General features: G+C 40.6%; 5 protein-coding genes across 5 annotated transcripts; 3 read left to right on the plus strand and 2 right to left on the minus strand.

Annotated features, from left to right (window-relative positions):
* The first annotated feature begins 3,982 nt into the window (after positions 1-3,982).
* LOC144707511 (putative CCR4-associated factor 1 homolog 7) lies at positions 3,983-5,263 on the plus strand. The gene has a single exon (XM_078580651.1). It carries the CDS (start codon positions 4,184-4,186, stop codon positions 5,204-5,206), a length of 1,023 nt encoding a protein of 340 aa, XP_078436777.1. The 5' UTR covers positions 3,983-4,183; the 3' UTR covers positions 5,207-5,263.
* Positions 5,264-16,056: 10,793 nt separating this feature from the next.
* Positions 16,057-17,115, plus strand: LOC144701299 (putative CCR4-associated factor 1 homolog 7). The gene has a single exon (XM_078573114.1). It carries the CDS (start codon positions 16,057-16,059, stop codon positions 16,999-17,001), a length of 945 nt encoding a protein of 314 aa, XP_078429240.1. The 3' UTR covers positions 17,002-17,115.
* An 8,738-nt stretch (positions 17,116-25,853) lies between these two features.
* On the plus strand, positions 25,854-29,080 carry FER (Malectin/receptor-like protein kinase family protein). Its single transcript, XM_078580629.1, has 2 exons — positions 25,854-26,014; positions 26,182-29,080. The coding sequence occupies exon 2, from the start codon at positions 26,255-26,257 to the stop codon at positions 28,871-28,873; it is 2,619 nt and encodes an 872-aa protein (XP_078436755.1). The 5' UTR covers positions 25,854-26,014; positions 26,182-26,254; the 3' UTR covers positions 28,874-29,080.
* A 329-nt stretch (positions 29,081-29,409) lies between these two features.
* On the minus strand, positions 29,410-30,802 carry LOC144707529 (pathogenesis-related genes transcriptional activator PTI6-like). The gene has a single exon (XM_078580675.1). The coding sequence runs from the start codon at positions 30,685-30,687 to the stop codon at positions 29,872-29,874; it is 816 nt and encodes a 271-aa protein (XP_078436801.1). The 5' UTR covers positions 30,688-30,802; the 3' UTR covers positions 29,410-29,871.
* A 269-nt stretch (positions 30,803-31,071) lies between these two features.
* LOC144707502 (putative inactive receptor kinase At5g58300) lies at positions 31,072-33,875 on the minus strand. The gene is made up of 3 exons (XM_078580642.1): positions 33,417-33,875; positions 31,810-33,172; positions 31,072-31,736 (listed from the first exon to the last, which is right to left on the minus strand). Exons 2-3 carry the CDS (start codon positions 33,110-33,112, stop codon positions 31,156-31,158), a joined length of 1,884 nt encoding a protein of 627 aa, XP_078436768.1. The 5' UTR covers positions 33,113-33,172; positions 33,417-33,875; the 3' UTR covers positions 31,072-31,155.
* Positions 33,876-72,089: the final 38,214 nt, after the last annotated feature.

Here is a 72,089-nt window from a genome sequence, read left to right on the forward strand (position 1 = left end):
TCCGCAGACGGAGAACTCGGCTCCACGGAACACTTGACACCGCCGCTTATCCAGCGCCAAGCAGAACCAGTCTTATCGCCGGCGGAAGATCTCCCCGGGACGTTACGGTCGTTCCAAAGAATGGCCACTGGATGAATATCACGCGGCTGACAATTTCTTAGCAACGCCGCTTCAGGATACCGGACGTCCTTCCCTCGTTGGTTGGTGCTGCGGAATAGCCGGGGTCGGGCCTGTTACCGGGATCATGTTCTTCGGAGACCGGAAGGTGCTTGAAAACAAGTTCCCTACGATGTAAATATGACGTAATTATTTCATATATCAATTCTGAATTGATAACCATTTTTCGTTGCATAGAAGAATCATTTTCTATCATTCAACCATGTCACCAAAACCCAACATAACCAAGGCAAGGTATTCCTCATACTGGGCAACTATAATTTTATATTCTACTTATCACATCATATAACTTGCCATATGTTTCCGTAGATATCTTTGAGTAATATTACTTAAATAAAATGTTATAACTCTCTAAAATTATTCTTTCAAACATAGATTAAGAACGATACTTCAACAAGGTTCAGATCCCTTGAAGGACCTAGAAACCGTCATGCCACATATTTCATATTTCATAAAATGAACTCCTATATCTTTCCTTTTTCTATGGATAGTTCAGCACCAATTCTTTGGTTTAAATATTTATTGGGATGGTGATAATTGATTCTTTAAATATCTATATATCACATATTTTCTTCGAGCTTTTTCATCTCAAAATGAACTCTTTCCTTTTGTTATGCTTTCCCAAAGCTTGATCTTATTTTGTTTATGTCTAGGTGGTTTTAAGTTCTAAGTGGAGTGGACCTAGAAGTCAAATTCTTGGGTTTAATTTTTTAGGATGATGATAATGGATCCTTTAAAGATCTCTGTAAGGCACTTTTTTATTTGAGGTTTTTCATAGGTGATTTTTAGGATTTGATGAACTGAATTAAAATTTTGTAGTTTAAAATATTTTTCTTTCACTTTATGATGTTGCCTACTTCTTATCCATTTTGCCCTCATTTTTTATGGGCATAAACACAACGGCACTACATTGAGGTCAGACCTGGTCATGCCCACATCTTATCTAGCAATGCTCTCAACCGGTAAGTTGGGGACTATTCCTTTATATTATAATACTAGCTTTCCATAAGAAGTCATCTGCTTGGGGTTGGTGGAGGTGTTGGTTCCCCCTACAACATTGTCGAGGATCTTCCACATTTGGATTGATTAGGAACTCACACTCCCTGGAGATGATACTTCACTATGATCCTCTACGTGTCATATCCTTAAATTCTCCTCAAGAGTGTTACATTAGAGATGAAGGTGAGAGACAAATGAATGCTTGGCCTTTCAAATTTCTCTAGTGAATGTTTTCCATTGATTTGCTTTGGGTTTTCACACCCTGGTGGATGATCCATAGACGACTCAAGAGGCAGAAGAAATAAAGCATTATAGTGGCAAACCATTTTAATAAAATGAAATGATGATTGGATCACCTTGAACCTAATAAATCTGCTATCCTTCTGGTTTTGCAAATGAGTCATCAGAGATAACACAAATGCCAACCTTTCGAGATATCCCCTTAGTCCTCTGCATGTTATGGCTCCTCATCTTATAATAGATAATCATCACCATTGCTCTAGGATGACCTTCTCCCCAGTAAGGTGGCACCAGGAGGGAATTCATCCATAGAGGAAAGAAGAATGAGGGTAATCCAACAAAAGTTTTGCATGACATATTTTGTTTGAGCCTTCCTCTAATTTTCTACTCAACAGTAGTTTTTCTTAAACTCATATACTTTTAAAGTATATCTTCCAACATCAATTAAACCTTATGCATGTGACCCACAATCCTAGTATTTTAATTTGAATAACCGAAATAAGTTACTATATCAAACATATATCTTAATTAAGACCATAATTATTTAATCAAATCAATAGGTAAAGTTATCAACATGTGAGCTCCCAAGCTACACCAAATGCTTTTGATGGTACAAAAGAGTCCATCAAATCTTTCATGGAGCTTTTATATCATCTGTACCATACAGATATAGTCCCTCATCTTCGCAACATTTCTAGAATAACTAGGGGTGTAATAAATTTTCAAACAATAATGAATTTCCCAGTTAGTATTCATGTTTGTTTGTAATGATTAGAAAACACCATTTCTGGTATCTAAACTAACTTTCAATTTTTTCATCGCATCTCGTTCCTTGAGTTATTTAAACCTACGCTGAGGGAGGATGATCCCAGAAGACTTCTTCTCTCAGCCTTGGAGGACTTCTTCTCTCAGCGGGGCTAAGACGATTGGAATCATGTGATTGGGTACTGGTATGTCACAGTCAAAATAAAACCAAGAGGGACCGAATAGTGTTATTATATCTTAGATATTTTGATGTTCTTCTTAACTGTATGTCTAGTAGGCGCATGATAAGTGTTTTAAGATGCATAGTCACTTTTCATTCCTGACTTGCCTGGTCTCCATGATAAGCATCACATTTTAGTATTAATAAATATATTGTATAAATGAGTACTGAAAGAAACATGAAAAAAGTGATTGGCTTGCATGCCAAATATAGTACTGTTATTTTAGCATGACACCTGCTCAGAGTTACTCCCTTTTCTACTATTCATAACCTTCCGTCTCATTTTCATACTCTTTTTCTATCTCATTCAATAAAGATCCACTTAAAATCTGCCTATGGCTTATGATTGTTCCTGCTTTCTTATTCAAGGATTTCCTCTTTATAGCTTTTTTCTATTTAAAATTTACATTTAAAATCAACCAATATTTATCATTAACGTAATGTCAGAACGCAATTAAAAGGTGCTTCAAAATTTCTTCTCCTGTATGTGTTCAATTCATTTTCGCATTTTTATTCACATTGGGCATAAATCATCATTCTGAGAAAATTTCCAATTTATTATCCGAAGTGTTTCCAATTATTTAGCTATAATAATTAATAGTTCACTTCGAAAATTGGGTCTCTCACTCTTGGAATGACAATGGTTTTACTTAGGTTATCTCTTAGATACTCGTATTACGATTTAATGTTGATTGTTTTCCCCATACGGCTTTCATCGATCCCAAAGATTACTCTGAAATTTAGTTCCCAAATTTCCTTTTTTTGGGGGGGGTTTGTTTTGAATCCAAGGAACTATTATCACCTCTCTGACTTTCCTCTTCTTCATTATTTGGGTAATTATAATAATATCAATGAAATCGAGAAGATTAAGGTTTGAATTCCCTCTTAGAGTACGCCCTGAGCTACGCACGATGAAATCAGAACCAATCAAAAGTGATGCACATTCCTAGTTTCCGGCAGGCCAGAAAGAGGGTAAATATCTGCATAGCAAAGTGAGCAAAATTAAAGATTGGCGAGACCCCGGCAGTCATCGAAGTTCGCACGACGGCTAGTTATTTCTCCATTTTTGTCCTTTAATGAGCTTGAAATTTCTCAAGTCAAGCGATACCAGAAAATGTCGAGAAATGAAAGCAATACTCGTCATTACTGTTGGGAGACCAATGGTAAGAAATAGTAAACGTCTAAAGGGAGATTCTCGTTCATTGACACATGGGGTTATTAAGGCAATCGATGCGTTTTAGCATAACATTCATTTAAGCTTGACAAATAATAGTTTTTTAATGTTTGTTATTGATATTATTTTCTTCTTGCGACGATCTTATCATAATTATGTATAACCGTCCGAGTCCGAAGCCGTACTGTAGAAGGGGCGGTACACATTTTTAAACGGACTATATGCTTTTTTTACCGCGAACGATTTGGCACCGTAGAGGTAGAATGTAAACCGTTGAAGCGAGTGTGCTTTTCTTGCGGTCCTTTGGCGATTCTCACTCTCTGCCGACCGCTGACTTCAGGAGAAATTCCTTGGGCGGGCCCGACGTAGATAGGCGCGATACTTGCAAAGTTTCGTTTCAGCGCGAAGGGTCGAGAACAACGGCTAGAGTCTAGTTCGTGAATATTAGGAAATCCCGTTGTGTCCGTTGCGGAATGACCGCGTCTGCCATTCCCCCCCCCCTACCTCGGAACTCCGAAACAGACGGTCTCCTTCCGTTGCCCACTATAAGTGAAGGGCTTGCGCGGGAGTCATGGTAGCAAGGAAAAAGAGAGACAGCGTTTTGAGAGATGGAGAAAGTCAGAGAGATGGCGGTCGCATTCACGGCAGTGTCAGCGGCGGAGGTGCGAAGTGTCTGGGCGAGTAACCTGCACCAAGAATTCCCTCTCATGATGCAGGCTCTGGGGGAGTCCCGCTTCGTTGCCATGGATACCGAGTTCCCGGGCTTCGTCCACCACACCTCCGTCTCGGCCGGCTCTCGCGAGCGCTACGAAGACGTCCGGCGCAACGTGAACAGCATGAAAATCATTCAGCTCGGGCTCTCCTTCTTCGACGCGCACGGCCGGCGTCGCTCTTGGGAAATAAACTTTAGCGACTTCGATCTCTCCTCCCCGTCGGATCTGCGATGGGATGCGTCGATAGAGCTGCTGAAGCAGAGCGGGATAGACTTTGCGAGGACGAGAGCGGAAGGCGTCGACTCCGCGGTCTTGTCGGGGCTTCTGCGAGGGAGCAAGCAGTGGACGCGGGGGCCCAAACCTCTGTGGGTGACGTTCCACGGCCTCTACGACGTCGCGTACCTGCTCAAGCTGCTGACCCGCGCGCCGCTTCCGCAGTCGCTCCGAGGGTTCGCCTGTCTGGCGGGGCACTGCCTCGGCAGGATCGTGGACGTGAAGTGCCTGGGCAGGGTTTTCCAAGTGTCCCACCTCGGCCTGGTGCAGCTTTCGCAGTCTCTCGGCGTGATCGTGTTCGGCAGGGCGGGGCACCAGGCGGGCGTAGACAGCCTGATCGCCGGGATGGTGTACGCGAAGATGGCGGGTCAGCTCTCCCGGCTTGAAAAGGGAGTCGAAGGCATCCTCTACGGGATCGAAGACGAGACAATCGCCGTCCCTCGAGCGCCGGTGGTGCGACCTTCTTGCCACATTAACGGCTCTGGGCGCGCGCCTCTTTCCCCGAGGATGGTTGCCTGGTATTCACCGCTGCCTCCTCGCCACATCAACGGCGCTGGGGGCGCGCCATTTCCCTTTCCCTCGAGGATGGTTGCGTGGCATTCACCGCTGCCTCCTCGCTTTGATCTGAAGACAACGGCTCAATAAGATATGTGACAACCACTTCTTGTCGGATACGAAGGAAACATTCCTTCCTCCGATGATCGTGCATCAGAGAATTAGTTCTGAAATGAATTATCTTACTGAAATCTTTGCCTGCGCCACCTCCAGTTGACTGGATCTTTCAGGGCTAACATTTTAATCCATAAAAAAGCAACACTTTAATCTCGAGAAACATCTGTCGATTCTGCTCGGTTTGAATCCTTGTTATTGTTTACGATCGTGGCGCGTGGGAATTTCCCTCGGCCACTGTCTTTTTCCTCCAAGGAAATGATGGGACAATGTTTAAGGACCGGATAATCTGATGTTGTTTAGCAGTTGTATTTTATGTAAATTTGTAAGAAGAATCGTTAAGCACTTGTAGTGTATTGAAATAAAAAGCAAGAAAATGGGTTTCTTTGTTCTGACTTTTGCACCGTGCAAGTTGAAAGTGCGAGTCGGCCCTGAGGCGCTGTCCTGGTTCTTGAAAAACGTAACCCAACTTCTGCTCAAACTTCTTATTTCTTTTTCAACCGCGTGAGTTGAAAGGGGCTGAAAAACGTAGTCTAAGTTCTGTTCAAAACAGGGGGGAATGGGAGGAGGAACCTGCATGTAGGGCCGTGTCAGGGGGTCGGGCGACTTGGAGCTACCCGGAGCGGTCGGGTTTGTATCTCGTCGGCAGAATCCGAAGAGTCGTTCAGGGGTGGAGGGGTGAGCTCGATCAGGCCGGGAAGGAATGAGGCGCGTCCGGATCGGCAGGAGGGGTTCGCGGGCGTCGGCCGTTGTTCCACGCGCCCTTTGATTGGTCAGCACGACCAGCCGGTCGAGAGACCAAGGACGACACTCGATCGGGCACCGGGAAGGGAGGCAAGGTAGCAGAGGATCGACGGTGCTGTCGATGCAGTCGTCGGCGTCGGCAATCACACCGCGATCAGGAGTGAAACACCGCGGTCAGGAATCACATATCGAACCCCACTGTGCGTCGGCGCCGGCAGGAAGATGAGCATGCGAACGTTGGGTACCGGCGATGCCGGGAACTGCGCGCGGCGGAGGCCGAGTGAGGGCGCAAATAAAGAGGAGTCTTAGACGGGGAGTAGAGTAGATGCATCATGTCACTGCAAACGAAAGCGCATTGGTTCAGCCACTTCCCTATCAAGAGCATGATCAACTACACATGCGTAATGGAACAGGTTTGAAAATCTTATCTGTTGGTTCTTCTAAAATAACTACTTCAAGTAGTATACTTTACTTAAAGGATATTCTGCATGTTCCAGAAATTTACTTTCTGTTCATAAATTTACTCGAGATAACAATGTTTTTATTGAATTTCATGATTTCTATTGCCTTGTGAAGGACAAAGCAACTCATCAAGTACTGCTCAAAGGGAGAGTTAAAGATGGTCTTTACTATCTAGACTCTACCAACACTTCAAAGGCTGTTTTTCTTGGGGAAGAGGCATCAACGACATCTGGCATGCCAGACTTGGCCATCCTCATTTTTGAATTTTAGTTTCTATAATAAATGAGTTTGGATTACCTGCTTCTCAATGGAACAGAAATCATATATGTGATTATTGCAATCTAGCTAAATCACATAAATTGCCTTTTAATCCTACATTTTCATACATCTACTCAAGTTTTAGAAGTGATACATTCTGATTTATGGGGGGGGCTTCACCAGTTTTGTCAAAATCTGGCTACTCTTATTATGTCATTTTTATAGATGATTTCAGTAAATACACATGGCGTTATCCTCTTAAACATAAAAGTGATTTACTTTGCACGTTTGAGGAATTTTTTAAAAGAGTTGAAAATCAGTTTAACTGTAAAATTAAATATTTGCAGTTGGATTGGGGAGTTGAATTCCAATCACTTAATTCATTTCTCAAGCAACATGGAATTGTTCATCGAGTTTCCTGTGCTTACACTCCTGAACAGAATGGTACTGTAGAAAGGAAGCATCGTCACATAATAGAAATTTCACTTGCATTATTAAACCAATCTCATGTGGCTAAATTTTTTTAGGATGAAGCAGTGGCTACATCTGTATTTCTTATTAATAGAATGATTACACCGGTGTTACAAAATAAATCTCCTTATGAAGTTCTTTTAGAAAATAGCCCTGATTATAATTTTTTGAGAACATTTGAATGTCTCTGTTATCCTTATTTGCGACCTTATACAAACAACAAACTTGAAGATAGGTCAGAAACTTGTGTTTTTTGTGGGATATAGCTCAATGCACATGGGATATAGATGTTTTTCTCTCCATACAGGTAAAATTTATATTTCACGCCATGTGGTATTTTATGAGAATTCTTTTCCTTTTAAAACACAAAATTCCACAGCAGGGATTGTTGGATCGTCTCCACATTTCAACATCATATCGGATGTTCCATCATTTCCCATTTTAGGATCTACTCAGAATAGTGACTCGATTGTTCCTGATTCACAAGTCAAAGCTCATCATACTCATGATCTTGACTGGTCTGAATCAAAAAACCAATCTTTATCTCCAGTCAAAAATGATTCTCAATGCTACTCAGATATTATTACCAAATATCCTGAAATGATTTGTACATTTGATCAGACTCCTGATCCAAATGTTAGATTAAAAATGAACTCTCTTCAAGATATTTATCAACAAGAAATGATTATATTCATCTTAAATAATCATTAACCTGTTCTATTAGATATCCAATTCCTCAATGTCTGAATGTTTCTGAAACAGTTATTACTGAGCCGAATTCATTTTCCATTGCCTCAAAAAATGAAAATTGGATGCAGGCAATGGCATCTGAATACCATGCCCTCATTCAAAATAATACATGGGATCTTGTTACAAGAGATCCCAATTTTTATGTAATTGGTTGCAAGTGGGTTTATAAATTAAAATATAAATCCACTGGTGACATAGATAAATATAAAGCTATATTGGTTGCAAAATGCTATAATCAACAAGCGGGTTTTGATTTTAATGAAACCTTTTGTCCTGTTGTTAAATATACTACTATTCGTTTAATGCTTTCTTTGGCAGTGAGTAATAAATGGGTTATTCGTCAACTTGATGTGTCGAACGCATTTCTTCATGGGGACCTACATGAAAAAATATTCATGGAGCAACCACCTGGTTTCAAAAATAAAATTTTTTCTAATCATGTATGTCGTTTTAAAAAATCTTTGTATGGCCTAAAACAATCCCCACGTGCTTTGTATAAATTACATAGACTTGGTTTCACAGGGTCCAAAAGAGACACCTCGTTGTTTTTTTAATCTAAAACCTGAACCTACTTTTATTTTGATTTATGTTGATGATATTCTTATCATGGGTCCAAATGAAACTAATATTTTTAACATTGTTCAACTTTCACATTCGAATTTTGCTATTAGAGATCTTGGACCTGCTCATGTAACTTGCAGAAAATCCAGTTTTTCACGCTCGTACTAAACATATAGAGATAAATTTTCATTTTTTGCGTGAGCAAGTCTCTTCCAAGAATATCTCTATAAAATTTATCAATGGATAAGCTCAATTTGCGGACGTTCTGACAAAACCCCTTCCAATAGGGCGATTTCAACCTTTGCGGTTCACGCTCAACGTCCGGGATTGGCCGATGCACTTGACGGGGGGTAAAAGAGGAGTCAAAAACTCACGAGGAGGAAGACGCCGGAATAGGAACTTAAACAAGATTAGAGTAGTAAATAAATGGGTTTATATATTACACTCGTTAGAGATTAGACTGACAGGATGAAATATAAGTTCAAACATAGAAAGGATCAAACGTAGATAGAGTTAAACATAGATAGGAATGAACGATCAGGATAAGATCAATGGTAGCCTTTATAACAATTATAACGGCTACGATTATAACAGAAGAAGTTTAAACAACTGAGTTAAATGGATTGATGAGAGTTAATCGAGAAGTAGCCGTTATAACAATTATAACCGCTACAATTATAACAGCAACTATATGTAGCTACTTTATGGTATTAAATTCACCAACATTATTAAACATTACGTGTCGGGAAATACAACGATCTTAAGAGTATTTCTGCATCCCTTCTTCTTCTCTCTTCTCTCCTCTATCTCTTCTTATTCTTGAATCTCTTGAGGCGACATCGAGTCTCTTCAGCCAAGGGGCCGAAGGCGACTAGCGGCCACCCAGAAGGGAGATGTGAGCGGTGACTGTGGGAGACCGGCATATAGGGGCCGAGGGCGATGAGCACTGAGCCGGCTGAAGATGCGAGCATAGGGTGCAAAGTGGTCGAGGAAGCTATGAGCGCTGGTGTCGTAGGGTCAGCGGCCTTTTTATAAATAATGGTAATCTGAGGCAACTTCATGGACCATTAAATAACATGTCACTTGATGAATTTTACATGGATATAAGGTTTAATTTTAGATCCATGGGTATGAATGAATGTAAAGAAAGGGAGTGGATGCAATCCAAATGAATTGAACTGTAATATGTTGTGGAGACAGATTAAAATTTAGAAAAAATACCTTTCAGTTCCGTAAAAGTATTTGTACAAATAAAAATATATATATTCCAGCATAAAATATTTTCTAAATTTTTTTTTATATATTCCAGCTTAAAATATTTTCTAAAAACTATTTATATATTCCACCTTAAATGCATATGATGCAAAAAATCAGAAACTGTGTAAAAACTTTGACACAAAAATGCCATTATAAATATACTGTAAGTCATTAACCTGAGAAAATGCATGTATGATATCTACAGAAAACAAAAATATAAGTTTATGAGGGATAAATCACAAAAAATACGAAGTGATGAGAAGGATGAAAAGTATAGATAGATAAATTTAACAATGTATATAAATTTTTATACTTGGAATAAGGGTGCAAGTAGGGATTAATTTTCAACTATCTCTTTTTGCAATAAAACATAATAGAACATCTTTTAGTAAAGAGAACATGTATCTTCATCTTTATATCCATTGGGACATGTGTATGTGATAATCATAAATAATGTGATATTTTAACTGTAATTTCGTGATATTTATGTACTTTTTAATTTAAATGACCATAAATACATCTATTAAAATTATAATGAAAATTTTTAATGGTTTTTATGATTTGTGATTTTTCAATTTATTTTATATTCTAATAATTTCTTAAATGATTTATGGGTCATAAATTTTTTTTCAGATTTATTTAAATACCATAATGGGTTTTAATATGCCCTTATAAGGATAGTTTGAATTATCCAGTTTTTGTTATATATTTACGGGATTTTATGACTTTACATTCATAAAGAAGATTATTTTCTAAGACTGACCATATACTATTGATGATTAACTTTATTTAGTTTTACAATGTAATAGATTTGATTAAATCTGATCTGTTTCAATTGTGGGCAGCATTTTCATCGGCCAACCATTAGCTGCGTCCAATAAATAAAAGACACTCAAAACTAATATTTTTTTATGAGCATTGATACACAGGAGAAGAGGAGAACATATATGGCACTTTTCTATTGGTTGCCCGCATTTCTTTAAAGCGGCTGCACATGTGGCATCAGAGGATCTGAAGGAGAAAAAAAGGCACATTTAATATGGCAAATTTATTTTTGTTTTTTAGTTTTCTCAGGTACACAACATATTCTGATTGGGCGCGTTGTTTGAAGGCCACAAATCATTCCAGGCATTAGGAACCTTTCACCGAAATTGAACAAGTGTATTGCAATTTAAAGGCGAGATATATTGCTGCACTTTTTTGATAAAATTGAATTGATCCGCTAGGCTGATCCAATAAATAACCTGGATAAGGTTGACAGAGGATCAGATCGATCATTCAACTTCTTAAAATAGGCTACCAATAATGTCCCACATTGGATGTCGTCTAGCATAGTTCCAGTGTCATTATTTGACACAAATAAAGCATCTTAGGTCAGATCAGACGTCTTCCTACCGGAGACACTTACTTTCCTGGGCCGTGCGTTCCACGAAACCGAGTTTGTAAAAATAGGCTCACAGCCCATCCGCCCCAAAATCTCCTAGCCGTATATTGTATGCTATCAAAGCTGTAGTCCAGCTAGGCAGAATCAAAGCAGGTCTATCCCCCCCCCCATTCTCTCTCTAATGGCGTGAACTTTGTCTGCATCGTCGAGGTCAATGAGATTCGGTGCTGGATCAGGCAGATTAGCTCTGGAGGAAGGGAAACTAAGACCAGCCATTCCAGTAAATGTAGCCATTTCTTGGTTCCATGTAATCTCTTGCAAAGCTCTCGGTTGATTTGCCCCATGGTTGAACACTAGCCCTAATTCTTCCCAGCTTCGCGTTTTACATACTGTGGATGGGAAAATATATTTTGACTATCGCTTACGAGTATCTTACCATGGGATTAAAGTAAGTAATAGCTCGAATGTAGAAAGAAGCCAGTGGAGATGATTGAGTGTTCAAGGCGGGATCATCCAACCCCAATATTAAAGGATATTCCCTTAAAGACGACAATGCAGCTAGTCCATGTACAGGGAAGTGAGATATTGGAGAAATCATTCACCAATGGTTATCGATAAGCATGAGCACTAACTGAATGATAGATTAGGGTTTAACAATCAACCATGCCCTGAGCTTTTTGGGAGTCTCATGTGAATGAAGAGTTATAAATACACGGTAATTGATGATGGCAAAGGTTCCATAAGAGAATTCGAACACTATTGGGAATCTACTCGGTAGCTTGGCACTCCATGGGCTAGAAACTTAACCAATCAATGTAGTTAAATTGATCCTTAGGTAATCTATCTATTGATATACTTAATTAATAATATTGGATAATAATATTTACTGGGCCACAAAATTTATTCACTAAAATGATATATGGGCTAAAGGGTCACACACATACGATCGTAGGGACATTGGTGAATATATCTTACTTGATGAGTTTCTCAAAAAATCAAAAGTAATATATAAATAGGGAGAGGGGGCCCATTTTAGGTAACCACGCCAGGCAAAGGCGCCCCTCTTCCTTCATTCTAAGCACTTCTCCACTCAAACAAGGAGATACTCTTCATGGTGAGAAGATCAACAAGATATTTATGAAGAGCTGGATAAGAAGCGCAAAGCTAAGAGAAACTTTATATTGTGGGTACTTTTGGAGGACAGGTACGTGAGCGACTTCAGAACAATCCCAAAATGAGCATGTCAAGGGCGGAACAAGTTCCCTACAAGGCAAGTATGATGTAATTATTTTATAGATTGATCCTTTATTGATAACCACTTTTTGTCGCATTGAAAAATCATTTTTCTACCATTCAACAGTGGCGCCAGAACCCAACATAACAAAGCCAAGGTATTCCTCATACTGGGCAAGGATAGTTTTAAACTCTACTTATCGCATCACATAACTTGCCAAATGCTTCCCTAGACATCTCTGAGAAATATTACTTGAATGATAACTTTTAACACTTTACAATTAAACTTTCAAACATAGATTAAGATTAAGAAGGACCTTGAAACCATCATGCCACATATTTCATATTTGATAGAATGAACTCTTGTGTCTTTACTTTTTCTATCGATAGTTCAGCACCAAGTCTTTTATTTGAAATTTTATTGGGGTGATGATAATGGATTCTTTAAATATCTCTATGTCACATTTGTTTTTGAGGTTTTTCATATAAAAATGAACTCTTTCCTTTTGATATGTTTTGCCAAGGCTGGATCTTATTTTGTTTCTTTTTAGATGTACATGACCTAGATGTCAGATTCTGGGGTTTAATTTCTTATCAGGATGGTGATAATGGATCCTTTAAAGATCTCTATATGGCACTTTTTATAGGTTTTTTGGTGAATCAAATTTTTGTAGTTTAAAATATTTTTCTATCCCTTATTATTTTACCTACTTGTTACGCATTTTGTCCTCAGTTTTTGTGGGCATAAAGACAATGGCATTACTCTCAGCCAGAAAGTGGGGGACTCTTCCTTTATATTATAATACTAGCTTTCCATAAGACGTCATCTGCTTGGGGTTGGTGGAGGTGTTGGTTCCCCCTACAACATTGTCGAGGATCTTCCACATTTGGATTGATTAGGAACTCACACTCCCTGGAGATGATACTTCACTATGATCCTTTACGTGCCATATCCTTAAATTCTCCTCGAGAGTGTTACATTAGAGATGAAGGTGAGTGGCAAATGGATGCTCTGCATGTCGAATTCATCTAGTGAATGTTTTCCATTGATTTGCTTTGGGTTTTCACGCTGTGGTTGATGATCCATAGAGGACTCAAGAGGCAGAAGAAATAAAGCATTACAGTGGCAAACCATTATAATAAAATGAAACGCTGATTGGATCACCTTGAACCTATTAAAATCTGATATCTTTCTGGTTTCTCAAATGAGTCGTCAGAAACAACACAAATGCCCAACCATTAGACATATCCCTGCAGTCCTCAGCATGTTATGGCCCCACATCTTCTAATAGATAATCATCACCATTGCTCCAGGAAGACCTTCTCCCCATTATTGTGGCACCAGGAGGGGAGATCATCCATACAGAAGAGGGGAATGAAGGTAGTCCAACAAAAGTTTTGCATGACATATTTTTTTGGGGCCTTCCTCTATTTTTATACTCAAACTCTTTTTTCTTAAACCCATATTCTTTTAAAGTATATCTTCCAACATCGAATAAACCTTATGCATGAGACCCACAATCCTGACATTTTAAATGAATAACCAAATTAAGTTACTGTATAAAACATATATCTTAATTAACCCTATGATTATTTAATCAATTTGATAGGTCAAGTCATCAACATGCGAGCTCCCAAACTTAACAAAGTGCTATAGATGGTACAAAGGAGTCCATCAAATCTTTCATGGGGATTTTATATTATCTGCACCGTACAGATATAGTCCCTCATCTTCGCAACATTTCTATAATAACTAGGGGTATGGCAAATTTTCAAACAACAACGGCTATCCCAATTAGTATTTATGTTTTTTGGAATGATTAGAAAACACCGTTTCTGGTATCTCCATTGACTTCCAAATTATTCATCACATCTCGCTGCTTGAGTTTTCTAAATTTATGCTGAGGGAGGGTGATCCATTTTTACCATAAAACAACCTTGGAGGACTTCTTGTCTCAGCGGGACTAAGACGATTGGAACCATGTGATTGGGAACCCGTACGTCACAGTCAAAATACAACCAAGAGGGACCGAATAGTATGAGTATATCTAAGATATTTTGATGTTCTTCTCAACTGTAAGTCTAGGAGGCACATGATAAGTTTTTTAAGATATATAATCATCACTGTTAGACGATCTCATCACACTTTAATATTTATAAATATATTGTATTAATAATTACTGAAAGAAACATGAAAAATGTGATTGGCTTGCATGCCAAATATAGTACTGTTATTTTAGCATAACACGTGATTAGAGTTTCTCTCTTTTCTCCTCTTCATAACCTTCTGTCTCATTTTCATACATCTTTTCTATCGCATTTAATAATCATCCACTTAAAATCTGCCTATGGCCAACGACTGTTGTTGCTTTCTTCTTCACGGATTTCCTCTGTATATCTTTCTCTATTTAAATTTACTTTTAAAATATCAACCAATATTTATCATGAACATAATGTCAGAACTCAATTAAAAGGTGCTTCAAAGTTTCTCTTCCTTTCTGCGTTAAATTCATTTTCACATTTTTCATTCACATTAAGCATAAATTATTTTTTTAGAAAATTTCCAACTTTTTGTCCAACATGTTTCCAATTATTTTTTTCTTAAATCTTAGCTATAACAATTAACAGTTCAGTTTGAAAATTGGCTCTCTCTCTTAGAATGACAAAGTTTTTACTTATATTTTCTCCCTTAGTCACTTGTATTATGATTTAATGTTAATTATTTTACCCATACGGCTTTCATCGATCCCCAAGCCATCGCAATAAGATTACTCTGAAATTTAGTTCCCAAATTTCTTTTTTTTTTGTGGTGGGGGGGGGGAGAGAGGGGGGAGGGGGGGGTTGTTTTGAATTTAAGGAACTATTATCACTTCTGTGATTTTCCTCTTCTTCTTTATTTAGCTAATTACAATAATCTCAATGAAAATTAAAGATTAAAGATTTTTTAAACTCCAGCAGTCATCGAAGTTCGCACGACGACAAGTTATTTGTGCACTTTTGTCCTTCAATGAGCCTGAAATTTCGCAGGTCAAGCGATACGAGAAAATCTCGAGAAATCAAAGCGAAACTAGCTGATGTAATGGCTAGCACAATACTCGTCATTATTGTTGGGAGACCAATGGGAAGAAATATGAATCATGTAGAGGGAGGTTCTCATTCATTTGAAACACAGGGTGATAAAGGCAATCGATGCGTTTTAGCAAATCACCCATTTAAACTTGACAAATAATAGTTTTAAATGTTTGTTATTGATATAATTATCTTCTTGCAGCGATCTTCTCAAGATTATAAATAACCTTCCGTGTTCGAAGCCGTACTATAGAAGGGGTGGTACCAGTTTTTAAGAGAACTGTGTTTTTTTACAACGAACTATTTGGAACCGTAGAAGTAGATTGTAAGCCGTTGCAGGTACTGTGCTTTTCTTGCGGTCCATTGGCGATTCTACCTCTCTGTCGACCGCTGATTGAAGGATGAATTCCATTCGAGCGCAAAACTTGTGAAATTACATTCGGGCGCGAACAAGTTGTAGAATCTGGATCGAGAAGATAAGGAAATCCCGTCGTCTCGGTTGCGGAATGACCGCGTCTGACATTCCCCCCCTACCTCGGAACTCCGAAACAGACGGTCTCCTTCGTTGCCCACTATAAGTGAAGGGCTTGCGAGGGAGGCATGGTATCAAGGAAAAAGACAGACCGCGCTTTGAGAGATGGAGAAAGTCAGAGAGATGGTGGCCGCATTCACGGCAGTGTCAGCGGCGGAAGTGCGAAGTGTCTGGGCGAGTAACCTGCACCAAGAATTCCCTCTCATCATGCAGGCTCTGGGGGAGTCCCGCTTCGTTGCCATGGACACCGAGTTCCCAGGCTTCGTCCACCACACCTCAGCCTCGGCCGGCTCTCGCGAGCGATACGAAGACGTCCAGCTCAACGTGAACAGCATGAAGATCATCCAGCTCGGGCTCTCCTTCTTCGACGCGCACGGCCGGCGTCGCTCTTGGGAGATCAACTTCAGCGATTTCGATCTCTCCTCCCCGTCGGATCTGCGATGGGATGCGTCGATAGAGCTGCTGAAGCAGAGCGGGGTAGAATTTGCGAGGACGAGAGCGGAAGGCGTCGACTCCGCGGTCTTGTCGGGGCTTCTGCGAGGGAGCAAGCAGTGGACGCGGGGGCCCAAACCTCTGTGGGTGACGTTCCACGGCCTCTACGACGTCGCGTACCTGCTCAAGCTGCTGACCCGCGCGCCGCTTCCGCAGTCGCTCCGAGGGTTCGCCTGTCTGGCGGGCCACTGCCTCGGCAGGGTCGTGGACGTGAAGTGCCTGGGCAGGGTTTTCCAAGTGTCCCACCTCGGCCTGGCGCGGCTTTCTCAGTCTCTCGGCGTGATCTTGTTCGGCAGGGCGGGGCACCAGGCGGGCGTAGACAGCCTGCTCGCCGGGACGGTGTACGCGAAGATGGCGGCGCAGCTCTGCGGGCTTGAAAAGAGAGTCGAAGGGATGCTCTACGGGATCGAAGACGAGACAATCGCCGTCCCTCGAGGATGGTTGCGTTCAGAGTGCAGCGCCGGTGGTGCGATCTCCTCGCCACATCAACAGCGCTGGGCGCGCGCCTCTTCCCTCAAGGATGGTTGCGTGGTATTCACCGCGGCCTCCTTGCTTTGATCCCAAGTCAACCGCCTCCTCGCTTTGATCTCATAGCCAGTTTTGTGTCGGCTATGATCTACGCAAGGAAACATTTCTTCTTCCGATGATGGTGCGGTTGAGATTTAGTTCTGAAGTGAATTATCTTACTGAAATCTTCACCTGCGCCATCTCCAGTTGACTACGATCTCTCAGCGCTAACATTTCAATCTGTACAATCATTTAAACAGACACTTTAATCTCGGGAACCATCTGTCGATTCTAAATCCTTTCCTCTTTCTTGTCGCGGCCTGTTCCCACCGCTGTTTCGCTATTGTCAATTCAATGAAAATGATGGACACAGTGACCCGTTAATCGACTGTTGTTGTTTAGTTGTAGTTTTACGTAAGACTTTGAAGAAGAATCGGCGAATTGCAATGCCATTAAGCAGTTGTAGTTTATTGAAATAAGAAGCAAGAGAAATGGGTTTGTTTCTTCTGACTTTTGCACCATGCAAGTTGAAAGTGCGAATTCGGGCCTGAGGCGCTGTCCTAGTTCTTGAAAAACAACCAATTCGTTCCAAACTCTTTATTTCTTTTCTTTCCACGTGGAGTGAAAGGGCTGAAAAACCTAGTCTAAGTTCTGTTCGAAACAAGCATGCGGTTTTACCTCTTCCCATACTCCTCCCTTTCGAAACTACCAAAGAAAACATATATCCTCTCTCTCTCTCTGTCTTACTCCTCAATCTCTCGTATCCCCCCTCCTTGTACAAACTTTTAACAGTAACCTTTTTAACCTTTTATTATAGAGAATTAGAGAGTGGATTAGTGTCTCTCTTCTCTCTCTGCCGATGCCCTGGCGATTGAAGGGGACTACCATGGATCTGTGTAAACTTTATTGGATGGGCTTGCGAGCTACAGGTCTTTCTAGTCTCGCCTGGCCGACCGCAGTAAATTGGTAAATTGTTTACGTTTTTTTTGCCATATTTTCCGTTGAGTTTGGAGATCACTCTCACATAGGTATTTTTTGATTTTTCGATGCCACATGTGCATCTGTTCCAAAGTCAAGATTCAAGTCTGGTTCAGGGGAGCAGTCCTGAGCAACTCCTTCGTCCTCGTCCTCTGCGTCGTCCATCCTGCAAAGGCCTTCTCCTTCCTCTTCCTTCACGATACGTCCCTCAGCAGGAACGTATTGCAGTGCTGAGGTGCAATGAAGTTTGGGAATCTATTCAATCTGACAAAGTATTTTCCCAACCGTACAAACTTGCAGGATCATTTTCCTGAATTTTTCATCATGGAGATTCTCAAAGGATCGGAATAGCATTGTTAAATGTGTCGTTCAACGGTGCAAATATTTGTATATTTTTCTCCATTGGCAATATCAGGAGAGATTAGTGGGTGGTTGTCGTTGTTTTCTTTCTTCACGATAGATTCATTTATGGACAACGGTTATCGAGGGCCGTAGTTTATCATGGTACGATTGTACCTAAACCTTGTATATTTAAGTGAGAATTCTCGTAGTATCTAAAAAATATACTTAAAGCCTTCTATGTTACAGTGAGAATTCTCATTTTCTTTGTTTTTTTACTTTTATTTAGGAAGACTCCCGTTTGATTTCCTTTTCCGTAAGAGCATTCACAAAAAATCAAGGAGTCCTGATAAGTACCTTGAAGTGTGAAAAATATACTTAAAGCCTTCTATGTTATAGTGAGAATTCTCATTTTCTTTGTTTTTTTACTTTTATTTAGGAAGACTCCCGTTTGATTTCCTTTTCCGTAAGAGCATTCACAAAAAATCAACGAGTCCTGATAAGTACCTTGAAGTGGTAGCTTAAATTTTCTGTTAAATATGACCGACAGAAATTCCCTCTTTCAATAGGTTTTCTCTCAATGCACATAATTTTATACTCATTGAGTGTCTATATTTCATATTTCCAATGCAGACATCAGATTTAGATGTCTAAGATCTCTTGTAATCTTGTGTTTATGAGGTGATATGGCCAGATAATTATTGGCCATGTACCCATGTCCCGAGGATAATTTGGGTCGGTTAGTGAAATTATATTGTTAGTTTTAAGTGGATAAGATAAGACCTAAAATGGGGAGTGAATTATATTATTTATATTTAATTCACTATAATCTACTTTACTATGGAAAGTGTGACTTACCTATATAGGGTAGACTCAGTTATTTTTTTAATATGGCTTTGGCCTTGATCTGTATGAAAAAACAAAGGCTCCTACAGCGGAAGATAGATAGCGAAATCAAAATGGCATCTAAAAATTGTTTGACCAGTGATTTATTGTATCCTCAACTGATAAGTGTTGAGCCACTCAAATGTGCAGCATCTAGATGTATCTGCACGATCCCTTGACACGCCCCGTTCGCACTCCATCATCGTCATCGCACTGTTTCAATCTCACTGGGAATGGAGAGGAGACAGGGGGAGAAGAAATAACAATAAGGATCCTGGACAATTCTGCCATGGGAGGTTTCGTTCAGAGCCTTCCCCTATTTATACTAAATGAGTATTTTTTGTAAAACCCCAAACTTTATGTATATCTTCCGATGTCCAAAAGACTATTTGTGTGTGAACCTCTTGGCACGTATATCAATCTTGTTGGCAAATCCAATGTCCCAATAAGTTTTATCTGCCTTCCAAATTGATTTATTATATTTTCATATAGATTAATTATGGACCGATTTAACACAATAGATAGGTTTGAATTTCAAACCGATGGGCTGACATGCTACACTTCGTGCTCTAGAAGATACAAATGAATGAGTATTAGTCATTCATAGAGAATATGTGTCATAAGTCCCCATGTACATATAGACCCTCATCCTCTTCATTCTCCTAGGATGACACATATGTTCTACTTTATTCAATGTGTACGTTCGATCATTTAATGTACTACTTTATTCCCCCATAATTTCTTCAATTATGATTCAAATTGAACACTTCTAGATCATAAGAATTGATATGATGTTTAAGAATATTTTTTAAATTTTAAGCAGTTATTGCTACTTATTTATTCAATCCTGCATAAAATGGTAAAAATATTGGACCCTATGGATTCATATCAATCTTATCACTTATGACATGATGGTCTTCATACCAAGCTCATTAATTACATAAATTATGTGTCACCAACTTATTCTCCTTGTAACCTCTTGTAGCCTGAACCAAAGAATACGATTGTCAATCCAATAAATATGGAATGATGTTAAACTTGTTCTGCAAAAAGCTTGTATATTTTGTAGAAGGCGAGATCTGATGTTTGCTCTTTGTGGTGTGAATTTTCACCTAGAGATAGAGGGGGAAAAGAGACAATTGACATTATGGCTAGATCTGCCTAAATGGGATTCGAAAGTAAAAGGGAAAAGTATGTAATTTTTAAAAACCCAACAGTCAAATGCATTTAATATTGTCAGCTAACCATCTATTTTATTTGATATTTGCCTATCTTGGCATCTATTTTATTTTTATTTCATTTTTTATAGACTACCGTTACATGTAACTCCCTTGTATCCAATTATAAAAGGAGTACAAGGGAATTGATCGTGGATGTCAAGAAGTTAAGTTTTTTTCTGTTCATCCTTGCATCTGTTGATCAACTCTCTTGTGGACAAAGATTGGGAGGTGGAAGGATGATCCATCTACCACTCCAAAAATTATGAGAGTAAAAAATAAGACTCAATAGCTGCCTTAATTTTTGGTGGGCATAATTACAACTTTGGTATTTACTTCATTAGCCACAAAATGTAAAACCAAACATTAGATTTCCATAAATTAACATAAAAAATTCTTAAATTTTATTTTAGATATCTGAAAAAATAAAATTTAAAATATAAAAATATTTAAGTGTATTCATCTTTATTTGAGCTCCTATTAATAATCTATTAATTAATATATAAATATCTGAGGTAGATGGAAAAGTCTGGGTTGGCCATTATGTTTCATTGGCTAAATGTTGCTTGGGTATACTTGACCAGCTATACATAACCTTGATATCTACCTGTCATAATATCTTGAGGCATAGCTCCATGATTTGACCCATTGACTAGATGGTCAAATATCACATATCTTTACATACACCAAGATAGTCATCGAAAGCATGTGTCAGTTCCATAGTTTGAACCCTATGAAGTAACTTGTTTTGTATCCATAAATATTTCTATCAATAAATGTCTAAAAATGTAAACTCATTGACTCAGGGTTGAATTGACATCCACTTGAAACAATCATCAAACACATATTTTGGCATTATATTTAAATACAATAAAGCTTAATCTTCATATGTCAATGCAATCACGTTAATCATTCCACTCTGATTCTATTTATCACATGTGATCCTTGCTACCACAAATCTCTTTGTATTATACTCAAAACAGAGTGTCAATCGATCTGTGAAAAATCTCATTAAAGTAGCAAGGGACTTTTTTCATCTGAGTATTGATATTCTTTTATACTTAATTTTTCATTTAAAACACCTATCACTTAAGTATATCTTCATTGATCAAATAAACCTTATGCCTGTTAATGACTCCCAAAGCTTACAATGCACAAATTAATGACTCCCAAAGCTTAATAAATCTTAATTGCTTAACCCAGTTAATTTACTATGCACAAATTAGATATTAATGAATTAAAATGACATTCATTATTCATCAGGTTCCAATCATTGGCATAATATTATGTATGTAAATCATCAGCTGGCACATATCCTCAAATCACCCAAAAAATGTCAATGTTTGGTGTGAAAACATGTGTTCAAAGTTTGCATCCAATCCTATTTCATCACTTGTACCTGAAAATGGATTAAACTAAAATCGATTTTTTTGGAATTAAATGCACTTTTCCCTTCACCACATTATAGTTTTAATACATTTTTTACCCGTGTTTAATGATTTTGGTGCATTTATTATAAATTAAATTAATGATTTGTATTAAGTAGACATGTATTGATGTCACTTTGTGTAAATTTGAAACTAAATTGGCCATTTTATGATTTTCAGTGAATTTTCATCAAAGTTTGTACTAAATTGGTACTTGGACAAGCACAACTGATCATTGGCTGCAACCAAAGATTGGAAACTGCTAATAATTCTTCGCAGCAAGTGATTGGCCGCAATCTGCATAAATGAAATTGGTGTTGGGTTCTGGTGCCTCAGTTGAATGATAGAAAGCACTTTTCTATGCAACAAAAACATTGATTAATTCCAAATCAATCTCTAAAACATAGTACATCATATGTACCTTGTGGGGAACTTGTTCCACCTAGCCTTTTGAAGTATCCACATGATCAAGTTGCTACTGGATCTTTACTTCTCCAACTCTTCTTCAATTTTTTGTAGATCTTCTCACCATGGAGACTCTATTGTTGGATGAGTGGAGAAAGCTAAGAAGGATGAAAGGTGGGGGGGTCTGGCTAGCATGGGTGCCTAAAATGGGTGTCCCTCCCCTATTTATATTTTACTTAATAGTTTTCACAAAAATATTTTAAGTAACCAATGCCCCTATGATCTTATGGGCGTAACCCTCTAGGCCCATATATCATTCGAGTTGAGCAATTTAGTGGCCCAATAATAATCAATAGCCAACCTTATTAATTAACTACATGGACATATATATTGTTTAACTAAGGATAGATTTAACCTAATCGATAGGTTAAGTTTCTAGCCCATGGGTGCCAAGCTACACCTTGTACTATAGAAGATACCGAGTAGTGTTCGAACCCTCTCATGGAACCTTTACTGTCATCGGTTACCGTATATGTATAATCCTTCATCCACGTGAAACTCTCGAATGACTTAGGGTATGGTTGATCATCAAATCCTAATCCATCATTCAATTAGTACTGATGTGTAACATGGATCATTGGAAAATCCCTTATCCAAAATCCTCAGTACCCTGGCCAGGGAATTAGCCACATCATATACCAATGACTTGGCCACTCAATCATCTTGATCACTCAATCTCCTTGAGTCAATCTCCTCATATACCAATGCTGGATGATCTCGTCTTGACCACTCAATCATCTCTTTGGGCTTCTTACTATATGTGAGCTATGACTTATTTGAATCTCATTATTGTCCATTTGAAATATGTCTTTGGAGTCTCAAGTCAATGCATCTCTTATACAACCTTGACATAAATAAACCTCATTAGGTATAATATCATTCAAGGATCCATACGGATCAATTCGATGAACTATCTCTCTAAAGAACATCAACCATCTAACCTTACTATCTACACATTAAATTTACAGGATCAACCATACTAATTATATAAGGAGGATCAGATAGTTTATTCTATCCAAATAGTTGGACATCCATCTTGACTATCCATCGAAAATGAATATTATGTATGTTAAAAGACTAGTGATCATTGTATTATGATCTCATCATAATTCACCATGTCATTGCACGTATATCATTGACTGCATTATAAACATCACACATTAATGATAATGAATAAAAGTATTTCATTCAATGAAATTAACTAAAATATGGTAGTGTGATGGGCTTGACGACCACACAATATACATTAATTGGAAGAGAAGAATTGAATCGAATAAAATGTATTTAATGCCATAAAATATTGAAATAAATCTGAAAATATATTCTGAATTATAAATTTAATTTATTTACTAAATATCTGTAAGAAAATCCTGAAAAGTTCCAAAATATTGAAAAATCAGATACCATTAGAATAGTATCATAAATTATTTATGCTTGAAAATATGTAGATATGATCATTTAAAGGAAAAACATGTCAAATATGTGAGATTCGTTAGACTCAGCATGTTATTTGTGATTATGAACAACTAAAAGAGTATTGCTTTCAGCATACCTCCTTGTCCTCCTCTCCTTGAATTCTCCTATTAATCAAATTTAGGGTGGTTATTTAGTGATAACACTGAGTGCATTAAATAAAATATTTAAATAAAACCTTCACTCTAAAAGTACTAGTGGATAGGATACATAAGGATATTCTCCATGGGAAAGATAGATTAAAAAATAAATATATCTTAAATAGTGATGAGCATATGAAAAATGATATATTATATGGAAAGAGGTAGATAAATGTGAAATGCTGGTATGAAACTATCGTGATTAATAATTATTGAGAATATGAATAAGTGTATGCAATGTGAAAGGATAAAGAGGTGTGGATATAGAGATGTATGGTATTTGATGTATGTGAATCTGTGTAGAAATGATGAATGGACGAGTAACTGGATATATAGCAATAGACTGGATGAATTTGTCGATTAATTTCTGATGGAATGATGTCTAATTCTGTGATGGAATATATAGGACTTGGATGATGTGTTTGAAATGGATTTTTGATTTGGAGCAAAGGATGCCCTAAAATAAATAGGTCTCTGGAAGAGGATGGAGATGTGGATGCAAAAATACACTTTAGATCCTTATCTTCTGCCATGGTAAAGGTATTTACTCCTTCAAGATAAAGACACCTTGATGGATCATTGAATAACATCTATCACTCAATGATTTTTACATGGATATAAGGTTTACTTATAGATCCATGAGTATGGATGAATGTGGAGAATGAGATTGGATGAAATTCAAATGAATTGGATTGCGATATGTGGTGGAGATAGATTAATTTTTTAAAAAACTACATTTTGTGAAGACATTCCAAAAAACTATTTTAAATTCCAAAACTATATTAAAACTTAAAAATATTTTATGTATGAATGTGATGTAAAAAATCAGAAAATGTGAAAAATCTTGACACAAAAAGTACCACTGTAAACATATTGTAAGTCATTTACACCCTGAGAACTTGCATATATGATATTTATACTGAAAATAAAAATATAAATTTTATGGGGGACAAATAACAAAAATATGAAGTGATGAGAAGGATGATAGGTATGGATAGATAACTGTAATAATGTCTATAAATGTTTTATCCATGGAATAAGGATGGATGTAGTTATGGACGTATTTTCATTGAAATAGTCATAAATATATATTAAAATTAAAAAAAATAATTGTTGACAATGAATTTGTGATTTTACTGTATGTTAAAATATATTTTTTAAATAATTTCATTAAAGACATTTTCAGATTTATTGTGCCCTAATAATGATAGTTTGATTTATCCAGTTTTATTGTATATTTATGGGATTTTGTGACTTTACATTCACAAAGAAGATAATTTTATAAATACAAATATATACTCTGGATTTATCTAAATTTTTTGGTGTAAAATGGGATGGATTTGATTAAATTGGATTTTTTGGGCAATGATTTTTGTGGTCCAACCATTGGCTACACCTAATAAATAAAACACATACTCAATAATAATATTTTTTAAAAAATGGAATGCTGTTTTTTTCCCAGAAGATGAGCAGTAACATTGGCTGCCAACATTTCTTTAAGGCGGCTGCACATGTGGCATCACAGGATTTAAAGGAGCAAAAAAGGGACATTTAATAAGTCAAATTCATTTCTAATTTTTAGTTTTCTCATGTACACAACATACTCTGATTGGGCGGGTTGTATAAGGGCCAGAAATCATTGCAGGCATTGGGAACTTTTTCTGGAGATTGAACAAATGTATCACAATTCAATTCAATCAAACTGAATTGATCTGCTAGGCTAATCCCGTATATAACTTGGATAAGATTGACAGATGATCAGATCGATCATTCAACTTCTTATAATGGGCGACCAATAATGTGCCACATTGGATGGTGTCTAGCATAGTTCCATTGGCATTATTTGACACAAATAAAGCATCTTAGGCGAGATCAGACGTCTTCCTACCGGAGACACTTACTTTCCTGGGCCGTGCGTTCCACGAAACCGAGTTTGTAAAAATAGGCCCACAGCCCATCCGCCCCAAAATCGCCTAGCCGTATACTGTCTGCTGTCAAAGCTGTAGTCCAGCTAGGCAGCATCAAAGCAGCTCTATCTCCCCCTCTTCTCTCGCTCTCTAATGGCGTGAACTCTCTCTGCATCGTCGAGATCGATGAAATTCGGCGCTGGATCAGGCAGATTAGCGCCGTTCAAGCCAAGGTATCCGTTTCTCAGTTCCAAGTTCATCTCTTGTAGAGTTTTCGGTCGATTTGCCCCATGATTGAACCTTCCCAGCTTTGCGTCGCGTTTTGCTCTAGGATTCCATGCCGAAACCCTAGATCGCGGAATCCGACGTTTCTTGGCTCATTCTTGTTTGTGTTTTTCAGATTAGGTCCCGTGAAATGTCGATCTGTTAGCTGAACTCTGTCTGGATCGACCAGTTCGGATCTCGCCGGGGCCATGGCTTCTTATCCCGTTCTCCTCGTCGCGTTCCTCGTCTCCCTGCTCGCCGTTCAGGCCACGGCCTTGACCTCGCCCTTCACCCCCAGCGACTACATCCTCCTTGACTGCGGCGGCTCCGGCCAGGCGACCGACATGGACGGCCGCGTCTGGACCGGAGACGTCGGCTCGAAGTTCGCCCCTTCGCCGGAGAAGACCCTCGTCTCCTCCGCCGCGTTCCAAGGCTCCGTCCTCCAAGTCCCCTTCGTCACCGCCCGCGTCTTCACCTCCCCCTTCACCTACATCTTCCCCGTCTCCCCCGGCCGCAAGTTCGTCCGCCTCTACTTCAACCCCGCCAACTATTCCTCCCACTCCGCCGCCGACTCCCGCTTCTCCCTCACCGTCTCCCCCGGCGGAGTCACCCTGCTGAGCAACTTCAGCGCTTCTCAGACCGTCCAAGCTCTCAATTTCGACTCCCTCGTGCTTGAATACTCTGTCAGCGTGAGGACCAGCTCCCTGAACCTGACCCTGGCCCCTTCCCCGGGAGTCCCCGGCGCCTACGCCTTCATCAACGGGATCGAAGTCCTCTCCTCGCCGGACCTCTTCGGCGCCGCCGTGCTCGTGGGCCGGCCGACGCCCTTCTCCGTCGACCAGAGCGCGGCCCTGCAGACCATGTTCCGGCTCAACGTCGGCGGCAACAACATCGACCCGGTCCAGGACTTGCAGCTGCATCGGACCTGGCGAGATGACTCGCCGTTCATCTTCGGGGCGGCGCTCGGCGTGTCCTACACCAAGGACCCCAACGTCACCATCGGCTACGGGGTCGTGCAGAGCTACTCGGCGCCGGCAGAGGTCTACGGGACAGCTCGCTCCATGGGGGCCAATTCGAGCATCAACCTCAACTTCAACCTCTCCTGGGTCTTCCCCGTTGACCCGGGATTCCTCTACCTCGTCAGGCTGCACCTCTGCGAGATCCAGTACCCCATGACGAAGATCAATCAGAGGGTGTTCTCTGTGTATCTCAACAATCAAACGGCGATGGCGGGGCTGGACGTGATCGCGCTCGCCGGAGGCATCGGCACCGCCGTGTACCAGGACTTTGTGGTGGTCGTGGGCGACGAGATGGAGCAGCCGGATCTCTGGGTGCAGCTCCACCCCGACGTGGCCTCCAAGCCCGAGTACTACGACGCCATTCTCAACGGGCTGGAGATCTTCAAGCTCAGCTCCGCCCAAGGCAACCTCGCCGGGCCTAACCCAGTACCCGTGCTGCAGCCCGGTGCGGATATCAGTTCTGCTGGAGCTGCAAGTGGGAAGAAGAAGAGCAGAGTCCCGGTCCTCGCCGGGGCGGTGTGCGGCGCTGCCGCCGCTGGGTTGCTCCTCGCTCTGGTGGTGCTGGCTTTGCGCGGGCGGAGGATGAAGGGCGTGAAAAGAAAGGAGACTGGCGGCAGCGACGGGCCATCTGGATGGTTGCCGCTGTCCCTCTATGGCAATTCCAGCTCTGGCTCGTCGGCGAAGACCACGACGAGGAGCTACGCGTCGTCACTGCCCAGCAACCTGTGCCGCCACTTCTCCCTGGCTGAGATTGAGGCCGCCACAAACGGGTTCGACGAGGGCCTCATCCTCGGCGTCGGCGGCTTCGGCAAGGTCTACAAAGGAGGGATCGATGGCGGCGCCACAGAGGTGGCCATCAAGCGGGCCAATCCGACGTCGGAGCAGGGCGCACACGAGTTTCAGACTGAGATCGAGCTGCTCTCCAAGCTCCGCCACCGCCATCTGGTCTCCCTCATTGGCTACTGCGACGAGCGTGGGGAGATGATCCTGGTGTACGACTACATGGCCCGGGGCACGCTGAGGGAGCACCTGTACAAGACCCAGAACCCGCCTTTGTCGTGGAAGAAGCGGCTGGAGATTTGCATCGGTGCGGCCCGCGGGCTGCACTACCTCCACACCGGCGCTAAGCACACCATCATCCACCGAGACGTGAAGACCACCAACATCCTGTTGGACGACAAGTGGGTGGCCAAAGTCTCCGACTTTGGGCTGTCCAAGACCGGCCCGGCCCTGGACCGAACCCATGTTAGCACGGTGGTGAAGGGCAGCTTCGGCTACCTGGACCCAGAGTACTTCCGGCGGCAGCAGTTGACGGAGAAGTCGGATGTTTACTCGTTCGGGGTGGTGCTGTTTGAGGTCTTGTGCGCGCGGCCGGCGCTGAACCCACAGCTGGCCAAGGAGGAGGTGAGCCTGGCAGACTGGGCACGGCACTGCCAGAGCAAGGGTGTGCTGGAACACATTGTCGACCCCTCGTTGCGGGGGAAGATTGCGCCACAGTGCTTCAAGAAGTTTGCGGAGACGGCAGACAAGTGCGTGTCCGACAACAGCGTGGATCGCCCCTCCATGGGCGACGTGCTGTGGAACTTGGAGTATGCTCTGCAACTCCAGGAGAGCGCCGAGGAAGGCGGGAGCCTTGTCAGCGGAGTCGGCGTCTGCGGTGGTGCCGACCCGTCCACCGACTCGGGCAGCACTGGCGCTGCCTCAGGCTCGACTTTCAGCATGGGCGGCCACAGCATTGCCACCGACTCCTCCGAAGGGCTCACCCCCAGCGCCGTCTTCTCCCAGATCATGGACCCCAAGGGTCGGTGAGGAGGCATCCTCCTTCCCCCCTTTGGTCACAACGCTGAAGAATTCAACCGTTGGGACTTCCCCTTCCTGCTGAACAATGCGCTGAAGAGTTTAACCGTTGGGAGCTTCCCGCCTTCTCGCAACCACCCCTGTTGTAATAATGAAAGAGAATTCCTTCTTGTGCTTTTGGTGATGCGTATTTGTTTAACGCCCTTAATTAGAAGAAAATATCTAGCCAAGTCGCCATGAGAATAATCCTTCAAATTATCAGGTATTCTTCTTCAAATTCCACGCAAGGATTCTTGTCCAGATCTCAGAGAAACACTATCCCAAAAGCAATAATGTTTTCCGACTTGATTGACACCTGTCGAACCCTGTGTTTTCAAACCAATAACATCAACCCGGAAATTTCGTTTGTAGCAATGAGAATCCCGTCCTGTCCAAGTGGAACAAGTCAAAGAATTACAACCGATTAGAAAAGAGCGATTCAATCTTCTCTTGACGCCCACGCGAAAAAGACCGAAGGAAGTTTCTCTCGAAGAACAGAGATTAAGAAGTAAACACAGAATCCGTCCGTAAACGTGGTCGAATTTTAAATTCAATTACCCTTACAAATCGTCAACACCACCGACCTTCTAAAGTTGTGCGCTCGTTCAACCGTCCTCTTCCAAGAAGGCACACACTATACATATCTCGTCGACAATTTAAAGAAGTGGAAAGTCCGTAAATGGGCCCATCCTCGGGCCCATTTCGTTGACTGCGCGGGAAACAAAAGAGGCCGTCCGATCGCGCCGAAGCAGATCGGACGGTCACGCAGCCCCCCGCGTGGCTCCGTACGGGAGCACGTTCCGGCCCACCGAAGAGGGCCGGGCCAGATGGACCTTTAGAGTGTCGACCTCGGCTCTATCTCTCTCTCTGCGTGGTCTGTTGCTGTGGCCGACTACTGCGAACAGTGGTGCGTGCTGCTACGTTGGAAGCGCGGTCAACGCGGAGAGTCGGGGAAGAAGCGAGACCGGGTTTTACAGAGGGGGGGACTCGAGAGAGAAGTCGGCGGTGTCGAACTCGTCCTCTTCCCAGCAGTAGCGCCGGGGGAGTTGAAGGTCGGCCAGGAGGCACGGCGAGCACTCCGCCGCCAGCCCCACCGCGCCGAGGTCGCTGAACTCGACACAGTCGAACGGAGACGCGAACCGGAGAACGGAGATGGGCGAGGAGTAGGACGGGGCGGCGCCGCCGTCGGGGACGGGCGGCGCCGCCGGGAAGTTGGTCACCGCGTTGGCGCCCTGTAGCCGGAGGGCGGCGTCGTCGTAGACCGAGGCGGCCTCCTCCGCCGTGTCGAAGGTCCCGAGCCAGAGCCGCTTCCGCCGGACCGGGTCTCGGATCTCCGCCGCCCACCGCCCCCACGGCCGCCGCCGCACCCCTCGGAAGCTCCTCCGCCGTTGCATAGCGCCGACCCGCGGCCCCGCCGGCGGTCTCCGGGGGCGCTTGCCGTTGACCGGCGCCACGCCGATCTCCGTCACGTATCTCTTCGCCACCCGCCGGCGCCGCCGGCCGGGGGACTCGTCGTCGTCCGACGACGAGTCCGTCGCGTCCTCGTCCGTGAAGAACACCCGGATGACCCGCCGCCTGAACGGTGGAGCTTGCTGAGAGTACACCAGCTCCGGGGCCATGGCGGAGGGGTTTGAGCAAACAGGAGGGAGCGAGAAGTCCTTATAACATGTCCTTTCCCCCCTCCGCGAGTATTCAATGACAGAACTGCCCCTCGTACAAGGACTGACTGAACGAAGGGGGGCAACGGGCACCTGACTGTGATCGTACTCGGGGGGCTGAACCGTCATTTGTTGCCCTCGCTGGGGATATACGGGGCCGTGACCCGTCGCTGTCGGCGGTGCCGCCAGAGCCTTGGCGATCGGGCGGGGGTGGGGATTGACTAGACTGCCCCTCGTCCCCCGGAGCAGAATGAATGAATGAATGAATGAATGAATGAATACCCGGTTGATTAATCGCCGCGACTTTGGAGAAGGGTCCGGAGGAGTCTAATAAAGTCGAGCCCGCGCTCCCGCGTGACGGCGAGCATGCCGCCAGGCCCGCCGCCGCACCGCGCGGCGGCAGAGCGAGACGTGGAGCTCCCGGCGGCTCCCACGCCGCGACCCTCGCCCGCGTGACCGTGGTTCATTTGACTTCATTGATGAGCCCTTTGCTTGCGCCCCAAGAACAGACCGCACGGTCAACCCCGTTCTTCTCGAATCGGAGAATCAAAAGAAAGTCGAGTTTACGGAAATGGGAATTTATGAGGGGGAGAAGGGTCAAGGGGGAGGCGGGTTGGCGGTCTTGGAACGGGCGAGGTCTTCGATGAGGCGGACGACCTCGGCCATCTTGGGGCGCTGGTCCGGCACGCGGGCCACGCAGGCCATGGCGATCTGCAGCATCTGCACCATCTCCTCCTCGATGTGGTCGTGGCGCATGAGCTCGACGTCGAACACCTCGGCGGTCCACTCCTCCCGCACCACCGACTGCACCCACCGGGCCAGGTCCGCCGTCTCCTCGCTCGCCGGCGACTTCCCCGTCAGCATCTCCAGCAGCACCACGCCGAAGCTGTACACGTCCGACTTCTGCGTGAACTTCCTCGTCTCCGTCGCCTCCGGCGCGCGGTACCCGGCGAGGCCGCGCGCGGCGGAGAAGCTCATCAGCGGCGCCAGCCCCAGGTCCGCCACGCAGGCCTCCAGCTCGTCCGAGAGCAGCACGTTCGAGGCCTTCACGTTGCCGTGGAACAGCTTCCCCCCGCCCTGCGCGTGGATGTGCTCGATCCCGCGCGCAGCTCCCAGCGCGATCCGCACCCTCGAATCCCAATCCAACGGACTCCGGCTCTCCCCCGAGCTCCGGTTCCCTGCACCGCCGAGCATTCCTCCTCAGAAGGAAAGAAACAAGGAAAAAAAGAAGCCGCTCCGTGGTGGACTCACCGTGCAGAAGAGAAGAGAAGCTCCCGGCGGGGAAGTAGTCGTAGACGAGGAGCTTCTCGTCCTTGGAGTAGTAGTAGGAGCGGAGAGGGGCGACGTTGGGGTGCGCCTCCAGCCGTCCGATGAGCTCCATCTGCTGCTCGAACTCCTTCTTCCCCGCGATCATCTCCTTGAGCCTCTTCACCACGACCATCATCCCCTCCTCCAGCACGGCCTTGTACGCCGTTCCGTAGCTGCCTTTGCCGAGGACCTCGGCCGAGGCTCGGAGAAGATCCTCCAAGTCGAAGTGGTACGCGCTGCTGTCGAAGAACACCAGCTTGTTCTTCTCCGCGTCCTGCGCGCCGCTGCTGAGCTCTTCCTTGCCGGGTTTCTCGCTCGCCTTCCCTTTCGCCGCTTCGCCGGAGATCGGGTCCGATTTCTTCCTCTTCAGAAGGCACAGAACGATGCCCGCCGCGAGCAGGAGGAGCGCCGCTAGCCCGCCGGCGGCGATGGCGATGATGACCCCGGTGCCGAGCTTCTTCTTCTTCTTCTTCTCCTCGACTTCCTGCAATGGCGGATGGCGAAGGGGCGTGGCCGCCTGCGAAGGCGCAGGAGAAGGAAGGGTGGCTGTGCACTCCGCCAAAGGGGCACCGCACAAGAAGGGGTTCCCGGCGAATGAAGCGTTGGAGAATCTCTGAAGAGAGAAGGGGACGGAGCCGGTGAGATTGTTGTTGCCCAGATTCAAGCGCCCGAGATTGGGGAGACGGAGGTCGGGGATGGGGCCGGAGAGCGAGTTGTTCGCGAGGCTCAGAGCGGTCAGATTGGCGAGATTCTTCAATGAAGCGGGGATCTGACCGGTGAAGGAATTGAAGGAGAGATCAAGCACGACGAGTTCGGGTGGGAATTGGGCGGCGAGATCGCCGGAGAAGTTGTTGTCTTGAAGGTAGAGGAAGCGGAGAGAAGGAAGAGATAGGATATCAGAGGGGAGCTTGCCGGAGAGGAGGTTGGAGCGGAGGCTGAGGATTTGAAGGGCGTCTAGCTTGCCGAGGGTGTTGTCTGGAATGGACCCGACGAGGCCAACGCCGGGGAGACGCACGGCGACGACGCGGCTGCCGTCGGCGGAGCAGGAGACTCCTGCCCAGGACGAGCAGATGGCGGAGTTTGCGTTCCAGTTGACTCTGCTCTGTATGTGCGGCACCGCAGCAGTGAAGGACAGCAATGCCTGTTGATCCGAGTTGAGATCGGCAATGGTGGAAGTGAAGAGGCACAGGAAGAACAAGATGCAGAAACCCGGAGAGAATTTGAGCTTTGAAGAGGCAGAATCCATGGCGCAGGCTGATCAGAAGTTTGTTTGCAGAGGGAAAAAAGGGGGAGTCCCTCCTAAGCCCTGCGTGAACGAAGAATCATGATCAGAATGAGCAGAATTCGACTGCAGGAAACTCGTCCTCGCCGAGAGAAAGAAATCAAAGGAAACAGACTCGAAGAAAAACCAAAATCAAAGAGAACAAACAACTTCATCTCAACGCAACCCAGAATTAGAAATTAGCAGGCCGGTTCCTCGCTACAAGACAGCGCAGAATGCAGCATTCACCAGGGCGAGAATGAGCGAAAGAAGAGTGAAATCGGCTTACTGAAAACGAGCGCGCAGCCCTAATCAAAATCAGCTGCCTCCTTGCCAGGGGCAGATCTCGCTTCCCCGACGCTCTGAAACTGGAGACACGGACTAAAAAACATCACAGCAACAGAGACCCACGATTCCAATCAGAGATTTCGGCTCTGGGGAACTTCTAAGATCTGTTCTTGGGGTCATTTACCCCGAGCACCAACCCAGATTCCCCCAAATCGGGGATCATCAAAGCGACTCCGAACCCGATCAAGAACTCCAATCTCTTCCTCCTCCAGAGCAAGCTCGATCTCCAGTTCTTCGCTGGCAGCACCGCGGAGAAAGAAGGTCGCCGAGTGAGAGAGGCTACAGCGCCATTGGACCGGCACACACTCCAACATGCCTGGAGAAGCCATATCAACGGCGTGCCCCTTTCTCTCTCTTAATAAATGACAATAATATCCTCAATCATAACAGTTTCTCCATCGCTCTACTGGCTTTAGTCGGCGGCCCAGCTGTCTCCCACCCTGTCTGCGCGAGTTGACTTAGAGATTAGGGCAGAAGGAAGGCTCGATCCTGAATATTATAGCTAAAACGAAGAGCTCAGTTCGTTCAAGAAGCTCGCTACTTGTGGTTTAGAACTGATGGGTGGATCGACGATGGTGGGTATTGAATGAATGACTGGTCGTCTTGGCAAATGGGTCTGCGAGAGAACAGTCCTTGCTCTCTGCGGAGCTCGGCGACATTAACTCCTCCCCACATGCTCTGGTGCCTGGTTGGTGACGACTTTTAGATCTTTCGGCGGAGGAATTCTTGGAAGACGCCATCTCCTTTTCTCTTTTTCTTCTTTCTTTCTTTCTTTCTTTCTTTCCTTCTTGGAGTAACGATTTAGTTATCTAACAAGTAACTATCACAGGTCAATCTACCAATCTACTGTTTCTATCATCCATCTTTGTACCCGTTTGTCTGTCTCTGTCTGCCTGTTTGACTGGTATATTGTCTCTCTGTCTGTGTTCCTTGTCAATCTGCCTGTTTATCCATCTCTATGCATCTCTCAGTATCTGTCTCTGTCTAATGAATGAGGATCAGTGAGGAGTTGTTCTGACGGAATTTGAGAGGAGGAAAAAATCATGAAATCAGGAGGAATGATTCTTGATTGGGGAAATAGATGAAATATGGCACGAGATCTGATGATTACCAACTTGACAAACCAATGACAACAACGTGTTGCCAGATCAGATTAGATCTGGTCATTAGGTCAAACACAACAGTCATGTTTATTCTATATTAGAATTTCCAAATGTTTCTTTCATATATTTTATGCTAAAAATTGTATTTATTTTTATTTACACAATGGGATTTGTTTGCCACATGTATTAGATGCATGGTTTTTATTATTCCAATAAATATTTATCAAAAAACCTTTTGTAAACTCTAAACTATTATGACTGGGTAATAAACATACTTCATTATGATAGTCTTAAAATAAAGATCACTGTTGTTGTCCTGGACAACCATCTTATTATGGAGATGAGACAAAATCTAATGCGTGAGATATGCTTAACTATATTAGATATCCACGGTAACCTTGTGTGTTGTCACAAGGCCTGCATATGAATACATACGTGTTATGCAATTACGATAATTATTAGGTATTTTTGTGTTTTGACGAGGATGTCAAATTTTCATAGAGAAACTTTTGATCAGATCATGTTAAGAGTGTCAAGTGTCTTGAGATGCGTTCTTATCGGTTATTGCATGGCTTGTTGTATTTGCACAATGATTTTGATACAAGTCAATTGGATTTCTGTACAGATTAGGAGATTACTAGTATTTATAGCTGTGTATATAGGGTTAATAGCACGAAATGTCCCAAACTTTTTCAAAAATCTGAGATATATCCCAAACTGTTTTTTTGGCACGATATATCCCATACTCTCTAAGTAGACCCCGACATATCCCAGTTATGACGTGGAATCCATCGTGGCTGCCAGGTGGATTTCTGGCCAGATTTTGACCTGGGCGGAATCCACCTGGCAATCACTATGGATTCCACATCAGAACCGGGATTAACCCTTTTCTCTCTCTATCCTTGATCAAACCTAGTTGACAGAGAGAGAGAGCGAGAGAGAGAGGCATTCTAGGGAGAGAAAGCGAGAGAGCGAGAGAGCGAGAGAGAGAGGCGTTCTAGAGGGAGAGACGTTCTAGAGAGAGAGAGGCATTCAATGTTGATATTTGTTTTTCGATGAGAGAGAGAGAGAGGTGTTCAAAAAAAAAAATATCGACATTGAACGTCGCTCTCTCTCTATTTCTCTCTCTCTAGAACGCCTCTCTCTCTCTCTCTCGCTCTCTCCCTCTAGAATGCCTCTCTCTCTCGCTCTCTCTCTCTAGAATGCCTCTCTCTCTCTCTCTCAACTAGGTTTGATCGAGGATAGAGAGAGAAAAGGGTTAATCCCGGTTCTGACGTGGAATCCATAGTGATTGCCAGGTGGATTCCGCCCAGGTCAAAATCTGGCCGGAAATCCACTTGGCAGCCACGATGGATTCCACGTCATAACCGGGATATGTCGGGGTCTACTTAGAGAGTATGGCATATACCGTGCCAAAAAAATAGTTTGGGATATATCTCAGATTTTTGAAAACGTTTGGGACATTTCGTGCTATTAAGCCTTGTATATATGAAGGGTATTTAATTTGGTGAAAAATTAATGGGATCTGCTAATAAAATAAATATTTCCTTAGTTTTATTTAGGATGTCCTACAAGGTAAAATGCAATCAATTAATCCATTTCATGGCACACTAGATCCTAACAATTTGGTGTGACAAGCCTTTACTTAAATGCTAAAAAAACCTGTATATTTTATTCGGGCTTGAGCAAACATCCAGATAATCACACATTCCACATGTGACATAACAAGCTAATCATACATTCCACATGACATACAAGCTAATCACACATTCCACATGTCATTCAGAATTCTTTAATACAAATCATATTCATGTGTGATGTTTATGATTAAGTCCAAGGAATTTATAGCGATTACTTACCATATATGAAATATGATGATATCATACTACAGTTATTACTTATATTGATATGTGTATTCTAAACATTCATCTTCATAGGATATTCTATTAGAACACCAAAATATCTAGGTATAATATCATTGTCTAATCCTTCTGAAGTGATGATAAATAGTTGAAATTTATTAGTGGAGAAACTTAGGAGAGAGTGGATTATCTTTGGGGAAGAGTTCATTAAACAAAAATTTAATAAAACCTTGATTTTTTTATACCTAATTTCAACCATGTTTGTTCAAGTCAAAATTAAAAAACTGGTCCTTGAGAGTTATGTTTTTTATAATGACATAAAAATCATAATCATAGGATTCGAAACATTCTTAACATGTATGCAGAAATGAGTCCCAATGATGCTTAAGTGGTCAAAGTGGGATAATTCAACTTCAATGTGATAAAATAAAGGCTCAAAGAAGGCAATGTAATGAGAATAAAAAATAACAAAAAAAGATTTTTGTGATAACTTTATAATTCATTAGAATTAAATAGAATGACCATGCACTATCATTAGTCTTAAATAGAATGTGTCTCACAAATGAAGGATTTTACATACGAGGAAAAACTGACAACATGCTGCATGAAAGATTCATTGATTGCCCCCCATCTTCTCCCTTCTCCTTGAGCATCCTCACCTCCCTATGCAACTAAAATGATAAAAATATGGCTTATAAGTCTTATGGCTAAATCACCTAAATTTCTATTCACTAGACATGAAAAGCATTCAAAGGGATAGTGAAGGCTATATATGATTGATAAGCCAAAAATAGGGGTAGAAATTACGAGTTTTTAGCCCTTGTCGTTGTGAATTTTGGCTTAAGCAATAAAATTTATAAAACTCTACTTAAGGTGTATAGTGATAAGTACGAATGTTGTTCAAGGGAAGCTAGTAATGAATTCGATTTGATGATCGTATTGGTCGTTTCACCCTAATTAAAGTGAATTTGATCTTCAATGAGGATCAAGTCACCCTAATTAGAGGAGAAGTTTATAAAAAGGGGGGGTAGAAGAGATGAGATGAATAGAAGAAATATGGAACTCTAAATTGGCTTCTTTGATCCTAATAAAAGGATCCAAGAGGTCAATTAGAGAGGTTAAAAGGGAAGTTTTGATGTGAGATTGGCTGGTTTTTTTAAGTTTGATGATTCAGAAATAAAATGTGGTAATTTGAATTCCTAAAAATTAAATCTAATCTTTTAGAGTTTTTTCTTATGAATGCAGTTGAATGCCTAGTTAAATCCCTCAATTTCTCCTCTCAATCCTAATCAGGGCTTGTACATGCCGCTCAAGCCAAGCGATTTAGAAGTTCAGATCAGAATCGAGAAGAAGGAACAAACAACTTAACTAATTTCATTCAAAATGCATCAAAATTCAAATACAATGAAGGGAAAAAGTACCAAACAAGTTGATCCAGGCTGGGGCTCCTCTCTGTCTTGCTGCTGTGATAGAGCACCATCAAGAATGACCCCTCCCTCTCGAAATTCGACTTTTATACCTAGGTAAAATGGAATAAATTACCATTTTACCTCTAATTAGTAATTAATTTATAGCTATCGATACAGACTTGATCTCAATGATCCAACTGTACAGATAGAAAGAGGGGATCAATACGCTAAAATCCATAAAAAATCATCTCAATCGGACTTATGGATCAAAAGTTATGAGTAAATGAATTTAAACCAATGTGAGCCATTGGATTAATCATTCATTTATTTATTAATTTTTTTCTTAACCGCAAGCTGAGGTGTCGCCCTCTCATTGGTGGCGCCGATTCAACTTCTTCAGGCGTGTGCTCTCTCCTTGCGCCACATACCCCTTGGCGAAAATAAGAAAACAAAAGAAATATTCAAAAGGCGGGATTTTTGTACATTTTGATACGCACCTTTGCGTGCGTCTGCACGCGGAAGCTTCCATTGAAAACGTGCCACGTCACCGCCCGTGCGTGCGCTTAGCATCGTCGCCGCAGCGTAATCTTACCGACATTGACCTCTACCACTGACCGCTGTCAGATTTTCATCCTGCGGTTGCGATGAGGCCACGTCGTCGACCCCAGAAATCGATCTGAAATTTACGCTTAAATCCTTTGCGAAATAAGTATTTGCCATCTGACGCCGCCCAAAAAATATTTATAGATATACCCCTTTGCGCATTCTCTCTCCTCCGCTTTTCTTCTAAAATATTAAAACAATAAATAAGTAATTGCAATAAAACCTTGGAGAATTTTAAATTAGATCTTTACGCCTGTAGTGGCGACCGAGAGCTGTTTTCAGGGTCTTTTTGCAACGAAAGTTTGCAAAACGGCCCTTCAATGTTCAAAAATTATAAAAATACTTTTTCTTTTCTTATAAATATACCTTGTTTCCTTGAAATAAATACATTTCCTCTTCAAATAAATCTCAGAAAAATCCTTAAAATTCGTGAAAAATTCTAGAAAATTCACTGATTCATCCCCATGCTGATAAATGTCAAAATTAAATATTAAATTTTCCATTTTCATTCAAAAATAGTTATTTCAAGCTTCAATAATTCCTTTAAAATTCATAAAATTAACAGAAAATTAGGGGAAAATTAGAAATCACTTGAAAACACTATTTTCATGTAAATATATGATAACAACCCCATTTTAAGCTCTTTAAATGCATAAAATTGTGCTAATAACATGAAATAAAGACAGAAATTAGGGTGTTATCAATGATGATGTATGTGACCCTACGTCCACCTTTGATCTGGGAGGTTACCCTTACATCATTACTTTTACTAAAAAATTATCTCCTTTTACTGAACGAAGTATGAAGTCCAAGTTTATAAGTTAAAAGACTTTAATGATGCATTAGATAAATAAATAGGTAATAGTATTAAAGCTCTTGGATATGATGAAAGATACTAAAGAACATAATTCACATAATTCATGAAGGATAGCAACATATTCTATATCAGTTGAACCCTCCTTGTTAGGATTTGGATGTATTTTGGTCCTTATCAGATACTTATTGATATCCCATAATAGCATTAGATATCAGACCTCATTATTTAGCATGCGATATCTAATGGTGTTATGTGGACAAATATTGCCATATGATGGTGCTGAATGCTTATAATGGATATCACTGAGATTTATCATACATCTGATCCGCATAGAAATATCAGTATACTAAGTTAAACAATAAGTATAATTATAGAATAATAGAATTACACATTATCATATGTATCTTAAATCACCTTAGGTACATATCTGATACATGATTATGTCAAAGCTTAATCAATGGTATGACTGGGAAAGTCAGACAATGGCGGCAGGTAAAGCACTATAAAGGGTAAGCACCATAGACATAACAACTGAAACCATTTGGTGATTAAGGAGTGCGCAGGGGAGCATTTGTTGAATGTAAAAACCGATATAGGTTGAGGGGAGTTTGGGGAGGGGCATGGGGATATAAGTAAATCCCTTAGAGAGCAGCATGCATCTCATAAGGGACACCAATAGTGATGTCTGAAATTTTTATTATTTGGTATTTTTGCTGTTTTTTGTTAATTTCTATATTTAACGTGATTAAATTCTTCCACCTTGTTGGAATTATATAAATACATTATTATTATTATTTTAATTCTTTATTGAAGTGATTTTTAAAGTTAAATACATGAGATATTTCATATGGGTACTTTCAATGGGTAATGTTTTCATGATCTACTATTTTAAAACTAATTTATTTTAAATTTTAGATTGGCCAATGGTTGGATGGGGAGGGATGAGGTGGGATGATGGGGGGTGATGGGGATACTAGGTGATGTAAGGGTGGTTAGTGATAAAAAAATATAGGTGGTCTGAAATCAAATTTCTCATTCAAAATGTTGGGCATTATTCATTGATATATATTCATATAATACACAAGTGATTCGTATAATGAAGTTCATGAATACATGATACATCCATGTGAATTATGATAAGATAATAATACATATATTGATAGTATTGAAACATTTGGTTTAAACATTCTAATTTTATCGACATTATCGGAGGTCAATTGAGTAGTGTAATATAGAATAAAAAATAGATCTGAAAATCAAAAACATATGTTGAACAAAAAAATCACCTTACGATGAATAAAAAGTGTGATTTCTTGGTTCCTCGAATGAGCATATTCAAGACATTCAGATATTTAGATGTATCCATGGGATCTTCTGATCTCAGGATCTCATATTTTCTTACTTTAAATTATTTTACTCAAAAATCCAAATACTTCTCCATCTAGTATTACCAGAAGTAACAATCAAGAAGAGGAAGAGAAGAAACGGGGGCACTGAAAATGACTCTCATATGTATCAAATGTGGTTGCCCCCCCAATATTTGTACTCTTTTCAAAATTTTCATAAAATTCCTTGTGAAAATTCTGTAGAAATCTTTGTCTCGCAAAAAAAAATCATAAAATACTCTTAGTTTAGAGTATATCTACCAATTCCTGCAAATGATCTAATATCATGTATTGGCCTACCTTATTTAAAGACTATATCAACACGTTGATCAATTAATTCAGGATTGATTTAACCCTGATTGGTTAAGCTGGTGGCATGTGAGGTGCCAAGCTACATCTTGTGCCTTCAATGATACAAAATAGTAGGGCAACTATTTTCATCCATGTGAGACTCTCATATGACTTCGGGTAGGTTTAATAATTAAACCCTAATCAGTCACTCTAGTTATATCGGTGCGTGAATAAATCATTGGAAAACACATTGGGTATTTCCACTAGCCAGACCAGGGATTTAATTATGTCTCCTTCCTTGAGTCTATCTCCTCTAATTTCGAGGACAAACGATCCCATCTTGATTACACAATCATCTTCATGGACTTTTTATTACATCTGATATAGAACTGTTTGGGATCTTATGAATAGAGAATCATAGGTTTTACCCAAAACACAACTGTACATCCACAATGTGTTTTGGTGTCTAAAGTCTAAGGGTCATTTACACAACCATGACAAGAGTAATCATGATTGATGTGAATTATACGATTGGCTTGGAGGCCACATATAATTCTAACGATAAGGTGTTTTTATGTGGTTTGGTGTGGTATGGGCTAGGGTGAGGTGTGGGTTTAGTGGGATGAGGTGAGTAACCCAAATGACCCTAGCAGAAACTACAATGATTCTTATAGTCTCCTTGACCGTTCCAATAACTTCAGAGACCCCATCTGCAACTTTGACCCCATTCGTAACATGCCAATTATTTATTAATACAGTCAAATTTAAATTTTTTTAATTAAAATGAAAATACATGCATGTTGTCAGGATGGGTGTTATAGAATTTGTGTATGCAGTATAGACAGAGAGAGATAAATAAGGAAATATAAAGTGAGAGAAATATAAAGATTTTGTGTCAAAATAGGGAGTAAGGTTGGAGATGGGGAATCATCATAACTCTTCTTAAATATAGAACTCAGATGTTTATACATGTTAGGCAGAATCCCATAATCCTATCCTAGGGATATCCAACCCATAATGTGTGAGGGGGTGAGGCCCCTAAAGCAAAAATCTACTTGGTAATAGGATAGTTTACATGAATATCAAGAAGATAAAATATTGACTTATATCTGACTTCTTGGACCCCTCAAAGCCTTACATCTCCTCTGAATAAGCCCCCAAGTCTTCTTTGGTTTCCCCTAAAGCCTTCTCCTAGCTGTCTTCCTAAGGATTTGATAAGATCTGTCCTCTTATTAAATCCAAACCCAGTCATAATGTATCAACTAGTCGATGAAAACATGCTTCATCAAAATGAAAAATTGTTTTGCATAAATAATTTTATCATAAATTTCAGTTCGACTCAATCTCCCAAAGGAATTTCATAAAAAAATTAGTAAGTCTGTTGGTATCAGATTAATAATCATGAAATATGCAGATCCAATATTTCAAAGTACCTATCCTTTACTGTATCTACTCAACCCTTTTACCTAAACTAATCAGTCTGTAACTATGGATTTTGCGGGACCCAAATTTTTTGTAAACGACATAATCAAAAAGAAATTTCAAAATCTTCGGAGTTCTATAACTCTCAAATGTTGTCTCGCTGATTGTTTTTCAATGAAAATATTACTTCACCTGTAACTCCAGAGAACATGTACCAATTATTTCAACAAATGATTTTTTTTAATTTCAATTTAATTATAATATTTTGATTTTATTCTCATCTCCGTCCACCCGCAGAAATATCTACGTGACAAATTTTTCATTAAAATGCTTAAATTAGTCACCCTCCCTATGCATCTTACTGAACCCCCTGGGAAAATAATTAAGACTGATATTTGATTTGCTAATCATTAATGGTGGTATAAATTTTTCATAAATTTGTTAAAATTACACGAAACCATCAATGATAAGCACATGAAAGAAAAAGTGATATGATGCTTCTTGCGATAAACTCAAAATAGGTTTTTAATTTAAATTATTGTTGGCCTTTGGGTATAATAAATAAAATTTATAAATACCTGTACTACATGAAATCTATCTGGCTAGTGATGAGTGATGATTGTCTCTGCAGATAACAATGATAAAAGAAGAGACAAGATAGGGGGACGAGAGGAACGGGGGATAATAGGGTAATAAATAATATTTGTAGATGAAGACAATAGATATTGATTTGAGGTAGATAATGGAAAAGAGAGATGAATGATAAAGTGAAAATAAGGTATGGGATGAGGCAGATAGAGAGATATGGGTAGGTGTAAATGTATATTTGGATGTGAATGGGATAATATTTTTGTTACGAGGGGATGACAAGGCAAAGTGACGATGAGGGATTATGAGGCGATGATAAAAGTTGAGTGTGATTTATCATAAAGATAAGACGTGATGATGATACAGATATAAGCTAATACTAATGACAAGTATGGAGCAATTTAAGGTCCTTACATTTCCCCAGGACCACAACAATTTGAAGCTGATGTAAGCATCTGAACTTCTCAGTTTCTCCTTTTCCATCACCCAGGACATCAAAATCAAGATTGACAGATCTCTACAACTCGTTCTGTTTCAGAATCCCCACAGATACAGGAGTCAAGTTTAAATACACTTTCAGTGATCCACACATCAATTTATAGATTGAAGGGCATGGATAAAAAGAGTGGTGAAAGATGAATCTGTTCTCAAAATTATGCTCAATAGACATTGTCGATAATGCGATATGAACCTTTGAACTTTTAGCATTCTTGGTTGTTCATTTGATTAAATATTCTCTCTCCCTCTCTCACTCTCTCTCTTCTTCAGTTCCACTCACACTTCATATTTATACATTGATGATTATTTTAACCTTAAAATTATGAATATTTTATATTTTAATCATTGGTTGACATTTCAGTGTCATTCACGATCCATAACTTAAGTGACGACACATACCCCTACAAAAAATGAGATAAGAAAATGTAATATTTAATAAATAATATATCTATGACATGGTGTCACACGGTCAAATCTCGAGCTAGGTCTCTTGCTCGAATCTGGCATTTTCCGGCCTCAATGTTCAGGGCAAAACACTGAGCAGCCTTGATCTCTTGCAGCAGAAGCCTTTGCAAATGCTTAAGATCGCATAGAAGGGGTTAGAGGAGATGGTGGGGACGCAGCCCCGTTAGGGAATAGGGTCGTTGCATTAATATCATTAAAGAGTACATCATCGTTGGGATCCTTACATGGGGGAAGACAAGGGGTGATACAAGGAACGAGACGAGGCGCCTTGCGCCTGGGTGGTGTCGCCACACCACCTCGAGGCTGCCGCTCCCCGCGCGCGCGCTCGCTCTGCCGCTACACAAGTGCCCCTGGCTGGGCACCGTGCGCCCGCGGGCGTGGCGATCACACACGCCACCCCTGCCTTGAGGATCACACACGCCACTGGCACCCGTGTCCACACCTTCGCGCGCAGATGCGTGACGCTGCCGCATTTGACGCCCCGAGTTGGGCGATGTGCGCCCAGCACAACCCACTAGAGCATTACGCGCCCTCTGTGCCGTCTCGGCGTTCTCAGTGCGCCACATGCCTTAGTCTCCTGGTGCGCCACATGCAATGTGCGCGCTGGCCGCATGACCGCTGCGCGGCACCCCACACAACTCCGCACGCTGCACCCACGGCAGGCCGCCCGGCTTGCGCGTCCCACACCCATGCACAACGCTTTCCCCTCCCGTGCAGCGCTTGGCGCTCGCGCGTAGCGTTGGCACCCGCGCGTGGTGCTTGGCTCTGGCGCGCGGCGCTTGGCGCGCGCGCGCACACGCCGGTCAGCTCGCGCGCCCAACATGCGCGGACCGTACCTGATCAGTCCTGCCTTGGGCGTGGACATGCACGTGCACCGTCTGTAGTGTATCACTGCGTACAGGGGCAATGGCCTGAAAGATCAGGTATTTGGGCATCACTACCCATAATGACTCAGTCCTTTAATGTCGTGAGCCAAAAATGCGAACACGCCCTCCCAATAAGCACGCAGGCCTTTAGGCAGGGAATGCCGCCTAGTTAGGGGCCTAACACATGGCAACACATCTTTGTGTGTCATGTTCACATCTTTTCTATGTTTACCAAATGATGTATGGCCACATGCCACCATTGGAGTAAAAAAAGTAAGTAACTAGTGATTGAAATAATTAGATGTGTGGCATCGGAGCATTGTTTGCAACATCTCATCTACGGGTTTTTCCTTCTCAGTGAATTAGATGACGCCATATATGGATGCCATTTTCAAGCATCGAATGACAAATAAAATATTATTTTTTCTTGTTCTATGCAATCACATTTATTCCTATTTGATTTTTTCTTTTTTGTTGGTCACCCTTGCCCCTGAAATTTAAAACTAAATGATCTCTGTTAACCATTGACTTTTACAGCATCATGATTTTGGGATGCCATAATGACGTCTTATTTCTATGATTACATGCAGTAATTATTACCAAAAATGTGATCAGTCACCATTTGATCGAATAGAATGGTGACACGTGGCAACTGGGGAAATAAAAGCGAAAAAATCTTAAAAATTTTCATTAAATAACTATAAGACAAACATATAATAAATAGATTCCAACATATTAAAATAATATCTCCCTGAATATGATTTTGGAAAATCCTTAAAAATACCAATAAATGCACAAAAATCAGAATATCACACTAAAAATACAATTATGTATTTTAGGCATGATAACACACACATATAGTTAGTATGGTGAAGAGAAAAATCATGATACCAACCAAATAATTAGCATTTTATCACCATCCAAATTAATATTGTGACCACTATGGCCATGTGATGGCTCATAGAGGTAAAGGAATGGCTGGTTGTCAAGAATCAGGGGGTCAATAGTTAAAGAGGTCACCAGACATGGTAAAATCATAAACATACATTTATAATACTTATTTCATGTTGGTAATCTACGGAAGGGAAATGTAGTTTTTAATAATACATTGGTTCCTTGCTCTCATTTAAATGGCTGATTGTTTAGGGACCTTCTTTAATTATTTATGCATTAAACATTAAAATCCTGACTTTTACATTATTTAATTAATTATTTTTAATGAAAAATATATTATTACTTATTTCATTAGTTTCATTATTTAAGGTCTCATTCTCAGATTTAGACATAATTTCAGTCCTTTGTTATCCTTCTCTCTGATGCAGAACGACGTTGCTGACGTCGTCCCGAGGGGTACCGAGGTGATGCTCGGGTACCGAGTGATGGTGCGGACGTCGTCGAAGACGTCGTCCATCGGTGCGGACCTATGGAGAATGAGACTATGTGTTGGGATGAAAACCCTAGGTGACGGTACGTGCAGGCCCTGACTCATGGGGTTCGCCAGACTCTGTGCTCCGGGACGGGCGACCGACGCCAGTGACGGTGACCTCCTGACCCTCGTCAGAATGATGAAACGGAGCCGAACAGACTGAGTCTGTTGGTGAGTTCAAGTAACTGACAGGCTCGGCCCGTACCTAGGATAGACACTCAGCCCGTACTAGCAATCTCTCGTGTCTGTTTATACTCTCACCTACTCTATCCCAAGCGCGGTGGAGTGCAATCAAAAGGGCATATGACAAAAGATAATTAACGGGTGGGCTAGAGGAGCGAGGTACCTTCTCGGCAACATCGTTCCGGAGTCATACGCCTGGCGCGGGCAGGTTAGATGGAGTCGGCAGCGCGGGTGGAGATGACAGCTGCACGAGCAGCGGTGACGACGGCGACGACGACGGTGGCGCTAGCAGCGGCGCAGTCAGGCGGCGCGACAACGGCACGGGCGGTGGCGTAGGTGGCGGCACGGGCATCAGCGCGGTGAGGCATCGCGAGCAGTGGTGCGGGTGGAGGTGCGGCGAGGCGTCACGGGCGGCAGCACGGTGAAGTGGCACAGCCGGCGACACTGTGAGGCAGCGTGGCAGCGTCGCGGCAATGGCACGGGCGGTGTAGGCGGCAGCGCAGCGAGGGGTCGCGGGCGGCGCACGGTGAAGCAGCGCGGGTGGCGCACGGCGAAGCGGCGCAGCTCGCGGCGGTGCGTGACAGTGCGGGGCGGCTCGCGGCAGTGCAGGTGTCGCGGAGCGGCTCGTGGCGGCGCGTGGCAGCGCGGGGCGCCGCTAGGCGGCGCCTGCCCTGGCGAACTCCCCTCTCCCTCTTCTTTCCTCTTTCATGAACGTGGAGAGGTGGGTCCCCTTTCAAAATGAAAATCTGACTTTGAAATTTTGACCGAGGGATTAGGGGTCCCACTCCATCCCTTATATGTTGATGGTAATGGGCCCCTTGAAAGAGGTCCTACATGGGGGCCCATTAGAAATAAGAGCTCCCTTAAAAACCCAAAAAAAATGAAAGGGAAGAACACAACCAAAAATAGAAATGGGGGGGGGGGGCTGATAGGAGGGGCCATGCGGGTTGATATGGCCCAAAATACGTTAAATCTGACAAGCGTGGGCGTGTCTACGCCTTCGCCTTTGTGTGTCAATCTGGCGGGCTCAAGCAGGCGGCTGTCGCCGGCGACGGCATGGGCTTCGAAGTTGTTCTTGATGGAGGGGAATCTTCAGCTCCATCACTCTCTCTTAATGAAAATCATACTAAAAAGAGAAATATTCATGATTTTTTGTGAAAAGTTTCAACACCACGGTTTTTGAAAATAATAACCCAAAACCACATAATTTGTAATTGTGTTTTTTACATGAAGGTTTAAGAAGCTTGATCAAAGTGCTCCACAAATCTAGGAATTATGAGGAGTGTTGAGTGCACCTCTAGAGTGTGCAATGGGGTGCACATAATATGTGATGTATCGGTTGGATGTAGCATGGGGAGATAGAAAATGGAACTTCAATCCTTTGAGTTTCTTTATCATCTTGGATTGTAGGGCATCAAAATAATGATGTCATGTTGTATCAAGAAAGATATGACTTCCAAGATGGTCAAACGGTAAGAATTTTATGATAGTAGATGGGGCAAAAACTACTCTTCTAAGAATCAACAAGCTGGACCGAGACCTACTCATATGCAGTAAGTACCCCCTTGAATTCCTCAATGGATTTTTTAGACTCATTAAGTGGATTGAATCATGGGTGAAAAGGGACTACTAGATAATGTTGCAACCCTTTTTCAAATAGTATCGTTGGATGATTGATAAGCCAAAAAGAGGGGTGAATTATGCAATTTTATAATCCCTTATCATTTTGGATTTTAGCATATACAATAAAATTTATAGAACCTTAACTTAAGATGCATAATGATAAGTATAGGTATCGTCTAAGGGAAGCTGGTAAATTATCAATTATTGATCTACTTGGATAATTTGACCCTAATTATAATTAAGTTAATCGCCAACAAAGATCAAATCACCCTAATTAGATGAAGATTTTAGAAAGGAGGGTAGAAGAGATGGGAAGAATAGAATAATTAGGGATCTCTAAATTGACTTTTTTGATCCAATAAAAAGGATGAAAGGAGTCAAATAGAGAGATTAAGAAGAAAATTTTATTTTGGTTATTTTGGGGGAATCGGGTATCCAAATTAACTAACTACGATCTCATAAACACAATCTAATATATCCTAGAAATTAAACTTTGTCTTATAATTTTTTCTTAGTGTGCAAATGGAATAGCTAGATCCATTTCACAATCTCTCTTCTCAATCATAGTAAGGGCTTGTTCATGGTGCTCAAGCAAAGCAATTTAGAGTTTCAGAAAAACATCAAGAAGAACAATCACAAATTTCACTTACACATAATCCAAGTTACACTAAAATTCAAATACAATGCAGTAAAAAGAACCAATTACAGTTGATTTAGGCTCGTTCTCTCTATCTTGCTGCTGTGAAAGAGACCCTTCCAGAATGACCTCCGCAACTCAATTTTCTGATTTTAAGGGCATATTTGCAACCAAAATTTCAGAAAAGTCCCGCCGCCTTTAGAAATTAATTTAAATTAATATTTTATTTATAATTATATCCTTTTTCTATTTAAAAAACTTATTTCTTCTTCGAGTAAATTCCCAAAAAATTCAATAAACTTCCAGAAAAATCTAGAAAATTCAGTAATTCATCCCCACATTAATTAACATTAAATTTAATTTTTATACCTGCTATTTCCATTTAAATAGAGTTATTCCAAGCATAAATAAATTTGATAAAATTCATAAATTAACATAAAATTAGGGTAAAAATCAGAATTCACTTGGAATATTTATTAGTATGTCAATATATGATAATAATCCTATTTTAAACACTTTAAGGAGATAAAATTGTGTTAATTACTTTAATTAAATACCAAATTTAGGGTGGTATCAATGATACCGTGAGTGATCGACTGAGGAACAAGTCCACCAAGATAAGAAGGCTCGTGGAGATAGTAATTAAGAGAGAAACCAAAACATCTCAACACAGTGTCATAGATTGCTTGTGATTGTGTGGAATCATTAAAATTTCCATTCATAGAGAGAGAAAAATGATTCTCTCTGATACACTCATCAACAAGGGTGATGCACAAGTTAGTCAAACTAAAGTATCTCAACATCTTGGTGAAGAACATCCAATCGACTTTATAAAATGCCTTCTCATTTGATATTGAAGTTTAATCTAGGAGTGTGATAATCTATTGATTATCCTAGTTTCCCAAACACATAAGTGAAGAGTATATCAAGTTGGTTTGTGATTATTTTAGACATAGCTTTGAATCATAAATTAAAAAGATTGATGAGTCAAAAATCTCAAAAATAAACAAGGTATATCAGTTTGGGAATAAGTGTGAGGAAAGTATATTTTTCCAACTTATGAAAAAGACTTTACGTATGAATATTTCCTTGATAGACTATAATAATTCGGTACCAATGATATCCCAAAATCCTATAAAAAATTCTGCTGAGAACCCATCAGGCGCTAGGCCTTATTCCTACCAAGCAAGAGCACCACAAACTTGATCTTTGCTTGTGTAGGAATGATTTTGAGTGTGGTATTTTTCGGATCTTTCACAAGGTGAGATAGAGGATAATAGATCATGAATCTTCACCGCTAGTTACAAGGTAAAAAGGCTAAGGAAATCATCAATGCCAACTGATAACACCCTAATTTCGGTCTTTATTTCATGTTATTAGCATGATTTATGCATTTAAAAGGCTTAAATTTGGGTTTTTATCATATATTTACACAAAAATAATGCTTCCAAGTAATTTCTGATTTTTCCCTAATTTTCTGTTAATTATATGAATTTTTAAGGATTTATTGAAGCTCGAAATAATTATTTTTGGATGAAAATGGCACATTCAAAAGTTTATTTCGACATTTATCAACATGGGAATTAATCAGGGAATTTTCTAGAATTTTCTAGAATTTTTTACGAATTTTTAGGAATTTTCTGGGATTTATTTCAAGAAGAAATGCATTTATTCTATGAAAAAGGGCATATTTATAAGAGAAAAAATGTATTTATGCAATTTCTAGACTTTTGGGCCTTTGTTGCAAAGACCGCCACAGCAGGCGTAAAGATCCTATTTAAAATCATTCAGGGTTTTATTGCAATTTTTAATATATATTTTTAATGTTTTAGGAGAAATCGGAGGAGAGAGACAATTACTTTCGTCAAAAGCAATTCCTTTTAAGGACTTTTCTGCAAAAGGAGGATTCAAAATCGCCAGCCAATGAGAGAGCGACACGTCATTGCGTGTTTAAACGAAACTAATAAATAAATCAATTTTAAATCCAATGGATTAAATTGGTTTAAAATTGATTTATTAATAACTTTTGATCCTGAAGTCCGATTGAGATGATTTTTATGGATTTGTTCGTCTTGATCCCCTCTTTCTATCTGTACGGTTAGATCATTCAGATCTAGCCTACATTGATAGATAAATATTAAGTACTAAACGGGGGTAAAATGGTGATTTTACCCTATAACCTAAGTATAAAAGCTAAATTTCGAGAGGAGCTCATGCTGGATGGTGCTCTATCACAGCTGCAAGAAAGGGAGGAGCTCTAGCTTGGATCAAGTGATCAGGTACTGTTTTTCCTTGATTGTATTTGGACGTTTATGCATTTTTAATGAATTAGGTTAAGTTGTGTGTTTCTTCATCTCTATTCTGATCTGAACTTCTAAATCGCTTGGCATGTACAAGCCCTGATTAGGATTGAGAGAAATTGAGGATTTACCTTGGCATTCAATTGCATTCCAAAACAAAACTCTAAAAATTTAGTTTTAATTCTTAGGAGATTAAGATTTCCCTTTTTATTTCTGATTTAGCAAATCCTCAAACCAGCAAAACTTAAATCAAAAATTTCTTCCAACCTCTCTAATTGAATTCTTTGATCCTTCCAATTGGATCAATTAATTCAATCTAGAGCCCACATTTCTTCGTTTCATCTCATCTCTTCTACCCCCCTCTCTAAATTCTCACCTAATTAGGGTGACTTGATCCTCATTGAAGATCAAATTCACTCTAATTAGGATCTAAACAAAATAAAATCAAATTGAAATTCCTACTTGCCTCCCTTGGACGACACTCATACTTATCACTATACATATTAAGTAGAGTTTTATAAATTTTATTGCATAAGCCAAAAATTCACAACGACAAGGGCTAAAAATTTTGCGTAATTTTCACCCCTATTTTTGGCTTATCACCAACCTCTGCCAATTGATCATGATCCAAATTATACGTCTCTAATTGGGACCTATAATTAGCTCTAGATCCTTGTTTGAGCGTGGTGTGAAAGAAAAAAGTATTTCTACCACTCTCGAAGACACAACATGTGATTTATCGAGACAATCTATCTCTTTTTTAATCAGGTGTCCTAAACTTAGTGATCAACTATAGCAAGCTCGATCTTCAAGGCCTCTACCTATGTATGCACATTTTGAAGTACATCATTTAAGGCTTCTGGTTTATACAAAAATATTTATAATTTTCCTTACGAGTGTACAGCAAGTAAGGGTCGAGTCCACATGGAGCAAGTATTGATTTAGTGAATTTTATCATTAATTTCCTATTTTTATGTATTTTTATATTTATTTGAAGAATTAAATCTATTTTAATAAAAAATAATGAAACTTAATTAAAAAATAATTATTTGAAATTCATCAAATATTAATCCAATTAACGAAATGTTTATTAAATTTACAAAAAATGGAATTTTATTGAAATATATAGTGAAAGTATTAAGTAATTTTAATTAAAATATGTTAGCCTGAGTTTAGGTAGCACTAGTTAATGTTTGACGGTGATGGTGTGAGTGGTGGGGTGGATGAATCAAATATCACCACAGACTGCGATGGAGATGGTGGTGGATACCCATCATCGAGCAGTGGAGTAGTATGAGAGATGATGATTTTATCGCCGATGCTGATGATGGAGATTGAGGCAGATACGCACCCATGAGTGACGAAGTTAGAGGTGGCATGTGTGATAGCCAAAACAAAGGATATCTGTAATGATAACTTAGAAAAAGGATGAAGACGTGAGTTAAAAAAATAAATATTACACTAACCTTGTTGTCATGTACCCAATAGGCTGAGTGGTTTTTTGTCGTTAATTATCTAAATCTCAATGGAACTCTTTAAATCTTTCATTTTTAAAGTACAAGAATGGATCCAAAAACGATTTTGAATCAGCAAATCACTTTGCCAATCGTAATTTGGAGTAAAATTCAATGGTGCCATTTTAAAAGGACAAGAGATTTTTTATAGATTCAAGATGGTGGATGGATACAATGAGGAAATATGGAGCTACCCTAAAAAATTTAGCCCAAAACAATTTTCGGATCATTAGATATCATCGTTTCAATTTTGAGAAATCTAAGCAATCAAATTTTCTCACTCCTTCAATTTTCTCTCATCTCTGATTTGTATGCCGGATTGCCAGAGCGCCGCACAATTCAAGGTGTGGAAAAGCCAAAAAAACTATTAAAACTATTTAAATAAATTTAAAATTATATTCTCTGACTTATAAAAGTATTTTCTTTATGACTTTAACATAAGAAAAGTTCATAAAAATACAAGAAAATCTATAAAACCAGAGTATCATTTTTGAAACTATTAAAAGATTTTAAAATATAAATAGATACTAAATGAATTTGAAAATTGTTTCATTTATAAAAATAATGTCAGAAAACTATGTTAAAATACCATAAAATAACGAATAATAATGAATTTACTCAAAAAGTGTAAATAATCATATTGAGCATTTAAAACATGCATTTATGATTATTTTAATGAAAATAGGAAGATAAATTGGGTGAAATTATCCCTCAAAATATCATGATATTTATGATTGTCAATAGGTTTAGTGGACCATATGTGTTCAGGTTTGGTATCTCCATCCAAAAGTGATTGGTTGGATGAAGGAGGGTGAGCTGTCCATGATTGGTCAGCTCGGGGGAGTTGAGCTCGTAGATACCAAACCAACCAAGGTCTGTTGGGTCAGATATGTCAATTCAACCGTTGTCTGTTGTATGGGGGAAGTTGACCCAACTGTCATTGGTCAGATTGGTAGGGCCAATACAATCAAGGTTGGTCAGCTTGGTAGGGCCAACCCAATTGTGGCAGATCAGGTCTGATTGATCGATCTGATCTAGGGTGATAAGATCTGAATTGACCAGGTTGATCTGATCCCCTTTGACTGGTTCAATCAAAGCTAGGTCAACATGGTCTCTCTGATTGACTAGGTTGATATGGACCTCATTTGGATCAGATGATGTATTTAAACGATCTGGATGTGTTGGTTGGTCTAGTACATAGTGCTTTGTTGTCTCCATGTGAATGGTCAGAGCTGCCACCATTAAGGCATCCGGGTGGCCAAGTAATATGTCATCAGGATCTTACGAACGTGAACTTATTGGACGGTGAGATATAAGTGGAAGAGCAAAAAAGTGTAGGTGGCACAAAGACCGGAGAGGGAGACAACGCATTGAGTGCACAATCAAATCCTATGATGGTCATCTAGTGCATCCAACGACCGGAGAGGGTGATAATGCTCATGTGATGAGCTGAATGATGATGGAATCATGCATGGCTGATATTAATAGTTGTGGTGCATCTGATGAAATCATAGCTGTGACTTCTAATGCATCAAATGCACACGATACAAGGAGAAAATGTGCACCAAATGCTAGTAGGATTTTGACATTGGAACCATCCGTTGAATGTGACGTGAAGAAAGCAATAGTCCTGGTAACCAATTTCAGGTTTACATTTTCAAGACATTGCTGACACATCAGGTCACACACATCCTGGCCCACACCATTTAGTATGATGTGGAAAAGGGGTGGCTCAGATGTGGTCCACAGATGTCATGTTCTCGGAAACATTAAATGCAGTTGGAGTTATCTTTAGTAGGGCAATGATAGTCCATTTTGGCAGATATCTTGGCTGTCCTTTAAGATCCTACATTGATCTCATTCTCGACAGTAGCAAATGTTGTACTACGGATTTTTTATTTTTTAAAGTATTCGGGCCATTGAATGGAGGACATGCATGCATCTTATTTGTGAGCAGAGCCCATTATCTGTCCTGCTGACGTGTTACATATATTAGGTGGGTGGCCATTGGTTTTTCCCAACTTAATAGTCTGCATTGGATTGACGGATGCTAAAATAAACTTTTTGAAGATGATATTAAAGATGAAAAATCAAGTTCAGATACTAGAAATCATAAAGAAATAATCATACCTGAAAATGCACAATGTAGAGATGAAAAACTTAAATCAAATTTGACATATATGTGGGCTCTAATTTCATAGATAATTGGAATTTAAAACCACAAAAGGTTTTCACTCAAATCTTGAATCTTTTCAAATATGGGCCATTTTTATCCATTTTGATTGATTTTTGGGTTGAATACAACAGACTTATGCATTTGGAATCTAATAAAACCAGTTTAACCTTGATTGAGGATTCGATGACTCACTACAAGAAAAAAAATCAAAATTGCAAGAGAGAGAAGCTTTGATCAAATAGAGAGGAAAAATATGGCTCCTATCTAGATCAGGGAAAAGACAACCCAAGATTTGGGCATCTAAGGAGTTTCCAAAAAGAGTGTGCAGGTTGCAAAGATCCATTTATTTATTAAATTTTTGTTTTAGAAGTTGGAATATCATATTTGGTGGGGCCATTAGGTCTTATGATTACATTAATAATGAAGATTAACCATGTGTATATAAGAAGACTAGTGGCATCACTATCACTTTCTTGATTAAATATATAGATGATATTAAGAAACTAATAGATCCAAATGATGTTGGAATGTTATTATTTGTAAATATGTGGATTTCCAAGAAATTCTCCACAAGACATTTGGTAGAAACAACCTGTATTGAGATATATCACAATGGTTGCTAGGATTAACCCAATTGATGCATGTAGGCACCATTGCCAGCAGGTTTGGCATATACAACTCCTCTAGAGATCTCATACCGATGAGGCTGGAGTCAAAGTATCTAAGGAGAATTCACCTAAGACTCATGAAGATAGAACAATGATAGAGGAATTCATGTATGCTTCTGCTATCAGATCCCTCATGTGTGTGATGAGCTAAAAAATGATGGGTTTAATTTTTCATTGGTGTTTTTGAGATTATTCAATAAAAAATAAGCCTATACTAACTTACCAAATTTAGCTAGTGATGAGTACAGATCATCTCCAATGGGAACAATTATTAAGGACTTAATATTCTAAATATAGTGATTATTGTGGTGAGATGAGATATCTCATAAATATAAAAAAACTGACTGACAAGAAAATATGAGGCAAGATAGTGATATTAAGATACGGATAGTAATTAGTGGAGGGTGATAATTAAGATTTGATAAGATTTAGTGAGTGTGAGGATGAATTGATGATAACGCAAAGAATGACTGAAGTGAGGCAGAGAATGAGTCATACTGATGGAGCGTGCTAGCACACTCCATTGGATACGTTTTTAGAGTCATCAGCATCGTCACCGATGACCCCGCCGACTCGTGTCTTGCCCGACCGGTATGCCAAGGCGTAAGTAAAGACACCTGGGTTTAATTACCCCGAGTGAAAGCACAACGATACCATCGAATATTTTGATTTCCACCGGCTCATGCTCGTTCGGTTCGTTGTTTTATCATGTTCCCATGTTTGTGTTCGTCGTCGTGTCGTGTTTGTGTCCATCATGTGTCATGTCATGTTTTCGTGTTGTCGCGTTTGTGTCTCGAGTACGTGTCAATATATTTTCATTTTATGTTAAATGGGGGGTCCTATGTATTAGAGCGCCCCCCCCCCCCCCGTAAGGCCACCTGAGCCCTTCCTAAGGACTCCTCTGCTTTAAGTAAGGGCCATCGTGCCCCTATAAAGGGGGCACGATGGTGCCCTAGAACGGCATACCAGTTGTTATTTTCTATCAAGTTTGAAGTTTTTTGATAGCTGGTCTCAAGGGAGAAGAAGAAAGAGGGAGGAGGAAGAGAGGAGGGACCGGAAGAAGGGGGAGAGGGTGAAGTAGGGAGGGGGATTTCCAACGTCCTACCCCCCACGTCCTACCTACCAGGTGCCGCCAAGAGCCGCTAGTTCTTATCGCATGCACCAATGGCACTATTTGCTGCTGTTGGCGACGTCCATTGGACCCTCCCAATCGTTAAATGCACGCCCGTGGCATTGACCACATAGCTCGACTATGACTTTCACACCTGCGTGAATCTGCTAGCTGCGGACCTAGGTGCTCCGTGAACTGCGACGTCCACGTGGAAGATGTTGTTCTGCAACGAGCATCGCCACAAGGAGCCCACACGATGAGAGAAGCTCCACTACTTCTGGTCAAACTCGTCGCCGGTGTTCCCGCGACGACCATCGCCGTACCAAGGCCACACAACGTGCGAAGCTCCACTGCATCCAGTCAAACCCTCTGTGGGTGTTTCCCCGATGATTGTCGCTGCAACGAGCCTGCACGACGCGCAAAGCTCCATTACGTCAGGTCAACCCCTCCGCAATGATGGAAATATATGTGGCCGGCAAGCCAATCACACATTCCACATCTCGTTCCATATTCATTATTAGAACATATTCATTATAGTGCACGTGTGATGCTCATAATGAAGTCTATGAATACATGATCGGACTTAGTGAATTACGATGAGATCGTAATACAGAGATCACTAGTCTTTACGCATGTGTTCTAAACATTCCTATTCAAAGGATACGCTAGAAGGACATCAAAGTATCCGGATAGAATAGCACTATCTAGCCTCACTCATATGATGAGTATGGTAGATCCCGTAGCCATTAGTGTGGCGACACTAAGGATAGATAGTGGGTGCTCTTTAGTGGAAAGAGTTCACTGAATTGATCCGTACGAATCCCTGAGTGGTATAATACCGAACTGTCAATCAGGTTGATTCACGTCACTGTTGTGTAAGTGGTCCTTAGACCTGAGACACCAAAGACGTCTTGTGGACGAGTGGTTGCACTTTGGCTATGGCCAACGAGTCTCTAATCATGGGATTCTAAACGGTCTTAGTTCGGGTGCATCAAGAAGTACACGAAGGCGATTGAGTGGTCAAGATGGGATCGTCCACCCTCGGTATAAGAGGCGACAGCTCAAGGAAGACGATGCAATGAAGTCCTTGGCCAAGGCAGTGAAATATCATAGAAGAGTTCTCTAATGATTTTTGAATGCATCAGTACTAACTCGGATGATCGATTAGGGTTTGATAGTTGACCATACCCTAAGTCGTCCAAGGAGCATCAAGTGGATGAGGGATTATACATACACGGTAACCGATGATGAACAGGTTCCATGAGTGAGTCGATACACACTCTTTTGTATCTTCTAGGACACGATGTGTAGCTTGGCACCCCACGTGTCGGAGTCTCGACCTATCGATTGGGTTAAATTGATCCAACATTAATTAATCTATATGATGATATAGTTAATTAATTTGGAAGGCTAATAAAGGTTATTGGGCCACTGGAGTCGTTAACTAGACTGATACATGGGCCAAGAGGGTCACATGCAAATGGTCTTTTGGAGGTTGGAAGATATACTTAAGTTTTGGGGGTTTTTATGAAAAATACCCACTTAGTATAAATAGGGGAAGGCCCTGAACGAAATTCACCCAGGCCAGAATTGTTCAGGGTTCTTTCCCCTTCTTCTCCACTCTCCCCACACCCCCTCTCCACCCCTGATGTGATCGGGACGACGTAACGACGCCGACGGAGATAGAACGAGGCTCATCTACAAGAAGGAGGAGATCCAACGTGCCGAGGATCGCGTGGATACGTCTAGAGGCTGCACACTTGAGCAGCTTGCCTCGTCTCGCTCTGGGATCCAAGAAATCACGAATGAGATTCATGCAAAGGTACTTCGTTTTAATGTTTTTGTTGATGCCGTTCGATTCGCAAAGAAACTTCCGCTGCGCATCATTTTGTATTGTTCATCCATCTCAAGGCCCCTAGAACCCAACACGCAGGTGTTCCCCACGACGACCATCAATGCAACAAGATGCAAGAACACTTTGAGAGAGGAAGGAACCTTGATGCACACATCATACAACAACAATGGAACACCTACATATTTATAGGCATTCCCCCATAACTACCTATAGATCTAAACTCAGCATGGCCACACATTTGTCAATGTACTTGGTCTTCCAAGAAACCCAATCTTCTGCTCTCCTTGAACTCAGCTCCTGCCTCCACATCACCCTATACCATGCTCACTTGTTCTTTGTTGACTTATTCAAAAACACCAACTCCTAAATGAACTGAGTCTAGATTAACTGTCCAACACAAACCCCATGCGACGCATGCGACTCTACCACGCCCAGTCAAACATTGAGGCGTTCTCATTCCGTTCCTCTTCTCTCTCTCTCTCTCTTTTTGTTTTTTTTCTTTCTTTTTCCCTATTCGGGATTTTCCCAAAAATAACTTGACTTCTTTTGTTCTTACTTGGGAACTTAGGGTGCCCCTCCATCCCTTAAATAGGGATGGTGATGGGCCATAAGAGAGGTCCATAAGTGGGGGTTCATTAAGCATAGGGCCCCCCTTAAAAACAACTAATAAAAACACAAAGAAAATAGAAATTCTAAAGGAAAAGGGGTCGTGTGCGTGGATATGGCCCGAAATTAAGAGCGTGTGCGTGGATCTGGCGGGGCTCGAGCTGGCGGGTGTCATTGACGACAACGTGGGTTTCAGCGTCAACCTCGATGGAGCGGGACCTCGTGCTCCATCACCTTGTGATCTAGAAGATATCGAGTAGTGTTGAACTCTCTCATGGAATCTTTTACCGTCATCGGTTACTATATATGTATAATCCATCATTCGCGCGAGACTCTCGAATGACTTAGGGTATGGTTTATCATTAAACCCTTATCCGTCATTCGATTAGTACTGATGCGTAACAGGGATAATTGGAGAACTCCTCCAATATCCTCACTACCCTTGCCAAGGATTTTTCTTCATCATCTTCCTTGAGTCAATCTCCTCTTATACCGAGACCGGATGATCCCATTTTGACCACTCAATCATCTCCATGAACTTCTTACAACATCCGACCTATGACTTGTTTGAATCCCATGATTAGAGGCTCGTAAGTCGTAGTCAAAATGTAGATGTGCATTCACGAGATGTCCTTGGTGCCTCAGGTCAGTGGATCACTTATACAAGTGTGACATGAATCAACCTGATTGACGTTTAGGTATAATACCATTCTGGGAATCATACAGATCAATTCAGTGAACTCTTTCTCCAAAGAGCACCTATTATTTGTCCTTAGTGTCGCCACACTAATAGCCATAGGATCAACTATACTTATCGTATAAGTAGGATGAGCTAATGCTATTCTATCTGGATAATTCAATATCCGTCTCAAAGATCCATCGAAGAGGAATATTTAGAATACATGTTCAAAGACTAACGATAACTGTATTATGATCTCATCATAAGTCACTGTGTCATTCAACGTATTCATGGACTTCATTATAAACATCACACTAGGTAAAAAATAGTTGTTGAGGTTATGGAATTATTAACTAGACTAGTGCATGGGCCTATAGGTCTGACAACTAAAGTTTATTTTACCTCATAGGATATATTTAAAGTGCACTGGTTCTTATAAAGAATCATACTTAAGTATAAAAGGACAGATCAGGTTTGAAAAAACCAAGAGGAGATTTCAAAGGGTGCAGCTACTTCTTTCTTTTTTAGCACCCTCCCATATCCAAGTGATAATAATGATGAGAATATCTTCACAGATATCTTCCAATGTTATTATATATCTGATGAGGAGATTCAATGTAATGAGGACCACATTGACTCATTCAAGGAATACATTATTCGAAGAATTGACTCTTCAACAGGTGGTTAGGTGAAAACTTTATTCCACTGTGATAATCATTCTAGTTGATTGATCATCATATAAAACCTTAATGATGTAACACGACGAGCGCCGGAATTGGTCAGCTCGTGTTACAACACAGGAGAAGATGAGGAATTACACCAAATGATATGAATGTATGTTTATGAAGTAACTCTCTATGAGATGTAAAGGTAGATTGCTGATCTAGAAAGACGATTCAATAGATTTTCGGATAGGAGATCATCATGATCAAACTCCCAATGACCCGTGAGAATCATTAAGTACCTATGAAGCGAGGTGTCAATGACCCAAAGGCATCCACAACTCCCTTTATCCAATGATCTAGCCGTAACCACAAGAAAATAGATCTATCCCTCGCTGTGAGTGGCTATCTTATGTGTCGTATGTTTAAAGGGCAAAGAACTGATAGTGGAAGATGGCACTGTAAAAGGTAATAATACTGAAATGAGAGGGGGAAAGATAGTACCTATTTGGCGTGACGGTAGGCGATGAGGCTCAGGGATGGAAGCGCAGGTGTGAGAGCGGGGCGTGGACACGGTGGGCACAGTGAGCGCGAGAGCGCATGTGCGCGGGGCGCAGGCGCTGGCGCGCGGGGCGAGGGCGCACAGATGCGGGCACGTGGTACGCAGGCGCAGGTGTGCAGGCTGCAGGCGTGGGCACGCAGGGCACGTGCGCAGACACGCGGGGAGCGAGCATACAGGACGCGGGCGCGAAGGGTACAGGCATGGGCGCATGGGGCACGGCGTGAAGGGAGAGGGGCACTGGAGGCCCGCGGGCGGCCGCAAGAAGAGGCAGACGACAGCGGTGATGGTGGCGGCGCCGGTGGCGGCGCCGGTGGCGGCGGTGATAGTAGTGGCAGCAGCAACAGCGGCGGTGGCAGTGGCGGCGGCAGCGGCGGCACGATAACGGTGAAAATCCAAGAAGAAAGGTTCCTTGAACGGCAACCCTTCAAGAACTCATCTTCTTGAAGAATTCCAAGAATATGCGACGGTTGAGGGATGTCGTAAGCGGTGAAGTGATCTCGAAGTGGGGAGACAGGCGCGGGCAACGATGGATCCACAATCTCAACACGTTGTAAATTTACAACTACACTCTCTCTAAAAAGGAACAATATTCTAAATAAAAAGAAACATTCAATTTTTCCAAATGACAACCTTAAGCCGTCCTTGGGCATACCACCCCTTTATATAGGAGAGGGAGGATGCCTAAGTGGGCTAACGAAGGGGAAAACCGTCGCAAGACAAGAATCCCCTTAGCGTACAACGAAGAAGAAAACAAACTAGAAACACCGGATAAGGCCCAAAACACGGTGGCCCAATCCGAAAATATCCATAAAATCAAAATTCAAGAAATAAAATGCCATACTTACTAAGATCAGCTACGCCAAGTACTTGAAGTTGGGGTCGCGAACATCAGCTCGAGCTGCTCGGCGTGGTTGACGTGCTCTTGTGTCGTCGTCGATACGATGGTTCCCCATCACTTAAAATAATGAACTCTGTGGCTGGTTTTTTGCATCCACGTCAAGAGTATTTAGAATCCCCTGATTGGGAATGTAAGCCATAGTATATATGTAACCATCAATCAACAACGGCGCGGATTGGTCAGCTCGTGTTACAACCTAGGAAAGATGAGAACACCAGGCTAGTGCGATCTATGTTTGCAAATACTCTATGCGATTAAGGTAGATTCTTTTTGATCTGCGAAGGCGATTCAATAGTTTTTGGATAGGAATCATCATGATCAAACTCTAACAATGACCCGTGAAGAATCATTGGTACCTGACGGTCATCAACGGCCAAAGCATCTTAACTCTTTTCTGGCGAATCAACGTGCTGCAAGCCGATCTATACTGTTCATGGTAACCTCATGTTTAAGACAAACCAGTGTGAAGTGTTTTGCATAAGGTAATAATCTTAACTGGAAAGAATAGTACCTCTTTGGCGTGGCGGTGGCGTGAAACTCGGTGGGCTTGATGTAAAGCGAGGCGTGAACCGCGTTTCGGCTGATGGCCGCGAGGCGCATGTCTCGCGAGCTTAAAACTGGCGCGGGCGAAGAGCGCCACGAATGAACCAATGTCATAAGCGATATGCAAACTGGCGTGAGCCGCAGAACGTCGCGAACACGCCGAGCGGCTGCTGGGCGACGCGAAGGTACAGGCATGCGGCACTGGGCGGCGTGGAGGCGCTGGAGGCGGGTGCAAGAAGAACCAAGCCGATGGTGATGTTGATGGCGCGCGTTTTTGGTAAACGGCACTTGATGGCGATGATGACTGGTATTGCACCTTTAACGTTGGCGGTATGATGGCGGCGGCGGCGCTGTATGATCTTTGGTGAAAATCAGAAAAGTTCGTGACCAACGCTTTGTGAGCATCTATCTTCATTAAGCGGATGGCGAAGGGATCACTAATGGCGGTGAAGTGATCTCGAAGAGTAGGAGACAGCGGCGGGCAACGATGGATCACCAAATCGCGCCGTTGTGAAATTTACAACTACATCTCTCAAAGGCAATATTGGCAAAATGACTGTTTCAAACAACCAACCTTGGCCGTCCTTGGGTACTTTTTATGGGAGAGGGAGGATGCTAAGTGAGCTAACGAAAGAGAAAACCGTCACGCAAGACAAGAATCCCCTTAGCGTGCAACGAAGAAGAAAACAAACTAAAGAAACACGGATGGGCCCAAAACACGGTGGCCCAATCCGAAAATATCCATAAAATCAAATTCAGAAATAAAATGCCATACTTACTAGATCAGCTCGCCAGAAAGTACTTGAAGTTAGTGCGAACGTCAGCTCGAGCTGCTCTCGGCGTGGTTGGCGTGCTCTTGTGTATGAAATGTCGATACGATGGTTCCCCATCACTTAAAATAATGAACTCTGTGGCTGGTTTTTGCATCCCGTCAAAATTATTTAGAATCCCCTGATTGGGAATGTAAGCCATAGTATATATGTAACCATCAATCTCAAAACCTTTATCCGTCATTCATTAGTACTGGAAGTGAATAGATAATTGGAGAACTCCCTCCGCAAATATCTCACTACCACTTTAAGCCAAGGATTTTTCTTTCATCATCTTCCTTGAGTCAATTCCCTCTCTTATACCGAGAGACCTGGATGATCCCCATTTTTTGACCACTCCAATTAAACATCTCCATGAACTTCTTACAACATTACACTCATGACGGTTGCCTGGAATCCCATGATTAGAGGCTCTCGGAAGTCGTAGGTCAAAATGTAGATGTGCATTCACGATGGCAGATGTCCTTGGTGCCTCAGGTCAGTGGGATCACGTATACAAGGGTGAGGCATGAATCTACTCTGATTGACGCTTAGGTATAATACCATTCCTCGGGATTCATACAGATCACCAATTCCAGTGAATCTCTTCTCCAAAGAGCACTCATTATTATTTGTCCTTGTGTCACACACCAATAGCCATAGGGATCAACTATACTTCTATCGATAAGTAGGATGAGCTAATGCTATTCTATCTCGATAATTCAACATCCGGCCTCAAAGATCCATCGTAAGAGGAATATTTAGAATCACATGTTCAAAGACTAACGATAACTGTATTATGATCTCATCATAAGTCAACGTGTCATCCAACGATTCATGGACTTCTCATTAGCAAACATCACAATAGGTAAAAAATAGTTGTTGAGGTTATGGGAATTTTATTAACTAGATTCAGTGCATGGGCCTATCCAAAGGTCCGCTAACTAAAAGTTTATTTTACCTCATAGGATGGTATTTAAAGTGCACTTCTGTTCTTAGCGGTAAAGAATCATACTTTCTAAGTATATATGACAGACTGTGGTTTGAAAAAACCAAGAGGAGATTTCAAAGGGTGCATTTGCATACTTTCTTTTTTAGCACTCTCCCAGTTATCCAAGTGATATTAGATAATAATGATGAGAAATATCTTCAACAGACATCTTCCAATGTTATTATATATCTGATGAGGAGATCTCAATGTAATGAGGGGACTACATTGACTCATTCAAGGAATACATTATTCAAGAATTGACCTTTCAACAGGTGGTTTAGGTGAAAACTTTATTCCGATCGTGAGGTCTTTCATTCTAGTTGGATTCAATCATCATATAAAATCCTCAATGATGTAACACGCGCTGGAATTGGTCAGCCGTGTTACAAATACAGGAGAAGATGAGGAATTACACCAAATGATATGGAATGTATGTTTATGAAGTAACTTCATATGAGATGTAAAGGTAGATTGCTGATCTAGAAAGACGATTTATCTCAATAGATTTTCTGGATAGGAGATCATCATGATCAAACTCCCAATGACCCGTGAGAATCATTAAGTACCTATGAAGCGCAGGTGTCAATAATGACCCAAAGGCATCCACAACTCCCTTTATCCAAATGATCTAGCTGTAGAACTACAAGAAAATAGATCTATCCCCAAAGCTGTGAGTGGCTATCTTATGTGTCGTATGTTTAAAGTGGGCAAAAGAACTGATAGTGGAAGATGGCACTGTAAAAGTGGCTAATACACATCGAAATGAGAGGGGGAAAGATAGTACCCATCGGCGTGGACGTGGGCAGGCGGTATGAGGCCTGTGGATGGAAGCGCAGGTGTGAGAGCGGGGCGAGGACACGGGTGGGCACAAAGTGAGCGAGCTACGTGCGCATGTGCGGGCAAGTACAGGCGCTGGCGCTACAAGCAGTGGGGCGAGGCGCACAGATGCAGGGCACGTAATGCAGGCGCAGGTGCAGGTTGCAGGCTGCAGGCGTGGCACGCAGGGTATCACGTGGCGCGCAGACACACGCGGGAGCGAGTATGGCCAGGACGCGGGCGAAGGAGGTAAGCATGGGCATGGGGCGTATGGCACGACGTGAAGGGAGAGGGGCATCGAGAGGCACCAAAGCCGGGCGGCCGCAAGAAGAGGCGGCGACGGCATAGCGGTGATGGTGGGCGAAATGGTGGCGGCGGTGGATAGTAGTGGCAGCAGCAACAGCGGCGTGGCAGTGGTGGCGCAGCTGTGGCGTGCACGTATAACGGGAAAATCCAAGAAGAAAGGTTCTTGAACGGCAACTCTTCAAGAACTCATCTTCTTGAAGCATTTCCAAGAATATGCGGCGTTGAGGGATGTCAGAAGCTGTGAAGTGATCTCAAGTGGGGAGACAGAAGCGGCAACGGCGGGATGATCCACAATCTCAACACGTTGTAAATGCATACTAAATCTACACTCTCTAAAAAAAGGAACAATTATTCTAAATAAAAAGAAACATTCAATTTTTCCAAATGACAACCTTAAGTTGCTCTTGGGCATACCAATTTCTTTATAGGAGTAGAGGAGGATGCTCTATGTGGGCTAACGGGCGGGAAACTGGCTTCGAAGACAAGAATCCCTTTAGCGCATAAAGATCATAGAAAAAACAATCTAGAAACACCGGATAAGGCCCAAAACACGGTGGCCCAATCTTTCAAAATATCCATAAAATCAAAATTCAAGAAATAAAATGCCATACTACTAAGATCAGCTACGCCAAGTACTTGAAGTTGGGGTCGCAACATCAGCTCGAGCTGCTCGCCCGCGGTTGACGTGTTTCCGTGTCGCCGCCGACACGATGGTTCCCCATCACTTAAAATAATGAACTCTGTGGCTGGTTTTTTGCATCCACGTCAAGAGTATTTAGAATCCCCTGATTGGGAATGTAAGCCATAGTATATATGTAACCATCAATCTCAAGTCTAGAGATCACATACACAATCATGACATCACTCAACCTATTTGATAGTTAGGTATAAGATCATTCATTGATTCATATGGATGAATTTATTGAACTACTTCCCTAAAGAGCTCCCACTATTTATCCTTAGCATCTATATACAAATGGTTACTAGATCAACCATCCTCATCATATAAGCAGGAATATATACTACTATTTAATATGGATATATGGATGTCACACGGGCATGAATGCTTCTGACACATGTCTAAAGATGAGTATACACATGATATGATCTCTTTATAATTTATTTATCACTGATTATATCCAAGGGCTTCATCACAAGCATCACACGTGAATTATTGAAGATAATCCATATGATTAAATGTTGAACGCAATATGGAATGCGTGATTGGGTTGTACACTATATCATTTAGTTTAGTATAGTCATATATGGTGATAGTAAAAGGGTTAAAATGATGGAAGCTTTTGAGAATTGAATTAAGCGTATCAGCGAGCCCCCAATCAATAGTATGGTGGTTTATGAGTAGCTCAACTTGTCTTTAAAAAAAAAAGGATAAATAAGTTGGAATATTTTTTCACCTCTTTCACATATAAGAGTATCTACAAGTCATTTTTCATTATTTTTAAATTTTAACTCATCAAAATAATGCAGGTTATAATTATATAAATGTTTTTTATAATGTATAAAGATTATGTTTATTATTTCATTATATTTTAAAAAATCAAATATGAAATATTATATACCAAATGAATCCTACAATTATTATGAGATTTCCTTCATCATTAATTTTGCTTACTTTGAAAAATGTAATAAAATATGGTTTGTTGATGTTAGAATATATATATGTGTTAAATATTTGTTTCTATGTATTTTTGGAGTTATGGGGTTAATTAATTTTTTAAGTCATGGAGAAATCTTAGCAGGCTAGTGGATCACAATGCGGGTCACATTTATGGATTAATTGGGTCAGCGGAACTGGCTTATTTGGTTTCAGTGTACATTGAATTGCATAAGTGAATTCCAAAACTAGGTTGGAAAAATCATGTAACATCCATTTATGAATATGGTGGTTGCCTTAGAAACTGAATCAACCCTGATTTATGTTATATCATGAGGAATGTGGCTGATGGTTAAATGGGCACATCTCTCCATGAATTCAAGACCATGAAATATTTAGGGTGTCTGATTTTGGTCAGAAATAATAATTTTCTGTATATTTGAATTCCCTAACCATTTCTAGCTTTTGTAATGATAAGCTCTATTTTGGGCGGACCTTATGAAAACTTTATATCACACCAACATGAGCATTTATGTTTCTTTGTAAAGCTGAGATCCAAACCTGTAATTTCAGGTAAATTGGTACTCTAAGGAGATAGTGAACTGGGTCTGAAACTGGACCTTTTCTTGAGAGAGAAACTGGCTAGAAGCCAAGAGCTAATGTTTATACATTTTCTTTTCAGTGGCATTGATGTTAGTTTCCAATTACTAACTCACTTTCTATTTTAAATCATGATCTACATGAAGCTAGAGAAGATTTTTGAATCAATCCCTGAAAATATGCATCTATGTTGTTACGAAAAACCTTGTAGGAGAGCAAATACCTTTGATCCCAAAACTCTTTTGAGGATGTGATATCTTCCTACTTCACCATGGACACAGTTTAGATTTTTAAAATGTCATTCAAAAAATATTTGAATCAATCTAACAAAAAATATGTATTATTTTGTGTAAATTAGAGTCAAAGTTTTAGTGTATGGATCATTGTCATAGTGTCAATCATAGAAAAGAATACTATTCCACCAAAAATTCATGAACATATTTTGGTTCACAATTATTTTTATTTTGAAACAAATTAACTTATATTTATAATATCACTGTATTTTAATGAGTTTTATTATTTTAAATATATCATAAATTTCTCTCCCCCTTGGATCTTTTTACATTGTGGGGTCTAAAAATATGTGCTGCAATTGTTCTTTTCATGTTTTAAAAATGTTTCTCTAAGAAATGCTCCATTGATTGAGACAATTGGATTACATTTTGCATATGAAGTTAATTTATAATTCAGATTTCGTTGCTCCAGATCTCCCCTACACGCGGGACTAATCTAAAAACACTTTTCAATGAATTTTAAGATTATAAATTATTTTTATTTAGATTGAATTTCATAATTTTAATATTTTTTACAGGCATAATAAAATAATACCACTATCACATAGAAAGATATTTCCATTTTTATCTTTTAAAATGATCACATAATCATTAATGATTCTTTTTTACCATGCTTTATCATTCTAAAATTTATTCATATTATCAAAACAAAAGTTGATATATGATAAAGCACAAAGTATTGATTTATTTCTATGAAATTTATATAATTTTATGCATTAAAAAATTATGTATATCTTTTATCAAGCTTAAGATGATTAAATCTATTTATAGATTGATATTCTGATTTTATGGTCTTAATAAAAATTTTAAGGCTTTTTTGACATCATATCCTTAAAGAACTTAATTTTATGATTCAGCATATCTTTTTTTACTAGTTTTTTGAACTCATATTAAGAGAGATATTAATTCTCTAATTATATATATATTATATTTTTTTACTTAGAATATGTTTTATAATTATTTTTTAATATATTTTTTGGCTCTAATATGCGCCCCCACGTGTTGCCATTCGATTTGTCGCAATAAACACGATACGAGAATCGAGGGAGAAAAGAATAAAAAAGGGGAAAATTGAGTGAACAATTGTGGTGGTACACGTGGCGCAGACGTGTAACCCCAGAATTGAATAAAAAGTAAAAATCATGTTTACACAGCACTAAGAAACATGTGTCACATCATATAATGATAAGGGAATATTATCTTTTCTCTGACGTGAATGATGAGCATCAGTGCATCATTCACTAAAAAAGAGAAAAAGAAAGGAATCTTGTGACATGGCACCCGACTAGTGGTATTACGCCATTCAACACTGGAATAATAAAACCTATTTTTGTTTTGTTCTCCTATAGGTGCCCGAGGTGATTTTGAAGTGCTCAATCACAAAATACCAGCTCATGGACAATCATTAAAGCATCTGATAATTGGATAGCTTAACCAAAAATGAAAAAATAAGAAGCATCAGCACCAATGACAAGGAGAGAGAAAAAATGGATGGCTAAGATTGCTCCAAATTCAAAATAGAATATTTGACGATCCACATGCCCGATTGAGCTGAAATTTTCAGGGATGCTTTGTCTCCCACTCCTCTTACCATCCATACCCTCTAATCTATAAATAAAGGTGTGGATCATCATCTTTAAACTTGCTTCCTACTCTTGTGGGCCAATTGAAAGATAGCGATTTTTTGAGATCCATCAAGTGTGTTCTTGTTGCCCTTTGTATGTGGGAAGAAGCAACATATAAGACGGAGAGCTTACCTGCCCCGCAAATCGTGATGATCTTGGTGGAGCATTAGGTTCTATGGTAATCATCTATGCTTTATATTATTTTTTCTCTACATCGTCAATAGCCTAGTTCGTTTCCACGATCACATCTCCCCATCACACCACCTCCATATGCCCACCAAATAACATCTTACTATCATCATACTGTTTACTTACTCGTTAATTATCATATTCGACTCATTCTCTACCCTATTCTCATCACGCCTTGTGTCATCATTATTTTATTCTTGCATTCACTCGCTCTTCTCAAATTTGAATTATCAGTATCGACTATCTACTCTCCCTACCTTAATATTACTATCTTACCTCTATTTTCTCGTGACTTGATTTCATATTTAGTAGTTATCTCTTCTCATCTCTATAAACACTATACACAGAATATTCAATCCTTAATCACAAATCCCTGTGGAGACGATCCATAAACATCATTAGCTAAAATTAATAAGAGCATGTTTATATTTTTATTGAATAATCTCAAATACAGACAATGAATTAAAACGTTAATTTTGAGATTATCAATGTACTGTACACGGATATGATATCCTCTCCTTATTTATGTCCATGGTGATGGAATTTTCCTTGAAAATGGAAAACATATTAATTCAAAATTGGAAAACAAGTTGATATTCTACCTAGTTATTTTTTAAAATGAAAACTTGTGTATATCAAAAATTAGGTTGAGATTTACCTAGAAAAATGATTGTGTAGGTTTTCCTAATTTCCAAATTTTATTAATGAGATTATCTGAGCTCGAAAATTTTCATGAAGATTCCATATATGAAGTGCATGAGATAAAATGAAGAATACACAACTATATATGAATTCTGAATACACAACCATGTATAATACAAAAGGTTTATCACTCATGCAACAATATTTATAAATTCCTTTACAAGCACAAAGTATTTGTCCAATCCATGGATAGCATGTATTAAAAAAGTGAATTTTCATTTTTATTTATTTTTTCATAAATAAAATCTAATTGAATGCCATAAACTAGTGAAAATAAATTAAAATTAATATAAGGTGAAAAAAAATTATCTTTTAAACTTATCGCATTTTCAGCTTTATGCAATAGAATTTGAAAGTTTTCACTTTCCCTGGTGTCATGAGTGTCTTTAAAGAGTTAGGTGCATTTATTGCAAATTAAACTGAAAATTTAATCCATCGTCCATGTGCCCTTATATTGTAATTTATATTTGCAGTTTTTTTATTGGCTGTGAAAATTTTAAAGCCATAAAGGCACAACCAATAGTTGGCTTCAGCTAATGATCCACATTACCTTATAATTGGTAACATCCAATCATTTGCCGCAACCAATGATTGGCCACAATCTGATCTAAGTGGATTGAGTTAAATGGCAGAACAGGTTTAAACCAATAAAATACATTTAAAGACAAAAATATTTTAATATTTATATTTTATTTAAATCCACAAAAATATAAAAACACAACATATCTTATGTCTTAAAAAATTAATAACCTTATGAATTCAATGTTAGATGTTTTTTAAAAATACCCAAAAAATGGGAAAAAATATAATATCATTTCAAAATTATAAAAAATATTTTATGATTAAAAACATGTCTAGATGACCATTTCAATAAATGAATATATAAAATGTTGTTATTAATGACTGTCAATGTAATGTGCAAGGCTCCTTGAAAACCACAAGTATATAAATCATTTGAAGATGTTGTTCGGACTACATGTATCTTATAAAGCAAAATCTAGTTTTCTCTTATATGAGATGGTGTTTTTTTACTACAGCCACCCACTTGTAAAATTCATGGGGAAAAATCATTGACACCTTATTTAGGATTAAATCTGAACAAATTATGATCCTTATGTTATATATGTATTTGAGAAAGGCAACTGAAGCACAGGTCACTGTATCACAACAAGAAAATACAACAGAATGAACCTTGAATTTGTATTTTGTAATCTTATCAGTTGAGTTGAATTAAAGTCATCATAAATTTAGCTACATTATGATGTTCTTCTATGGATATTATGCAGCCATTTAGCCAATCACACTAAAATGCTTTATTTAAGTTTATTGAAAGAAATATTTACACATTATTATTCATGTGTGATGTTTCTAATGAAGTATGATGATATCATTATACAGTGATCACTAGTCTTGAAACATGTATTCTAAATATTCCTTTTCGATGGATAGACAAGATGGACCTTGAATTATTCAGATAGAATAACACTATCTGATCCTATTTGTAAGACAAGTATAGTTGATCCTATGGTCATTAGTGTGGAGACACTAAGGACAGACAATGGATGCTATTCGGAGAGAGTTCATTGAATTTATCTGTATAAATCTTTGAATGGTATTATATCTAACTGTTAGTCAGGTTGATTCATGTCACAATTATATAAGCGATTGGTTGGTCTAAGATACCGGGGACATCTTATGGGTACAAAACTATGTATTGGCTATGACTTATGAGCCTTATATGGGATTCAAATAAATCCTACCTTAGATATATTAAGAAGTATGCGGAGGTGATTGAGTGGTCAAGACATGATATTTTTTCCTTAGTATAGGAGGAGATCGACTCAAGGAAGATGATGCACGAAAATCCCTGGCCAAGGTTGCAAGAATATTGGAGAATGCGGTCTCTAATGATCTCC

The sequence above is a fragment of the Wolffia australiana genome, chromosome 1, assembly GCF_029677425.1.
Source record: "Wolffia australiana isolate 7733 chromosome 1, ASM2967742v1".
Taxonomy (NCBI): Eukaryota; Viridiplantae; Streptophyta; class Magnoliopsida; order Alismatales; family Araceae; genus Wolffia; species Wolffia australiana.

Bases quoted from the DNA above. Each gene is read 5' to 3' on its own strand.
- LOC144707529 (XM_078580675.1), bottom strand. From the start codon at position 30,687: ATGACGGTTCAGCCCCCCGAGTACGATCACAGTCAGGTGCCCGTTGCC.
- LOC144707502 (XM_078580642.1), bottom strand. From the start codon at position 33,112: ATGGATTCTGCCTCTTCAAAGCTCAAATTCTCTCCGGGTTTCTGCATC. The intron at 31,737-31,809 runs GTGAGTCCACCA...TCGGCGGTGCAG, and splicing joins CTTCTCTTCTCTTCTGCACG to GGAACCGGAGCTCGGGGGAG.
- FER (XM_078580629.1), top strand. From the start codon at position 26,255: ATGGCTTCTTATCCCGTTCTCCTCGTCGCGTTCCTCGTCTCCCTGCTC.
- LOC144701299 (XM_078573114.1), top strand. From the start codon at position 16,057: ATGGAGAAAGTCAGAGAGATGGTGGCCGCATTCACGGCAGTGTCAGCG.
- LOC144707511 (XM_078580651.1), top strand. From the start codon at position 4,184: ATGGAGAAAGTCAGAGAGATGGCGGTCGCATTCACGGCAGTGTCAGCG.